This window comes from Capsicum annuum, chromosome 9 (genome assembly GCF_002878395.1).
Source record: "Capsicum annuum cultivar UCD-10X-F1 chromosome 9, UCD10Xv1.1, whole genome shotgun sequence".
In the NCBI taxonomy this organism is placed as follows: domain Eukaryota; kingdom Viridiplantae; phylum Streptophyta; class Magnoliopsida; order Solanales; family Solanaceae; genus Capsicum; species Capsicum annuum.
This window is the reverse complement of record NC_061119.1, coordinates 121,842,237-121,914,325: the sequence shown is the minus strand read 5'-3', so window position 1 is coordinate 121,914,325 and position 72,089 is coordinate 121,842,237. Positions and strand designations below refer to the sequence as shown.

The following is a 72,089-nucleotide window of genomic DNA, read 5'->3' as shown; positions in this document are numbered from 1 at the left end:
TCTAATTCTTAAACCCGGTACCCTATCCCAACATCCTTTATATATGTGTATGTGAACATATACATGGAATTTTTGGTTTTTTTTATTATTTCATTATTTTATCCCTTTCCTGAGTTATATGCTAGTGCTTATCCCAGTAACCGTCCCAAAACACTACTTCATTTCATGATGTAGGTTCCTAGGGGTTTTTGTATTACCTTGTGCAGTATTAGCTGATCTGATTTGTCTGTTGGTCAGCTTAAAGTGGTGAGCCCCTTTCTTTTAAAAGGCTTATTAGTTCTTGGTTTCATTATATTGTCTTAGATTATAACTTTTGGATTTCATTTTGGCTATAGTCGGGGGCATGTTCCGACCTAGGTTGATGTTTTGGTTTGTTAGAGGCTTTTGTGGACAAAGTGTGGGTGGTTACTGTCTATTGACTCTTAGTTCCTATTGAGTTATCTAGCTATCTTTCACATTATGTTTAGGTTGCTTTCAGTATTATATTGATTAATCTCAGATAACTAAGCAAACTGGGTGGTCTCCAGTCCTCGGTGGGCTTGATATACCCATCATGACTAGGCCTAGGGTCGGGTCGTGACAGTTTGTTTGTATTCACGGGATTTCAAATGAATCCCGAGGGGTCGGTCGCTCAAGTGACAAGGCTTGCCAGCTAGTGGGCCACTTAAGTTGACTCCCCTTAAGCATGTTGTACCGCTTAAGTAAAGGGGGCAGATTTCGGTGGCTACCGCTTAAGCGGTCAAGTGTCCGCTTCAACAGCATATGGGAGGCATTAAATGCCCCATTAGCTTAATTTTCTCTGCATCATTCCGCAAGTCTCAAGAGTGAAAACCTAGAAATAGTGGAAAATTGGGAAAAACATTATTAGGTGATTTTGGGGTGTTTGTGAGCTTGGATTACTCATTTCTTCCTCGAATTCTTGGTAAGTTTCCATTAAATTCATGTTTAATTTTTTCAATTTATTTCCAAAATCCTTAGATTCCTGTTGAGTAGATTGGGGCATCATTTGATATCGAAGTTTGCCCATTCTTGAGGGTAAATGTTCCTTAAGAATAGAGGGACGTGCTGACAGTTTCAAAAGTGTGATTCCACAAGTGGGCCCTATATGGGATATTTATGTAATTTTGGATCCAAAGTATAAAAATGCAATATGGGTACCGTTGTTCTCATATTTATGAGTAGATTATCATTTTGATAATGCGGCATCTTATGAATTCTTCTCAAAAGAGTAAATCTATGATTTAGCAGATTTCACAAGGTTTTCTTCGACGTGCAGGTCGGCTAGGTTTACCTTTCACATAGATTGGACTAAATTGTAGTATATGTTTGATAATGTGCTAGATGTGGGTTGGAAATTAGGTCTTGAAAGTATATTTAGTATATTTTGGATCTTTTAGCTGATTAAGGAACCGTAAATGAGGCATAATTGGCTTAACTTCTCATTTTTTAGATAGAATTGCTATCTTAGGACTAAAATGTGACTTATTTAATATCTAGTAGTGAAATTAGATACCTTAGCCTAGCTTGGGGTAGAATTTACCTTAGAACGGATTTTGGAGATTAGAAGCGGGCCCTTTTAGTCCACCTTAGGCCAAGACTGTTACTAGCTCTTTGTAGAATTAACAGGCGTGTATATCATTTAAATTTATATTTTAGAGATTGAGGATTCTATATACGTGATGCTTTATTCTAGATTTGTACTTGGGAGATGATACTAGTTTTAGTACGAGTTCGGTAGTTTATGATATTTAGTTTCCATTTAAGTATGAAAAATGATTATATTAGTTCTTGTTCAAGTCATACAAGTGATGATATGAGTTTTGTTTCAAGTCTGACAAGTGATGATATGAGTTTCGATTCAAGTCCAGCATTGAGAGTTTATATATGATGATTACGAAATCGATTTGATTTTGGTGTTTATGGTATGAAATAATTCATGGTTATGATTTCTAGATATGGTTAATTAGGATAATTTTGTGTCACGACCCTAACCAAGGCCTAGTCATGACGGGTACCTCAATTCACTATCCCCATTAGCCTAGCAAACCAGAACACAATAACTAGCAGCGAATGAATTCCCAATAAATAACAAGATAGAGCTGAGTTCCAAACATATAACAAAAATACAAAAATCTATATCAAGAGGGATCTCAGAATCCACAACACAATCTACCACACTTTGTCCACAAAATCCTATAAGAAACCAAACATCAACCATAGTGGGGACATGCCCCCCGACTATAGACAAATACCCGCCAAAATAGTGTAAGACATAAATAAAGACAAAAACATGAAATGAGGGCCTTCCGGAGAATGGAAGCTCACCACGTCAAAGTTGACTCTTGGACAATCCAAAAATCACCTATCACTGAACCAAAAAAGCAAAAATGTCTCCAAACTCCGCATCGCATAGGGATACCACATTTGAGAATGGTTAATAGTGTGCACACTGGCATATAACTCAGGGAAGGGAAAAATAATGCCATGATCAAGTCAGTCCAAAATCATTCAATATGATTCGCACACAATTATATACATATATATAACATGCTGGTATAGGGAACAAGGTTTAGCATCAGATTTAAAACATTAACTTGGACTGTGTAGCTATCCCGTCATCTAGGCCCCCACGGGCTATATGGGTTCAGTCACCCCTTCTGAAAGGACCTTAGTGTGTGTTAGCCACACAAACTATAGATATCTATGTAAGACCAGGGACTTCCCCGACACTACGTCATTCTAGGATACATAAATATATATAAGAGTACACTATGCACACAGTCATCAAAACCCCTGCCAGCAAACATAGTTTCTAGTGTTCGTCCTCCTTGGGACTTACACCTTCACGGTAAGCAACACAACCTCCCATTAAGCCCAATTAAATAATTTACACATTTTAATTTATTAACCAAGAATCATCCATTATGGCATATATCATTGGTATGGTCATAGCAATTACGCATGCAAGCTAATATCAATATGCCATTTCAATTATTCACCACCTTGGAAAAATGCCCCGACCCCATGATTTATCAAGTCAAATTTTGGGGAAATATCTCAACCTCCGTAGTTTATAAAAATCAACTAGGGGGAATGCCTCAACCTCCCATAGTTTATAATTAAGTCAAAGCCAGCAAGGCCTTCAAAAAATCACTTGTATTCCATTTATCTTTTTATGCAATGCAATAGTTTAGGATAGTAAGCCAAACCAAGTGATTAACCATGTTTCAAAGCAAATTATGCAAGTATGTTAAGGTTACACAATTTATAAACCAATTTCAATACCAAAAATCATTAATTTGGGGGAATGCCACGACCCCCATCCCATATTACCATGCCCGTGCACCCAATCAATTGAAAAACCATCAATAAGGTATAAACAATGCATATAAAATCATCAAAAAACTATTCAAGCAACAATCATGCAAAACCCTTAACCCAAGTTCCAAAATCAACATTTAAAACCATATTATATCAACATTGCATTCCATGAATAAAAAAAGAGTTTGTAAGAAAGAGATACATGCCTGAAAGTATTGAGAATTATGGAGGAAAATCATCAATTGGAGCTCTAGAAGCCAAATCCTTGGAAACCCTAGTTATTCTTGCCTTGGGGATTTGAGAGAGAAGAATAGTGAATATGTTATGATAATTTGATGATAATAGGGCTATAAGGGTGTTTTAAGCCATGGGATAGAAGTTGGATCGGAGAAAAGACTGATTTTCCCTTAATGAGAACGTGTAGAAAAAATTATCCCAAGTCGCTATGGGTAACTTCACAACTCATGACGTGTAGGTATAAGTGGTTTCTTGGAATCATAGCCTGGACAGTGACTCAAGGAATCCATAATGTTGATCCTACGAGTCATACCATATGACTCATAATGTGACATTACGACTCGTATGGTCCTTGTTGTACTCAGGCATGAGCACAAAAGTCAAGAAATTTTTAGAGGCAAAAATTTTAGGTTTTACATTACCTCCCCTCCCTAGGATCATCCATCCCCAAATGAGGAGTCACGGCATCCATTTGCACCATTGTAATACAGGAATACAATCACGAAACCTTTAACAAAGTAAAAAATCAAAAAGAATTAGAAAACCCATACCTTAAGCACGATTATCCAACCCATGGAACAAGAATGGATATGTGGACTTTATCTCCTTGTCATCCTCCCAAGTAGCTTCTTCTATCTTATGGTTCCTCCAAAGGACTTTCATCAAAGCCACATCCTTATTCATTAAACGACGGACTTTCCTATCCAAAATCTCAATTGGGAATTCCTCATAAAACAAGGAATCCAAAATACCAACACGCTCAATTGGCACTGGCAAAGAAGGATCGCCCACACACTTCTTCAACAACGATACATGGAAAATCAAATGAATAGAATCCAAAAGTGAAGGCAAATCCACTTCATATACAACATTGGTCACTCTCCTTAAAATCAACTATGGGTTAATATAACAGGGACTAAGCTTTCCTTCTTCGAAAATCTCATCACTTCCTTCATAGGAATACCTTCAAGAATACCCAATCACCAACCTCAAACGCCAACTCTCTTTGCCTCATATATGCATACGACTTTTGGTGACTCTGATCAGTCTTAAGTCTATCCCAAATTACCTTCACCTTCTCTATGGCTTGGTAAACTAAGTCCAGACCGAATAATCTAGTCTCACCTACCTCAAACCACCCAATAGGAGATCTACACCTCCTACCATAAAGATCCTCAAAAGGAGTCATCCCTATACTAGAGTGATAACTATTATTGTAAGTGAACTTGATGAGAGGAAAATGATCCACCCAACTACCTCCAAAATCAATCACACGGGCCCTTAGCATATCTTTCAAAGTTTGAATAGCCCACTCTGCTTGTCCATCCATCTAAAGGTGGAATGCAATGCTAAGGTTCACTTGTGTGCCCATGCCTTGCTAAAATGAATGCCAAAAGAGAGAAGATAATTGTGTACCTCAATTGAAAATAATGGAAACTGGGGCACCATGAAATTTGACGATCTCTTAAATAAACAACTTAGCATAATCCTCTCTAGAGTAAGTACTCCTCACAGGAAAAAAGTGCATTGACTTAGTCATCCTATTCATAATGACCAAAATTGAATCATGATGATTTCGAGTCCCCAGATGACCAGTAATGAAATCCATGTTGATCACCTCCCACTTTCACATGGGCAACTCAATCTCTTGAGATATGTTTTCAGGATTTAAGTATTCAACCTTCACTTGCTGACACATCATACACTTAGCCATGAAGTTAGCTACATTTCTCTTCATATTGTTTCATCAATAGATCTCCTTCAATTTAGATACATCTTCATCGAACTAGGATAAACAATATACCTTAACTCATGAGCCTTAGGAAAAAATCTTTCTCATAGACCATCAACAATCGAAACACATAACTTACCTAAGTACTACAAGATACCATCTCCACCAATCTCAAATGTCATAACCTTCTACTAACCCACATCATTCTTAATCTGCATCACGATAGAATCCAAATCCTGCTTCTCCTTCACCTCTGCACAAAGAGATAACTTCATAGCTCTTGTATAATCATACCTCCATCCTTAGAATCTAAAAGACAAACTCCAAGATTAGAAAATCGATGAATATCATTCACCAGTCCCCACTTCACCTCATCCATATGATACAAACTACCCATGGACAACCTGCTAAGAGCATCAGCAACCCTATTAGCCTTACTTGGATGGTAGTGAAGACTCATGCCATAGTCTTTGAGTTACTTAAGTCATCTTCTTTTCCTAAGATTAAACTTATTCTGGGCAAACACATTCTGTGGGCTTTTACGATCTGAATAAATATCAATATGAACCCCATACAAATAAAGGCACTAAATCTTCAGTGCAAACACCGTGGATACCAACTCTAGATCATGAGTAAGATAACTCCTTTCATGAACCTTCAGTTGCATAGAAGAATAAGCCACAACCTTACCATGTTCCATCAACACACAACCCATTTCCATATGGGATACATCACAGTACACAACAAAACCATTAGTACCCTCGGGCATAGACAAAACTAGATTAGAAGTCAACTTATCCTTCAGCTTCTCAAAACTATCCTTACAAGTATCAGACCATAGAAACTTTACCTTTTTTGAGTCAAATTAATCAACGGAGCAGCAATAGAAGAAAAGCTCTCCACAAACCTCCTGTAATAGCCAGCTAAACCCAAGAAGCTCCAAATATCAATTGGAGTTATAGGTCTAGGCCACTTCTTAATTGACTCAACTTTCGATGGATCCACCATGATCCCTTTACTGGGAAAAACATAACCCAGGAAGGTCACAATATTCAATCAAAACTCATACTTCAAAAATTCGGCATATAACTATTGATCCTTAAGAGTCTGCAATACTACTCGAAGGTGATTGGAATGATCCTCTTCGCTCTTGGAATATACCAAGATATCATCAATAAACCCAATGATAAACAAATCTAAAAACTACCTAAATACCTAATTTATGAGATCCATAAATGCAGTAAAAGCATTAGTCAACTCGAATGACATCACCAGAAACTCATAATGACCATGTCGAGTTCGAAAGGCAATCTTAGGGATATCCACCTCTCTAATCTTCAACTGATGATAACTAACCGAAGATCAATCTTATAACAGTATATAGCACCAAAAATTTAGTCAAATAGATCATTTCTCCTGGGAAGAGGATACTTATTCTTTACCATTACCTTATTCTGCTATCGATAATCCATACACGTTTGAAGAGAACCATCCTTCTTATGCATGAAAGCACAGGAGCACCCCATGGGACACACTAGGATAGATGAAACCCTTATCAAGAAGATAATTTAATTGATCCTTAAGTTTTTTCAACTTAGACAAAGTTATTCTATATTGAAGAATGGAGATAGGACGAGTATTCAGTAGAAGATCAATCCCAAAATCTATTTCCGTATCGGGAGGAATACCAAAAAGATCATCGAGAAACACCTCGAGAAACTTATTAACAATAGGGATGTATTGCAAAGAGGGAACCCTAGATCTAGAATCTTTAATCCGAATCAAATGATAAAGACACCCCTTAGAAATCAGCTTTCGTGATCTAAGATAGTAAATAAATCTTTCCTTAGGAATAAGGGAACTCCCCTACCACTTTATTATCGGTTCATTATGGAATTGGAAACTGGCCTTTTAGGTCTTACAATCAAGAGATGCATAGTACGAGTAAAGACAATTCATCCCAAAATCATATCATGGTGTACTATATACAACTCTATTAGATTCACCAAGGTCTCTCTACCATAGGTAGACACCACAAACCCCTATACACCTTTTTTGAAATAGTAGAATTACCCGTTGGGGTGGATAAAAAGAAGGGATCGAAAATATGCTCAGGACTGTAAAGGGTCACATAAGAAAGGGTGGACCCCAGATCAAGCAGACAATATATATAACAAAATAAAAGTTGTAACATACCAATGACAACACCAGGATATGAATCAGACACCTAAGGGTGGCAAAGGCATAAAGATGATTTCAGCTAGTGCTAGTAGCAGAAGTAGCACCATTTGGTGTAGGAGCTGAAGGAGTAGTAAACAAAACCTTATTTGCTCCAATAGCAATATTTCCTAAAGGATAGTTCCTACAAATATTACCAGGCTCACCATATTTGAAACATATATTCCTACCCTCATCATAATAACCATGGTGCAACTATCCATAAAATCTGCATGAGGTGGGCTGACTGAGCTAAATATATGATCTATCAGCAAGTGAATGTGGATAACTTGAGGCCCAATGGTTTTTCTCAAAATATTGAGTTGCTCATGTAGAAATTAGAAGTGATTAATATGGATTTCATTATTGGTCTTTCGTGATCTCACTATCAGTTTGATATGATTTGGGTCATTATCAATAGGATGACTAAGTTCGCTCACTTTCTACAAGTGAAGACTACTTATTCGTTAGAGGATTATGCTAAGATTTTGATTCAAGAAATCTTCAAGTTCCATGGTTCTCCAATTTCCATCATATCTGATTGAGGTACTTAGTTCTCATCTCATTTTAGGTATTCTTTTCAAAGAGAGTTAGGGACTAAGGCGAACCTTAGCTCCACTTTCCACCCTCAAATAGATGGATAAGAGGAGAAGACTATTTGTAAATTGAATTATATGCTAAGGTCATGTGTGATTAACTTTGGTAATAGTTGGGTTTATTATTTGCCTCTCATAAGGTTTGCGTATAATAATAGTTTTCACTCTAGCATTAGGATGTCTCCTTTCAAAGCCTATTATGTCAGGAGGTGTAGGTATCCTTTTAGGTGGTCTGAGGTTGGTGAGAAGTGATTATTCTATCCTTAATTGGTTTATTAACCCATGGACAAGGTGAAGGTGATTTAGGATTGACTTAAGTCTGCCAAAATTTGCTAAAAGTCCTATGGAGATGTGAGGTATAGGGAGTTGGAGTTTAATGTGTATTATTTTTGTTCTTGAAGGTATCTCCTATGAAGGCAGTTATGCAGTTTGGAAAGAAGGGAAAGCTCAGTCCCAGGTATGTTGTTCCCTTTCGTGTTTTGAGATGGGTGGGCTATGTGGCAATGAGTTGGAGTTTCCATCTAGGTTGGGTTCTATTTATATGGTCTTCCATATTTTGATGTTGAGGAATTGTGTAGGTAATACTTCCTTGATTGTTCCTTTGGAGAGTGTTGGTATTTTGGATTCCTTGTCCTATGAGAAGTGTCAGTGAAAATTTTGGACAGGCAACTTCGTTGTTTGAGGACTAAGGATATGGATTAGGTGAAAACTCTATGAAGGAACAACAAGGTCAAAGAATCTACTTTAGAAGATAAAGAGGACCTGAAGTCCAAATATCCATTCTTGTTTTCCACTTTGGACAATCATGCTTGAGGTATGTGTATTTCCCTAACATTTTTGTTTTTTGTCTTTGTTAAAGGTAAATGTGGATGTACTTTGCGTTAAATCATGCTAATGGATGCCTTGACTCATTATTTGAGGAAGAATGATCCTAAGGCGGGGATAATGAAACACCCCAGATTTTGGTCCTTGAAAATATCTTGACCTGTGAGCTTACTTCCTATACAATGACTCTCCCTCGAGTCGCAGGGTGTCCGTACGGGTCGTAGGACCCAAATCGTATTTGAAAATTGTGGAATGGACAAATTTCTATTATGATTATGATTGGTTCCTAACAATTCGTAAAGACTCTATACAAGTCGTATAGTCCAATCCATAGCCAAATATTATGGATTGGACAAATATCTATTATCATTATGATTGGTTCCTAATGATTCGTAAAGACTTTATACAAGTCATATAGTCCAATCCATAGCCAAACCAGTGGATGCCCAAATATTCTATCTAGCCTACAATTTGACCAAACTAATCATAATTTTTTAGTATGATTCGTATGGTATGACTCATAGCCATACCAATTTAGATTCCCATGGATGTTGTCCAGACTAAAGCTGGAGGTCATAAGTCATAAGGTGACCCTACGAGTCATAAGGTCGGCCATAACTACTAGGCGATAATTTTTAAGTATTTTATTAAGGGCACTTTGGATATTTTTCCTTTTCCCCAAATGTGACCCACAACTTTAAAACCTTATTGGGATCTCACTACCATTCATAACACACCAAAATAACTTCTCTCTTCTCACAAATTCTCTCAAGAAAGAGCATTAGGGTTTTCTAAGGGTTGATTGTCTAGAGCTTCTAAGGGTATATTCCCTCAAAAATTATGATCCTTTTAGGCATGTACTCTTCCCCAAATCTTATTTTGACAAAAGCATGTGTTTTTAATGGTTTAATTGTATGGATTTGAATGTGGGTTTTGACATGGGTTGAGGGTTTTGGAATGGTTAGTCCTTGAATGGTTTTCCCATGGTTTTCATGAATTCTTCATGGTTCGAATTGGATGTTTTGAACTAATGGGGTGCATGGGGCTGATTTAATCCCGCAAATTGATGTTTTGAACTTGGAAATTGGTTTTGAACAATTGTATTCCCTCAAACCACTTGTGTAAATGGCTTTGAAATGTGGAATTATCTTTTGGTTTGACTTACTCACCTATTGTATAGCATTGGATAAATAGTTAAACAATGAACATGAATTTTGAAGGTCTTGTTGTCTATGTTTTTGATTTAATGAACAAAGGGGTCGAGGCATTCCCCTAAGTTAATGGAATTGTAATGGAATAATTATGAACTTCCAAACTAAATTGTATGACGATACTGTGGTGTGCCTTAATGTATGATTCCTTGGTTAATGAATGGGTTATATGAAAATTGTTTTTAATTGAGCTTAAAAGGGTTATGTAGCTAAGCCGTGAAGGTATAGGTATCAAATGAATTATACTAGAAACTAATGTTTTTCAAAGTAAGGGTTGTCCTAGATAACCATGCGCATAGTTCACACTATTGATATATTTTGTACCTAGGATTGAAGTGGAGTCGAGGGCATTCCCTGGTGACACACCCCAAAATCAAGCCATGTCATATGGGTACCACAAGCCTACAAAAATTGGAGGTTGCCCCAATAACCCATCATAGTCATCACAATGATCACAAGGGTCGGGTGAATCCCGATCATAAAATGATATAGCGGAAAACATACCACAAGACATAAATTAAACAATGTCTAGCAATTTCATTAGGTTCATCAACTAACTAATATACCCAAGTCCACAGTCATCCACAATACACACTATATACAATCCAAAGTTTAGAAATGTATATGTCGGGACAAGCCCCTGATAATAGCCAAACAAAGTCAAAATAAGACCAAGTCTAAATATAGGAGACCAAGAAGGAATGTCTTCAGAAGTAAGGAAGATCACCACTCCCAGGTCAATGCAAAAAACCACTTCGATTGCCTATTCACTATGTAGGAAGAGAAGAAGATGATCCGGACCCTATATTGCGTGGGAACATAGCATCCAGAGATGGTTAGCGGTTGGAATACTAGCATGTAACTCAAGGATAAGAATAAAATAGCATCATCATTCAACAACAAGCAATATATCATATTCGATCACATTCATAACCTTATCCATATAAGCATATCACATGCTAATCAAGGGGACAAGATTTATCAACACCTTAGAAGCACTCATTCATCCTGCATGCAATAGAAGACTCCAACATTCCACCACTGTAGACTCAAGCATTTCTCATTAGGCATAGCACTCTAACCATATTCACATATCATCAAGTAAGGGAATTTAACCACATACACATCCATTTAAGTGAGGGACTCTAACCACTCAAACACATTTATATAAGTGAGGGAATCTAACCACTCACACACATTCATTCAAGAAAGGAACTCTAACCACATACTCATACATTTGGCAAGGGACTCTAACCTCATGCCATATTAGATAGGGGAATCTAACCTCAAGACTATTTATTTGGTGAGGCACTTCGACCTCATGAGATCTTATTATGCAAGGGACTTTAACCACAAGAAATTTCATTAGGCCAGGGACTTTAACCTCAAGCCATCATGACTATCCTTAGTCAACATTGGGACTCTTAACCCTTTGTCCATTCATCCACATACATTTAATTCCTCACATAAGGACTTTAACCCATTTAACCAATTCAACATCATACATGACCACATGGTCCTCATAGGAGCCTTCATTTATCAACCATTTTAATAGGCCAATGCCTTAATTCAACTCCTGATACAATTCAAACTATGGTCCTCAATACCTTTATAAGAAATTCACATTTCATTAGCAATTCAATACCACAATTTAGTCCCACACATAATTCACGTTCATTTTCATGTTAGGGACTTTAACCCCCTTCTTATTCATCAAAACATAAAGGTCATCAATTACACAATACATGGTTCACAAATACCTTATTTGCTTACCTTTAACAAGGTAATTTTCATGGTAGAATTCATCAAGATTAGGGTTACTCATGAACCACATGTTAAACCACATACAAAATTCATCCACATATGCAAATCATCATCAATGTCATGAATAAACACAAGTCTAAATAGGAATCATCATTGTTCATCATTTAGCAACAAAACCCTTTTTATTTAATTTCAAAACCACTATGTACACTTACTGATTCAAGTGTAAAATACATGGGTTTTAGAGTTATTTAAGAAGGGGAAGAGATGCATGCCTTAAACAACTTGAATTTCCAAGAATATTAACTCTTTTTTGCCTCTTGAAGATCACCCTCCATACCTTAGACTCCAATCTTGTTCCAAGAAACTTTTAAAGTGTTTTGGAGTGTTTAAATCTTGTAAATGGGAGCTTAGGAGGCTACAATGACTTATATAGTGAAGGAAATTGGGGTTTTATGCAAGGAAAATGACCACAAGTCACTTAGTTAAAATATGGAAAATGACCCCATCCAGGGGTATACTTCCCTTTACGACTCCCTAAGTAATTGTATCCTAGGGTACGAGTGGTACCCTTACTTGTACCCTAGGCTCCTCCTAGGTTATCTATATTGTTAAGGGTATGAGTGGAAACCCTTGAGTTGTAACCAAAGGGTATGACTCAACCCCTAACTCATAAGCTTCATCCGTATAGAAAATAGTCCACTCAAGTTGAAACTTTACTCTATACGGTTGAGTAGTATACGACTCGTATGAATTGGTTACTACCAAGGGAAGGCCATGTCATATAGTGGATAATGTGTTACCCTTATAGACTGATCAAGGTATGAGAGGGGGAGGAGAACGTGGGTACGACCCATATCCATGGGTACGACTCAAGTCCCTATTCGTACCCAACACAGAGACATCAAATGGTGAAGTTCTTCTCATGGTTCAAAGCCCTACCTGGATCACTCATCCTCGAATGAGGATTAAGGCAAACATAAACACAAGTTAACACATAAATAAACATCAAATCAAACTTTACACAATGTTAAAGCATGCATTCAACAAGGACACAACACACATCATGCTCATCATCAATTCATTCATTTCATCAACTTTAAGACTCAAAAACATCTTATCAAAACACTTACTCATTACACAGCTTAGAGACTTCAACCCATCAACTTATTAAGAATATTTACTCAATTCAAGGATTAGGGACTTGAACCCATCATTTATCAAAGTCATTAATAAACTCAAGATACTAGGGACTTAAACCCATCAAAACAAAACACGCATAATTTCAAAGCATTGGGGTCTTGAACCCATTGTCTAACATGACACAAATTAACTCAACATATTAGGGACTTTAACTCGTTGTCTATCAAAGACCAAAAATAAAAGCAAGGAGATCAACACATACTTCCATCACAACTTTTTGAAATAGGAAACAAAGGTGGTTACTTGGACTTCATGTCTTCTTCTACTTCCCAAGAAGCTTCCTCAGACTTTTGGTTCCTCTATAGATCCTTCACATAACCCACCTCTTTCGTTTGCAACTGGCATACTTTATAATCCAAGATCTTCACCGAGATCTCCTCATAGGACAAAGAGTCCAAAATACCAACATCGTTCAAAGGAACAACCAATGAAGGATTACCCATACATTTTTGTAACATCGAGACATGGAAAATCGGGTGAATGGAGTTCATATTAGAAGACAACTCCAACTCATAGGCAACATTGCCAACCCTTTTCACAATCAAGTAGGGGCAGCATATCGGGAACTAAGCTTCCCCTTTTTACCAAATTGCATCACTCTCTTCATGGAAGATACTTTCAAGAGTACCCAATCGCCAACACTAAATGCTAAGTCCCCACGTCTTACATTAGCATAGGACTTTTGGAGACTTTGAGCGGTTTTAAATCTATCACGAATCACCTTCACCTTTTCTAAGGCCTTGTGAACAAAATTAGGGCCAAGCAACTTACCCTTGTCTACTTTGTACTACCCAATAGGAGATCGACATCTCCTACCATACAATGCCTCAAAAGGCTCCATGCCAATTCTAGAGTGGTAACTATTATTATAGGTGAACTCAATCAAAGAAAGTGGTCATACCAACTTCCACCATAATTAATCACACAAGCCTGCAACATGTCATCCAATGTTTGGATGGTCCTTTTTGCTTGCCCATCCATTTACAGGTGGAAAGCGGTACTGAGGCACACTCTTATACCCAAACCCTTTTGAAATAACTTCCAAAAGTGGATGAAAATGGAGGACCACAATCTAAAATAATAAAGACCAGAGCACCATGCAACTTCATGATCTCCATTATATATAACTTAGCATAATCTTCCATCCAGAAATTAGTCCTCGCGGAAAAAATGAGAGGACTTGATCATTCTACCAACAATAACCCAAATAGAATGACATTAATTATGGGATCTAGGAAGACTGGTAACAAAATCCATATTAATTGCCTCTTACTTCCATTCGGGTAATGGTATTTCTTGAGACAAGCCCTCGGAAATCATGTGCTCAACTTTCACGTGTTGACACACCATACACTTGGCCAAATAGCTAGCCACATCACGCTTCATATTACCTCACCAATAGAGCTCTCTAAGAACATGATACATCTTGGTGGAACCGAGATGAATGGCATAACAAGATCCATGAGCCTCGGCCATGACCCTTTCCCTCAATCTATCGACATTGGGAATGCATAGCCTACCATGGTATCTCAAGATACCATCACCAGCAATCACAAAGTCCGCAACTTTGTATTGACCCATATTTCTCTTGATCTTCATCAATTTAGGGTCCAGTGCTTGTTTTTCCTTTATCTCAACAATAAGAGATGATTGAGATACCAAAAGCACAAATACACTACCATCCTTGGAGTCGACAAGTCAAACTCCAAGATTAGCCAAACATTGAATGTCCTTTACTGATTCCCACTTATGAATCTACATGGGCCAAACTTCCCTTGGACAATTGACTAAAAGCATCGGCGACTACATTCACTTTATCGAGATGGTAATGAAGACTCATATCATAGTCTTTCAATAGTTTGAGCCACTTTTTTTGTTAGATATCTAACTCTTTTTGAGTATATTGGAGACTCTTATGATCAAATTAGATATCGGCATAAACCTCATATAGGTAATGTCTCCAAATCTTTAATGCAAAGACCACGGCAAACAACTCTAAGCCATGGGTAGGGTAGTTCTTCTTATGAACTTTCAATTACTTAGAAGCATAGGCCACCACCCTACCATGTTGCATCAACACGCAACCAAGACCGATACAAGAAGTTTCACAATAAACCACAAAACCATCACTACCCTCGGGTAAGGTCAAAAATAGTCTAAAGTCAATTTATCTTTTCACTTCTCAAAACTACCCTTGCACACATCAGACCACAAGAACTTGACCTTTTTTTTGGTCAATTTGGTCAATAGGGAAGCTATAGTAGAAATCTCTCCACAAATCTTATATAGTAACCGAATAGACCCAAGATACTCTGAATATCAATTAGAGTAGTAGGTCTAGGGCACTTCTTAACCGCCGCAACTTTTTGATCTACCATGATCCCTTCACTAAAGATGACATGACCAAGAAAAGCTATGGCTTTCAACAAAAACTAGAACTTGGAGAACTTGGCATACAAACAATGATCCTTTAAAGTTTGCAATACGGCATAGAGGTAATCGACATGATCCACCTCACTCTTAGAATGGACTAAGATGTAATCAAGGAAGAAAATGACAAATATGCCCAAGAACGGATAGAAGACCCTATTCATCAAGTCCATGCATTCCGTCAGGGCATTGGTCAACCCGAAAGACATAACAAGAAACTCATAGTGACCGTATCAGGTTATAAAGGCAGTCTTAAGGATATCCACATCCCTAATCTTGAGTTGATGATAACTCGATCTATGATCAATCTTAGATAAACACTTAAGACCCTGAAGTTGATCAAACAAATCATCGATCTTAGGAAGATAATATTTATTCTTTATGGTAACTTTGGTCAACTGGAGATATCAATACATATATGAAGAAAACCATCCTTCTTGCGTATGAACAACAAGGGAGAACCCCATAGAGACACACTAGGATGGATAAAACCTTTATCTAAGACGTCTTTCAATTGCTTCTTAAGTTCTTTTAGCTTCGACGGAGCCATTCCATAAGGAGGGATAGAAATCAGACGAGTGTTCGGGACAAGATCAATCCAAAAATCAATTTCACTATTAGGAAAAACATCGGGAAGATCATCGGGAAATACCTCAGGAAACTCATTAACTACGAGAATAAATTCTAGAGAAGGTTCTTCCAAGTTAGAATCTTTAACTCGGACCTAATAATCCAAACACCCCTTTGAAATCAACTTTTGGACCTTTAGATAAGAAATGAACCTTCATTTAGGCACTAGGGAACCACCTTTCCATACAATAACCAGCTCATTAGGGAATTTGAACATAACCCTACGGGTCCGACAATCTAAGGAAGCATAGCAAGAGTCCAACCAATCCATCCCTAAAATGACATCAAAATCAACCATGTTCAACTCTATCAAGTATGCAAGAGAATCTCTACCACCAACTTATATCACACACCCCTTATAGACCCTTCTAACAATCACAGGGTCTCCAACTAGGGTAGAAACAAAAAAGGAATTGATAGACTTTCAGGACCAGAATCAAGATACACAGCCACATATGGGCTCACATAAGAAAGAGAATACCCTAGATCAAGTAAAAAATATACATCATGCAAGAAAAGTATCAACATACCCATGACAACATCAAGAGATACCTCAGAATCCTGGCAGGTAGCAAATGAATACAAGTGAATCCAGACAATAACAATGTGAGAAATAGAAGTAGAGAAAGACATATCACCCTTCTGTACGAGAGTAAATGGAGTGGTAATAGGGGCCCTGTTGGTCCAAGAAGCTGTTAGAAAGAGGAAATGACACTGCATATGCATAATCTAACCATAATGGAAACATCTGTTTCTCCCTTTCTGACACTAACCATGATGAATCTGACCACAAAATCTGCATGAAAGGCAAGGTGGAGCCGAATAGGCACCACTAGCCTAGAATTGGGCACCCTATTCCTAGGACCCACCACTAAATTGAGTTCGACAATTACCCAAAAAACTTTTAATAAGGAGAATGAACATTAGTCGAGGAGAAAGAACACAAAATCCTCTACATTTTTAGTGGTACTTACCACCATCACCACTATTAGGCTCAAAAGGCCTAAATTTCTTTCCTTGCCTCTCCCTAAGCTCAACTTGCTTATTTTTATCTTCTTCCACTTGTTTCAAATACATAATCAACCTAGAAATATCCATGTTCTCAATCAGCAAGGTTGCCTTACTATTAAGGACTAACTCATCAAATAATCTCGAGAAAAACTTACATATTCTAGCCCTTACAATTGAAACCATATAGGAGCATACCTTGAAAATTGATGGAATTTCAAGGAATACTCTTGAACAGACATCCTCTTTTGCTTCAAGTTCATAAACCTTTCCACCTTTTCCTCTCTCAACTCTTGAGAAAAGAAGAGATCTAAGAAAACCTTGGAGAAGTCCTCCCATATAGCAGGACTAGCATCAACACCTCTAAATAACTACCACCCCTCATCCCATTAGTACACTATATTTTTTAATTGGTAGGAAGCAAACTCGATAGCCCCAATCTCCAAAATATGCATAATTTGGAAGATCTTCTATATTTTATCAACAAAGCCTTGAGGATCTTCCTCAATGTTCGTATCGGAGAGCATATGAGGGATCAACCTCATATGTTGGCCAATTATTATGGCCTTAAAAGAAATAATAGTCAGAGCACCAGACTCTAATTGAGAGGCTACCAATTGAGTCAAGAGGTTGACAAAGTAATGAAACTCGGCATTAGTAGCATCCCTCTGAGGTAACGGAATAGTATGATCACTCTCATAGTTGGGTTTGATGGGGGCAGGTGAAACCCCATGAAGATGATCAAATACCGTAGCCCTAGCCTAGATCCGAACTCTAAAAGTTGGATTATCTTTATTCATAGGTCCCTTAGAAAGGTTTGCATGAGCCTCAGATCTCCTTGGAGGCATGATCTAACAGATAGCAAATAAAAACTAGAGGAATCCAAGACCTTAGACTCCATAGCTTGAGATTGAAACACAAGAAAGGGAAATATTTCCTAAAATGTCTCATATCTCGTCTTTTATAAGTGTGGCATGATTCACACCCTTAAAATAGATTCTACTCGACATCGTATTGTGGAAACCAAACTAACTATGAACCTAGGCTTTGATACCAACTTGACACACCCAAAAACTGGGCCATTTTATATAGGTACCTCAAGCCCACATGAACTAGAGGTTTCCCTAATAACCCATCACAGTCATCACAATGATCACAAAGGTCGAGTAAATCCTGACCATAAAATAAGATAGCAGAAAACATACCACAAGACATAACTTAAACAATGTCTAACTATTTTATTAGGTTCATCAACTAACTAATATACTCAAGTCCATAGTCATCCACAATACCTCTATACAACCCAAATTTTAAAAATATATATGTTGGGACAAGCCCTCGACAATAGCCAAACCAAGTCAAAATAAGATCAAGTCTAAAGATAGGAGACCAAGAAAAAATATCTTCTGAAGTAAGGAAGGTTACCACTCCCTGGTCAAAGAATGAACTACTTTGATTGTCTAATCACTATACAGGAAGAGAAAAAGATACCCTAGACCCTATGTTGCATGGGGACATAGCATCCAGAGATTGTTAGTGGTTGGAACGCTAGCATGTAACTCAAGTATGAGGATAAAATAGAATCATCATTCAACAACAAAGATATATATTATATTCAATCACATTCATAACCTTATCCATATATATAGACATAGTATATGCTAATCAAGGGGATAAGATTTATCAACACTTTTGAAAAACTCATTCTTTATGTACGTAATGGAGGACTCCAACCTTCCACAGTTATACATTCAAGCATTTCTCATTAGGCATAGGACTCTAAGCATATTATATATCATCAAGTAAGGGACTCTAACCACATAAACATCTATTTAAGTGAGAGACTCTAACCACTCACACATATTCATATAAGTGAGGGACTCTAATGACTCACACACATTCATTCAAGCAAGGGACTCTAACCACATACTCATATATTTGGTAAGGGACTCTAACCTCATGCCACATTAGATAGGGTACTCTAACCCCAAGCTAATTCATTTGGCATGGCACTTCAACCTCATGAGATATCATTATACAAGGGACTTTAACCGCAAGCAATTTTATTAGGCAAGGGAATTTACCCTCAAGCCATCACGACTATCCTTAATCGACGTTGGGACTCTAACCCTTTGTCTATTAATCCATATACATTTAATTCCTCACATAAGTACATTAACCCATTTAGCTAATTCAACATCATACATGTCCATATGGTCCTCATGGGAGCCTTCATTGCTCAACCATTACAATAGGCCAATGCCTTAATTCAATTTCTCATATAATTCATACTATGGCCCTCAAAAACCTTAAAATCCATTCATATTTAATTAGCAATTCTATAACATAATTTAGTCCCATACACAATTCACGTTCATTTTTATGTTAGGTACTTTAACTCCCTTCTTATTAATAAAACCATCAAGGTTATCAATTACATAATACATAGATAACTTTCACCTTCACAATATTATTTATCAAGAATTCATACATATTGGGCCATTTCCCTAGTTTAAATACTACAAACATGTGACTAGACAATTCACTAAGATATTTTCACAAACACCTTATGTGCTTACCTTTAACGGGTTATTTTTAAGATAGAATTCATCAATATTAGTGTTACTCATGAACCACATGTTAAACCATATACAACATGCATCCTTATATGCAAATCATCATCAATATCGTGAATAAACACAAGTCTAAGTAGGAATTATCATTGTTCATTATTAAGCAATAAAACCCTTTTTATTTAATTTCAAAACCACCATGTACACTTACTAATTTAATTGTGAATTACATGGGTTTTAGAGTTATTTAATAAGGAAAAGATATACATTCCTTAAATAACTTGAATTACCAAGAATGTTGACTCCCCTTTGCCTCTTAAAGATCACCCTCCAAATCCTAGCCTCTAATCTTGTTTCAAGAAACTTTTAGAGTGTTTTGGAGTGTTTGATTCTTGTAAATGAGGTACTAGGAGGCTATAATGTCTTCTATAGTGAAGGTACTTAGGGTTTTGGGCTTGGGAAATAACCACAGGACCCTTAGTTAAAAGATGGAAAATTACCCTGTCTAGGGGTACGACTCCCCCATATGACTCCCTAAGTAATTGTACCCTAGGGTACAATTGGTACCCTTACTCATACCTTAGTCTCCTCCTAGGTCATCTATACTATTAAAGGTACGAGTAGATACCCTTGAGTCATAACCTTAGGGTACTACTCAACCCCTAACTTGTAAGCTTCATCCGTATAGAAAATAGTCCACTCAAGTTGAAACTTTACTCCATATGATTGAGTAGTATACGAATAGTATGCTTTGGTTACGACCAAGGGGAGACCATGTTGTATAATTGATAGTGCATTACCCTCATGGACTAATCAAGGAATGAGAGTGGGAGGTCAAGGTGGATATGACCCGCATCCATGAGTACGACTCAAGTTCCTAGTTGTACCCTACTTAGAGACATCAAATGGTAAAGTTCTTCTCATGGTTCAAAGCCTAGGTGTTTTACCTAGTCTTTCGTAATACCTCTAATTTGTGTGGCTCACACATACTGAGGCCCTTTCAGCAAGGAAGTTGAACACATATAGCCAGTGGGAGCCTATTTATGGTGGTTAAGCTACATAGTCTAGGATAATGTTTTAATTTCATACTAAATCTTGTTCCCTACCCCATAATCTACTATATGTATGTGCATAAATGTGAACATGTATAGTGAGTTTTAAATTAAACTTTTGAATACACTACTTTATCCTTATCCTGAGTTATATGCTAGTGCTTACCCTACTAACTATCTCTTGATATTGTATCCCCACATGATGCACAGTTTTAAGAAACTTCTACTTTTCCTGCACAGTGATAGGTGATTTCAGAGTCGATCATTTATGATAAAGTGGTGGGCTTCTATTTTCTGGAAGACTCTATTATTCCTTAGGTTTTCCTTCCATAAATAAGAATTTGAAGACTACACATTTACTTTTTCATTAATATTATCAGGGTCGAAGGCATGACCCGACATAGATTTTTTTGGTATAGAGGCTTTATGGATTATTGTGTACTGGGTATTGGTTATTGATATTCTCAGACTTTGAGTTAATATTTACTCTATCTTGTTATATGTTCGATTCATTCGTTGAGTAGTATCATGTTCTATTTGATAGAAAAAAAGGTTAGTCTATATTCCTCGATGGACTTGAGATACCCATCATGGCCAGCCCCTAGTTCAAGTCATGACAATATGCTAAGGGCCTGTGAAATTAATTTTAAAGGAAGGTATGTTGACCATCTACCACTCATTGAGTCTGTTTATAACAGTAGTCATTATTTTAATATCTAGATGGCTCATTTTGAGGCCCTTTATAGTAGTAGGTGCAGGTCTTTTATCGGATGGTTTGAGGTGGGTGAGATTAGATTTTTTGTCCCTGACTTAGTTCACCAGCAATGGAGAAGGTAAAAGTGATTCAAGAAATACTTAAGACTACTCAAAGTTGCCAAAAGTCCTATATGGAAGTGAGGTAGAAGGAGCTCAAGTTTGAAGTGAACGATTGGATATTCTTAAAGGTTTCTCCTATGAAATGAGTCATGATATTCGATAAGAAAGGGAAGCTAAGTCCCTCATTATATCACTTTGTATCAGGTCATTAGAAAGATTGGTAATGTTACCTATGAATTGGAGTTACCAGCAAATTTATCCTTGATTTATCCTATTTTCCATGTGTTTATGCTTAAGAAATATATGGGTGCCCCCTCCTTGATTATCCCTATTGAGGATATTAATGTTAAGGATTTATTGTACTACAAGGAGGTCCAATTGAGATATTGGATATAAAAGTTCAAAAATTAAGGACCAAAGATATAAATTTGGTGAAAGTGCTTTGGAGGAATCAAAAAGTAGCAAGGTTACATAGAAATAAGAAGAGGATATAACAGCTAGGTACTCATTCTCATTCCCCATGTTGGATGAAAATGCTTAAGGTATGAGTTTTATTTCCCCTCTTGTCACATATTGAATTTTTTCCTTGAATTCCCTTAGGTTCTCTCTATTATCATGCTCAAAATATCCTAACTCCTCATTCGGGGATGAATGATCCAAAGTGAGGGATAATGTAAGACCCTAGAAAATTTTGACCAATTTATTTGTGACCCTTATTCATGTGTAATGATGATTGTTGACTTTAAATCATGACAAGAGATGTTAAAGAAGTGCATAGGGTAAGTTTTGGAATTCTTGGAAAGGGTTGGGGTAATTTCAAGACCTTGAGATAGTGAGGGTTTGCAATAGTAGCGTGCCACGACACTTAATCTCCGTAATAGGAGCGTGGAATACTGGCTAGTCACTGAGATACCAGTGTGCCATGTTGTTGGGAAAATTTTGGCCAACTTTATTTTTTTGTTTTTTAGGGAGATTTTTGGTCCTTTGCAACCTTAAATGACTTAAAAATACCCAATTTACCCCTTATCCTTCAATTATCAAGATCATACATTGCATTTCTCCTCTTTAACTCCCAAACTGAGAAAACACTAGGGTTTTGCAAGAATTCTATTCTCCAGGCTTTAAACTTTGATTCCTTTCCAAATTGTCTTAATTTTTAGGCATGTTGTACACTTCATACTTTAATTGTCAGATTATTGTATTAATTAACTTGGCATTTTGGTGTTTTGGAATGATTAAATCACTTAGGGTTGAGGGTTTTTGCTTGTTAATACTTGGATTATTTTTTCCTTGTTTTTAATGGGTTATTCATGCTTTAATTGATGGATTCTGGAACTGAATTTCAAGCATTGTTATAATGGTGAACTTTGTAATTTGGGTTTTCACATTATGGATGAATTTTTGCATGGCAATGACATTAACCTCAACTCACATTGTCAACTTTGGGTTTGAATAAAGATTCTACATTATTTAACTATCTTTGAAACATTGCATTGCATTAATTGAAAAAGGATAAAATGATTTAGAATGCCCTTGGTGGCTATAGTTTTGGAATGCCTCTGGTAGCTATGGTTTTGGAATGCCCTTGGTGGCTATAGTTTTTGAATTTGTACTATAATTTAGAGTCTAATGGTTAAATGATTTGGGTTTGGCATAAAGGGAATAGCTTGCAAGTCTATTGGTATGATGATACCAGGTTGGAAATGCCCAAATAAAAGAATCCATGGTTAATGGTTCATTTATGTGTAAATTATTTTTATTTGTGCTTAAAGGAAATTATGTAGCTCACCAAGAAGGTGCAGTCCTGATGGGACCAATACTCTAAACCACGTTTGCCGATGTTAGGGTCTATATAATCATCATGTCTAATGCATACATTATACTTTGGATGGTTATCTTCTTTGTGTATTTAGTCTTTCCTTAATACATACAGCTAAAATGGACTAGGGACTTTCCAATAGAGGGAGCCAGACCCATAGCCCATGGGTGCCTAGAAAGTCTGTATAAGCTACATAGTTCAAGAACAATATTTTAAATGCTCATGTTTCATGTCCCATAGGCATCCTGTATATATGTATAAGTGTTGTGCATGTGGCTTATAACTAGATTTTCATAAATTACATTTGTTTTATACCTTTCCTTGGGTTGGATGCCAGTACTCATCGTATTGACCATATTTAATTTACCCTTTGGGTAATTTTGTAGGCCGTAAATAAGGATAAAATTAGTGATTTGAATCTACAAGTTATTTATTTGAGTAGTAGTTTATTCATTACTCTTGTAATTATTGTTTATTAAATGATTTAGCCTTTGGAAATATGAATAAGAAGCAATACCATCCATGGTATAACTTATTTATTGCAGCAGCTTGGTGTCTAGGTTGGTTATATCATTTATGAGTACTAGACTGCGATTAGTAATTGTATCCATAATACAAAATTTTATGGGAGAAATCATGCCTAGGACTTTGATTATATAGTAGTGATTGTTGTGATGTTTAATATTATTGTAGGTTATACCATATTTTGGAAATCTTCACAGGATTGGTTGATATTATGATTCATTGGTTGGCTCAGGTACCATAACCGTGTAGTACATAGACAAGAGATTGTCTCGTATATGTCATGGCTAGGTAACGATCATAGACCCTTAGCTTGTATATACAAAGTATTTATAAGTGTAGTGGTTCCACGAGTGAACTAGATATATGTGCTTAATTGCTAAAGATGGTTTCTCATGTAAATTTGGAATGTATGTTAATTGCCATAACTATTTATTTTGGGTCATTGAGTTATTTTTGATTAAATTAACAAATAGTTAGTATATTTTTTATTATTATTTGAATGTTTGAATTGAGGTATTAACATTGTTAAAGTCATAAATTGTTGACTTGGATATTACTGTTGTATCATGGTTGTGGACTGGGTTAGTAATTGATAGTTTGGGTTTTGACTAGTTTAATGTCTTTATTGACTACAATTGATTAAACTGTTGGGTGTTATTTGAGAAATGCTTAAATGTGTGTATAAATGAAGTAGTTGTTAAGTGTCATTATTGTACTTGTTACAAGGTCATGGTTTTTGGGATCATTTATTATTAAGATTAAACAAAATAAATTATCTTATAATAATTGTTGGAATTAAAAAAGAGTTATATATAAAACACCTAGGGTTATGACCCTTAGAAAATTTCCTGGAATTTCGGTGTCTAGACCTAATATGACTCAAGGGTATGAGTCATATGTTGGGATACAAATGGTATAGTCATGTCGTATGCTGACCAGTGTTGGTTGGTGGGATGGATTTTAGTTACTAAAATGGATACGACTTAGGGATACGAATCATATTGGTGGGTACAGATCATTTGTTTCCTTCACTTAATCTTAAAATTGGTTACTTAGGTTGGATCTGAGTATGAGTGGCTCACCGTGACTCGTAAGACAAGGTACAAATCATACCCAGGACTCGTATGGTGGACAATGTCAAAATCTTTCTTGGATTTAAATCTGCCAGGGATACATAAGGGTACGGACGTATGCTTCAGATACGGCTTAGTTGGATGAGTCGTATGCTGAACAGTGTTTTCTTCGAAGGTTGAGGATAGGATATGAGTGGAGGGTACAACTAGTATTGGAGGGTATGACTCTTGAGGGTCAGTTGTACCCCTGGGACAAGATTTTGTACAACTTAAGTGGGGGTATTTTGGACATTTTTCGACTTATCCTAATAAGGTACCAAGACTTCTAACCTACTTGTGAGGTTATTTACCCTATTATTCCATTCATTAACACTTAGCAACTCTTCTAAACACTCTATAATTCTCTCAAAAGCTTTTGGGCAAGGAAAGCTAGGGTTTTAACTAGAGTATTGATTTAGGGCTTGTCTTGGTGATTCTTTCCATTATCATCTTGGTTTAAGTCAATTTTCTCTTCCCTCATTGTTAATTCAAACTAGAAGAATGGTTTTTATGAATATTTTCATGACTTTATTAATTGTATGATTTTTGTTTTAAAAAATGAATTAGGGGTTTTGATATTTAATGGTTGGTTATGGTTTTCCATGGTTTTAATTATGCTTATGTGCATTAATGGTGGTTTTGGATAATTGGATTGCATGGGAATGGTTTAATGATAATTGGAATTGGTCATGGTCATATTATACCCCCAATGTGTTTGACAAAATGCCTATAATAATTTTTTCATTGCATTGAGTACTCTTAATGGAACTCTTGCTTGTCTTAAAACTCGCTAAAGTAACTATACATGATTTAAATGTCTTAGAAAGGTAAATGGCTAAATGGATATGCTTGTGGGGTACATGGAATCCCCCAAGTGGTTTAATATGGTAAATGAAAGGGTACTTGGAAGTCCTCTTAAACCTATATATGGTTTTCTACAGATAGTAATTACAGGTATGGTCGGTATGATGGTACCACCACTAAATGGCCTTGGTTAATAAATGGTAAATAGATTGATTGGTTGCTTGGTAAATGGTTTTAATTAGGCAATAATGGCGGGATATGTAGCAATGTCGTGGAAGGTGGAGGTCCCGAGGGGACCAAAACTGAAAACTCATATTTGTCTATGTGAAGTTGGTTTTGATGATCGTGGTAATGATGTCATGCTATATTTTGGGGGATGTACTAGTTATCCCAGGTTTTCTTCCCTAGTCGGGCGGCTTCACGTACTGAGGCCCTTTAAGTAGGGGGAGCTAAACCCATATAACCTATGGGTACTTTAGAACGGCAAAGCTACTTAACTCAGGTAAAGGTTTTAATGGCATGTTAAATCCGGTCCCCTTTCCCAACATGGTTATATATATATATATATATATGGTTATGTGCATATGGATGGTTTTACTTGGTTTAATAAGTAGCATTATTTTATCCTTATCCTTAGATTATGCTAGCGTTCACCCGCTAACCCATCTACTGGCAGTTGTATACCCACGTTTTGCAGGAATCAATCGTTCTACTCTTCATACATAGTGATTGATTCAGGGTTCAGCATTTGAACTAAAGTGGTAAGCTTCCATCCTTTTAGAATGCTTGATTTCATATTATGGATATGTCTAGACACTTTGATTTTATTTTGGATATTGGTTTTGGCCATGGTTGGTGGCATGTCCCAAATGGATCTTATAACTCTTTTAGTTAAAGGCTTTGTGGTACTAAAATAGGTTGGAATAGGTGGGATTGGTATAAGTGTCAACCTTGGCATTGGAATAAACTGAAGGGCTAACATCATTGGACGATATTGTTGGTTGTTCTATCATATTTTATTTTGGGATTAATTATATTATTTTTTGGAATCTTATTTGGTTATGTCCTATGGTATGGTTTGGTACAGTTGGCTGGTTGGTTTGGTATGGTTGGATTATTGGTATGGGATAGTTGTACTCGGTTGGGTCTGTCATAATTGTGAGCCTATCCTAGAGTCTTCATGTGAGCTATTACACTATCTTGTTACATGCTCGAAATTCAGCCAACTCGGGGCAAGCGGCTGTAGGTTGGGTTGGGTAATGAGTGTGGTCTCTAATCACGACTGAACTTGGGATGCCCATTATGATAAGGCCCCCAGTCGGTTCGCATCAAGTTGGTATCAGAGCCTAGGTTCATAGTCAATTAGGAGTCCATAACGCCATGTCGAGTAGAGACTCTTTTAGGGGTGTGTAGCGTACCACACTTGTTTGTTCTCTAATCTTCTCCAATCCTTGTTTTTTCATCTTTCAGATCATGCCTCGTAGATCTGAAACACCAAAAAATTCTTCTATCCATCTGGGGGTAATACTGGATGGGTACATCCTACTTTTGGGGTTCATCTTTGATCTCATGGTCTTATCCCTGATAGTTCTGAAGTTCCACCGATTGCTACTAGTCCTCCTAAAGGGGAGGTAATAAATGCAGAATTCCATCAGTCTATTTATGTTATTGCTCAGATGGTCACTAATCAGGATGAGCAGGTTGGAACTGGTGCTTTGTCTACTGAGGCCACAAGGGTTAGCCAATTTATGAAAATGGGTCCTCCCACTTTTTTTGGAGTAAAAGTGGAGGAAGATCCATAAGGCTTCTTGGATAAAATGGAAAAGATATTTTGAGTGATCCAGGCTACCAATATGGAGGGGGTAAACTTTGCAGCTTATCGGCTCAAAGATGTTGCATATCAGTGGTATGAAGAGTGGGACAGGCATAGGGGTAATGTGGAAGAATCTGTCTTGTGGGATACTTTTTCTAAGGCCTTCTTAGACTATTTTGTTCCCTAAGAGTTGAGGGAAGCAAAGATGGAGGATTTTTTGAAACTCAAGCAGGGAAGGATGTTTGTTAAGGAATATGCCTTGAAATTTCACCAATTTTCAAGGTTTGCTCCTAATTTAGTGGCTGACATACGGGCAAGAATGAGGAAGTTGTCTTTTGGGTTGAATCGAGATTTAATTTTGGAGAACAAGATTGCCTTGTTGAATAAAGATATGGATATATCTAGGTTGACTATTCATATGCTGCAAGTAGAGGATAAAAAAAGAAAGCAGATGGAGTTTGAAGATCAACAAGGTAAGAGGAGTAGGTTTTCTTACCAGGGAGGTGCTCAGTATCAGGGTGGTTAGAATGGTGGCAAATGGCAGAAAAAGAAGAGGGGGATTTTTGTTTCCTACTCTTCTACTAGTTCTCCTTACCAGGCGGGTGACAGTTATCATTGAGGTGGCGATATTTTCTATGCACAGGGTGCCCAATCTCAGGTAAGCAGAGGTCAATTAGTTTTTCATGCCCTCCTTATTGGTTCTGTGGTCATCCTCATGTTATTGTGATGAAGAAAGGGACAAATTATTCAAGTGTGGCTAGACAGGCCATCGGCTTAGGGATTGTCCGATTAATAAGGCTGCTACATGGGCAAATAAGATTCTTATGGCCTCATCTTCTGCTCCTAATCCTATTGGTATGGCATCTATTTTTGTTTCTGCTCCTGGTTTTAGTGTTGGTCAGAATAGGTTGTATGTTTTGGCATCTCGACAGGAATTTGAGGCATCACCTGATGTCATTAATGGTATGTTACAACTTTTTCTCATAACATATACTATTTTCTTAATCTGGGGTCCACTCTCCCCTATATGGCTCCCTATGTGGTTGTATCTTTTGGTTTAGATCCAGAAGTTATTTTGGATCCTTTTTCTATTTCTACCCTAGTAGGTGACTCGGTTATTACTAAGAGAGTCTATAGTGGTGTGTGGTATCTATTGGTAGCAAGCAGACCTTGGTGGATCTATTTGAGTTAGGTATGGTGGATTACTATGTAATTCTGGGTAGGGATTAGTTTCACTCTTGTTACGCATCCTTGGATTGTCAGACTCGTAGGGTTATCTTTAGGTTCCTTGGTGAACCAGTTATAGAATAGGAGGGTGGTTCTTTAGCTCGTAGGGGGAGATTTATTTTTTATCTTAGAGCTCAGAGGTTAATCTCTAAAGGTTGTCTTTATCACTTGATCTAGGTTAAAGATTCTAACTCAGAAGGTCCTTCTATCCAGTTAGTTCTAGTGGTTAATAAGTTTCCAGAGGTCTTTTCAGATGATCTTCCTGGTATTTCTCTGGATAGGAAAATAGATTTTGGTATTGATCTGGTTCCGTACACTCATCTAATTTCTATTCCTCCTTATAAAATGGCTCCAGCTGAGTTGAGGGACCTCAAGGAGCAACTTAAGGATCTTCTGGATAAGGAGTTTATTCATCTTAGTGTATCTCCATGGGGTGCATCGGTGTTGTTTGTACACAAGAAGGATGGTTCCCTTCAAATATACATTGACAATAGGCAGTTGAACAAGGTGACGATCAAGAACAAGTATCCTCTTCCAAGGATAAATGATCTGTTTGATCTGTTTCAAGGTGCCAAGTTTTTTTCTAAGATAGATCTTTGGTATGTGTACCATTAGCTGAAATTAGGGAGGTAGATGTCCCTAAGATGGCTTTTCATACTTGGTATGGGCACTTTGAGTTTCTGGTAATGTCATTTCGGTTGACTAATGCTCCAACAACATTTTTGGATCTAATATATGAGGTTTTCATCAGTATTTGAATCTCTTTATTATTGTGTTTATTGATGACATTTTGGTTCATTTGAAGAGAGAGGTGAATCATGCTAATCACCTTCGTGTTTTGTTGTAGACCTTAAAGGAACAGCAGTTGTATGCCAAGTTCTCTAAATATAAGTTTTGGTTGAACACTATAACTTTTTGGGGTCATATTATTTCCAGTGAGGGGATCAGGATAGATCTACAAAAAGTTATTATGGTGAAGAGGTGTCCTAGACCCACGACTCCATACGACATTTGAAGTTTTTTTTATTTAGCCAGGTATTATAGGCGGTTTGTGGAAAGCTTTTCATCTATAGCTGCTCCTTGGACTAAGTTGACTTAGAAGAAGGTCAAGTTTTCTTGGTCGGATGCTTGTGAAGGGAATTTTTAGAAGTTGAAAGATAAGTTAACTTTGGATCCAAATCTGGCATTGCCGGAAGGCAATGATGGGTTCGTGGGTTTATTGTGATGCATCTCGGGTAGGGCTTGGTTGTGTGTTGATGTAGCATGGGAAGGTGATTGCCTATGCTTCCAGGCAGCTGAAAGTGCATGAGTGAAATTATCCTACTCATGATTTGGAGTTGTTGGTGGTTGTATTTGCTTTGAAAATATGGAAATATTATTTGTATGGTGTTCACATAGATATCTTTTTTTATCATAAGAGTCTACAGTTTGTGATCACGTAGAAAGAGCTCAATCTCAAGCAGAGGAGATGGCTTAAGTTTCTCAAGCACTATGATATGAGTCTTTATTACCACCCAGGTAAGGCTAATATGGTTGCTAATTCTCTTAGTAGGTTACCCATGGGGAGTTTGGCTCATGTGGAGGAAGAAAAGCAGGAATTTGTGAAGGATATTCACCATTTGGTTAATCTTAGAGTTTGCTTCTTGGAATCCAAGGATGGTGGCATGATGGTGCAAGAAGTGGTTCAATCATCTCTTGGTATGGAGATTAAGGAAAAACAAGTGCTAGTTCCTATCTTGATAAAAATAAAGAGCGACATTAGCAGGCAAAAGGTAATGGTGTTTAAGATCAGTGGTGATGGTATATTATGGTACCAAGAGAGGTTGTGTGTTCTTGTTATCGATGGTTTTCAACAAAGGACTTTGGTTGAGGTACATGAATAGCGCTATGTTTTTCATCCTGGCTCGGCTAAGATGTATCATAATCTCAAGAAGATCTATTGGTGGAATAGAATAAAGAGGGATGTGGCTGATTTTAGTGCATGATGTATCCACAGGTTAAGGTTAGGCACATGGATCCAGGAGGGTTGTATCAAGAAATTAAATTGCCCGAGTGGAAATTGGAAGTGATCAATATGGACTTTGTTATCGGTCTTTCGCGGCCTCGAAATCAATATGATTCGATTTGGGTTGTCGTGTATAGGATGACTAAGTCTACGCACCTTTTTCTAGTGCAGACTACCCTCTCGGCAGAGGATTATGCAAGGCTATATCTTCAAGAGAATGTGAAGCTGGATGGGGTGCCTGTGTCAATTATTTTTTATCATGGTACGTAGTTTCCATCTCACTTCTGGCGGTCTTTTCAGAAGCGCTTGGGTACTAAGGTTAGTCTGGGTACTGCTTTTCATCCTTAGATAGATGGGCAAGTGGAGAGAACTATTCAGACATTAGAGTATATGCTTCGGGCTTGTGTGATTGATTATGATGGCAATTGGGCTAAGCATCTACCTTTAATGGAGTTTGCTTACAAAAATAACAACCATTCTAGTATTGGTATAGCCCTTTTGAGGCATTGTATGGTAGGAGGTGTAGATCTCCTATTGGTTGGTTTGAGCTTGTTGAGGCATATATATTTGGACCTGACATGGTTTACAAGGATATGGAGAAGGTGAAGGTGATTCAGGAGAGGCTTAACGCTGCCCAAAGTCACCAAAAGTCCTATACGGATGTTAGGCATAGAGACTTGGAGTTTGAGATTGGGGATAAGGTTTTTATAAAGGTATCTCCCTTAAAGGGAGTAGTGCAGTTTAGTAAGAAGGGGAAGCTCGGTCCACTGTATGTTGGTCCTTATGAGGTTTTACGTAGAGTTGGTAATGTTGCTTACGAGATGGAGTTTCCTTCTAGCTTGAGCTTCGTTTATCTGGTCTTTCATGTTTCCATGTTAAGGAAGTGCATTGGTGATCCTTCTTCGGTTGTTCCCTTGGAAAGACTAGGTATCACAGATTCTCTATCTTATAAGCACATTCTAATTGAGATCTTGGATAGGCAGGTTAGTTAGTTGCGGACAAGGGATGTGGCATCGGTTAAAGTTCTTTGGCAAAACCATAAGGTGGAAGAAGCTAAATGGGAAATAGAAGAGGACATAAAGTTGAAATATCCGCATTTGTTTTCTAGTTATGGGATTCGTGTGGAAGGTATGTGTCTTCAACACATCTTTATTTTCAGAGTTTGTTAAAGGAAAGATTCATAACTTTGCCTCTTTGTTTTCAAACTTTGTTAAAGATTAGGAATACATTTGATAACATAGTGCAAATGACTCGTGTGTATGGTTACCCTTACCTTGTCCATTATTCGGGGAGGAATATTCCTAGTGGGAGAGACTACAACACCTTAGGTTTTGATACTTAGAAAATTTCCCAAAACTAATCTCTGGACACAATACGACTCATGGGTACGATCCGTATGTTGGGTTATGAATAGTATGGTCCTTTCGTATGTTAACCAGTGTTTGGGATGGATTTTGGTTACTGAAATAGATATGGCTTTGGGGTACGAGTCATATTGGTAGGTACAGATCGTTTGGTTCCTTAACTTAATCTTAGACTTGCTTACTTAGGTTGGATCTTAGTATGAGTGGTTCACTGTGAGCCATAAGCAAGGGTACGAGTCGGACCCAGGACTCGTATGGTGGATAGTGTCTAAATCTTTCTAGGTTTAAATCTGTCAGGGATATGGATAAAGGGTATGGATCATATACTCTAGATACAAGTTGGTTGGATGAGCCGTATGTTGGATAGTGTTTGATCCAAAGGTTGAGGCTAGGATACGAATGGAGAGTACCACTCGTATTGGAGGGTACGACTTATGAGGGTCAGTCGAAACCCTGGGATGGGATTTTGTACAACTTAAGTTGGGGTTTTCTGGATATTTACCCACTTATCCTAATAAGGTCCCACAACTTCTAACCTACTCGGAAGGTTATTTACCCTATTATTCCATTCATTAACACTAAAAAACTCTTAAAAACTCTATAATTCTCTAAAAAGCTTTTGGGTAAGGGAAGATAGGGTTTCAACTAGAGGATTGATTTGGGGCTTGTCCTGGTGATTTCTTTTCATCATCATCTTGGTTTAAGGCATGTTTCTTCCCTCATTGTAAATTCTAACTAGAAGCATGGTTTTTGTGAATGTTTTCATGACTTTATTGATTGTATGATTTTGGTTTTCAAATATGAATTGGGGTTTTGATATTAAATGGTTGGTTATGGTTTTCCATGGTTTTAATTTTGCTTTATGTTCATTAATGGTGGCTTTGGATAATCTGATTGGATAGGAATAGTTTAATGGTAATTGAAATTGGTTTTGGTCATATTATGCCCCCAATGTATTTGACAAAATGCTTATAATATTGTTTTCATTGCATTGAGTACTTTTAATGGAACTTTTGCTTGTTTTAAAACTCGGTAAATGAATTATGCATGGTTTAAATGTCTTGTAAAGGTAATTGGCTAAATTTCCATGTCTGGGGGGTATATGGAATCCCCCAAGTGGTTTAATATGGTAAATGGAAGGGCACAGGGAAGTCCCCTTAAACCTATATATGGTTGGTTATGGATAGTACTTGCAAGTATGGTCGGTATGACGATACCAACACTAAATGCCCTTGGTTAATAAATAGTAAATGAATTGATTGGTTGCTTGATAAATGGTTTTAATTAGGCAATAATGGCAGGATGTGTGGCAAAGGTGGAGGTCCCGGGGGGGCTAAAATTGGAAACTCATATTTGCCGATGTGAGGTTGGCTTTGGTGACCGTGTGCATGATGTCACATTATATCTTGGGGCATGTACTAGTCATCCCAAGTTTTCTTTACTGGTCATACGGCTTTACACACTAGGCCCTTTTAGCAGAGGGAGCTGAAGCCATATAGCTCATGGGTGGTTTAGGTACATAACCCAGGTAAAGGTTTTAATGGCATGCTAAACTCTATCCCTTTTCCCGGCATAGTTATATATATATATATACATATATATGTGTATATTGATGGTTTTACATGGTTTTATAAATGGCATTATTTTACCCTTTTCCTTAGATCATGCTAGCGTTCACTCGCTAACCCTTCTACTGACAGTTGTATACCCACGCTATGTAGGAATCGACTGTTCTACTCCTCCTACATAGTGATTAACTCGGGGATCAGCATTTGGACTGAAGTGGTGAGTTTCCATCCTTTTTTAAGGATTCATTTCATGTTATGGATATTTCTAGACACTTTGATTTTATTTTTAATATTGGTTTTGGCTGTGATTGGGGGCATGTCCCAACTGGATTCTATTACACTTTTGGTTAGAGGCTTTGTGGTACTACTATGGGTTGCAGTGGATGGGATCGTATAGGTGTCAGCCTTGGTAAGGAAATAAGATAGAGTGCTGACATCATTGAACGACATTGTCAGTTGTTCCATCGTATTTTATTTTGGGATTAATTATATTATTTTTTGGAATCTTATTTGGTTATGGCTTGGTTTATGGATTGTGGTTTGGTTTAGTAAGGTTGGGCAGTTGGTTTGGTATGGTTGGTTGTTGGTATGGGATGGTTGGACTCGGTTGGGCCAGTCACGATTGTGATCCTATCCAAGAGTCTTCATGTGAGCTATTACACTATTTTGTTACATGTTTGAAATTCAATCAACTCAGGACAAGCGGCTATAGGTTGGGTTGGTTAATGGGGATGATCTCCGATCCCAGTCAGACTTGGGATGCCTATTATGACAAGGTCGTCGATCGGTTTGCGTCAGATGCATTTAATGTTAAGGGTGATAAGTGATTAGTGAGATAAAGTGTGATTGGTGTATTAGGAATCTCAATGGTATATATTGAATACTAGTAATTGATTATATATAAGTAAATAAATGAAAATAAGAAGGGAATACTCTTAGGTAACACAAGTGGGTAAAAGTGATAGAAATTAAATTGTTATATAAGCTGTCATGCTTTTTTTGTGATGTCTAAATTGTGTTTACGTGATCTAACCCTAGTCAACTGATGCTACCTATCACTACATGTTGTTTGTACTGATACTACTATTACTATAACCTTTTGAGATATAATGTTGTTGCAGGATCAATTGATGATTTTCAGGTGAGTCCTCTATCAGCTTCTATTCCACTCATTCTATAGTGGAAGTTGTGTCTGGTTATCGTATTCTATTTGATTAGAATGATCTTGTATCTATTTATAATAGGTCCTTAGGGCGGTTTTTCATTTATATTTTATATTTTTTAAAATATGTTGTAATAAAGAAAAGGTTTATGGGTTTCTTGATGACTTTGCGTATATTTTAAATGGTTGGTAAGTGGTTCTCTAATCTAGGTGGATTAGACTAGGTGCTCTCACGATCCGATAATTAGGATCGTGATAATTTTATCTATGATCTTAGTTTATTTGAATCATCCATTAATATGTACAATGTATAATATTTTCCAATCATTAATATCAAATAAGAAAGGAAAATAAATTATAGATGAATGTGTAGAAACAAATAAAAAGAAAGAATTTTTTTATGAAATAAAATAAATAAATAAATAAATAAAAGAAGATACTACAATATATTAGAGAGAACGTGAAGAATATAGAAAGGATATTCTTTTGGTTTAAAAATAGTGTAATAGATTGGAGATAATTTCCACCATTTTGGTGTAAAAAATAATGTTCAAGGTTGGAGATGCCCTAAGAAACTACTCATCCCAAGAAAACAAAAAATATATTTAATAACATGTCATTAATAAATACCTTGAAAGATTTCCATAGCTCATCTGAGGAGGTTAAGAAGAAGAGAATTAGCAGAAGAAGTCAATAGAGGAAATTGATGCAATATCAATAGCTTCACCTGTGGGAGAACTATGAAATTCAGATGACTTCTTCCTTCGATATCAACTTTGGGAGATATTCTATCCAACTGAATTTTCAAAATTTTGACGAGAAAGGGTTGAGATGAGTACTGAAAACAAAAGGAAATTAAAATACCTTGTCCATATGATAAATTTGTGCAAGAAAGAGTTATGAAACACCACATGAAACTACATTGATGGACCAAAGAAAATGATGGAGCGAACATGAGTTACGGTGATAGTAGCTAGGAACCATGTTGGAAAAGATAGGGAAAAAATGGAAAGTGAAGTGGAAGCTTAGTATTATAGACAAATATATAGTCAAGTCATTTTGGAAAAACGGGCTTGTACCCGAACAAAGCCCAAATTGTATATTTTTTTGGTTTTTTTAGGCCTTGGTCTAGACTTTGTTTAAACTTTCAATTAAGGAAAGGGGAAAAAATAGCACTCTAACTATATATATATGTGTGTGTATAAAAATACACACACACTAGATGGGCAAGGCCTGTGCTCGGCATGGGCCCAATATTTTATGTTATCTTCATCTCAAGAATCTGGCTATTTTTTAAAAACTGTAGGTAAAGGAGAGAATAGCACCTTTATCAAATGCTTGATTTAAGAATATTAAAAGAAAACTGCAACAGTTTTCGACTGTCAATAAAAGCTAGTATCTTTCTAAGTACAATGAATAGCCTTTGGGCAGTTTTCTTTTACCTTCTATTTTTTCGAAGACAAAAGAGAGTGGGAGTGCGAGAAAGAGCTTCTTATCACTTCTCTAGTTATCAAAATGTATATATCCATAGGTTTTTTATTTTGCAAAATGGTGTCCTCTCTTATAGGGAATTACTCTGCCTTCATCTCAAAATGTAACACCCTAGATTTTCGTCCTTGAAAAATTCATTGATTTCTTAAATTACTACCTAACATATGACTCATCTTGCGAGTCTTAAGGTGTCTTGATGGATCGTAGGACCCCCAATCATAGGGTGACCAATAAAGACCTAAAGGGTCAGGTGTTTGAGTCACCCTTGCTTAATGACTGGTGTTTAAGTTACCTCTGATATATTATTGGGTGTTTGAGTCACCCTTGGTGTATATGCTCATATGATTATTCTCAAGTTCATGTAGCTAACACGTATTGGGGCCCTTTCAGCAAGAGGAGTTAAGCTCATATAGCCCTGGGAGACTTTTTATGACGGTTAAGCTACAGAGCCTAGGCTAATGTTTTAAAGTTCATGCTAAGCCTTGTTTCCTATCCCAACATGTTATATATATATGTGTGTAGAATGTGTGCATATGGATTTTATTGTGTTTTTTACTTGGAATTAACTTATCCCTTCCCTAAGTTACATACTAACACTCATCCCGCTAATTATCTTCGAATGTTGTATCCCCACGTGATGCTAGAACTAGAGATACTTCTACTTTTCCTGCATAGTGATAGGATTTCTGGGTTGTCAGCAGTCAACTTTAAATTAGTGAACTTCCATCCTTCGGAAGGACTATCATTTTAAAGTCTTGTTTTATTTATGTGTTAGACTACTTCTATTGGATTCTTTTGGCTATGATCAGGGACATGTCTCGACTTAGATTGGTTTGGTTTTTCATGAGGCTTTGTGGATTACTATTAATTGGGATGGTTGTTGAAATTCTTAGATTCCTTTCTGAGTTGGTTGAGTTGTCTATCTTATTATATATTTGTAACTTAGCCCATCTTATTATATATTTGGAATTCATCTGTTGCTAGTGTATTGTGTTTTGTCTTGACTTGTCAAAAGGGGTGGTCTCCTTCTATGGCGGACTTAGGATACCTATCACGTCAAGCCCTGGTTCAACTCATAAAAAAGTTGGTTTCGATCATAGGTTCATGGAAAATTAGGTATCAACAAAGCCATGTAAAGTAGAGTCTCTTTTATAGTTGTGTAGCGTGTCACACTTGTAAGGGAGAGACTTTGAGGTATTTAGGAATGTTTCCCTTTCTTGTGTTCAACTTTTGGGCTGTAGATTCTACGATGTTAAAATATCCTCTAATTCCTTTTGTTTGCATTTTAGATCATGCCTCCCTAAAGATATGATGCTCATGGAAACTCATCTATCCCGCCTTAGGAGAAAATGGATGGAACTCGTCCTACTTATGGAGTAAAGACCCGGCCTAGGGTCCCTACTTTTGACTGCCCATGTAGAGTTCCACTGGTCCCTACAAGTCCTCATTGGTCTCCTCAGACTGATGGTACTCCTACCATAATGCCTTAAAGTTATGTGTCAAATATTGAGTTTGACCAATCGATTCATTTGCTTACTCTATTGGTGGCCTCTTAGTTACGCTAGTCTAATTGTGTTGCTTCTATTACTCTTTCTTTTGAGGACATAAAGGTTGACCAATTCATGAGGTTGAGTCCTCCAACCTTCACAGGCTCTAAGGTTAAGGAGGATCCTCAATGGTTCATAGATGAGATGGAAAAGACCTTTCGAGTGATGCATGCTTTTGACTTTAAAGGTGTGGAGTTCATTACATATCTATCGAAGGATATCGCATATTGTGGTATGAGGAGTGGGAGAAGTCGCAGGGTGAAGAAGTTGAGCCAGCTATGTAGGATGACTTCTCTAGTGCCTTTCTTGATTACTTCTTTCCTCATAATTTGAGGGATGCAAAAGCAAAGAAGTATGTGAATTTGAATCAAGAAAGGATGACTATTAAGGAGTATGCCTTAAAATTTCATTAGTTATCTCACTATGCTTCAAAGTTGGTATCTTGTAGAGAGCTGAGTATGTTCACTTTGGGTTTGACTCGGGACTTGGTGTTAGAGTGAAAGGCCACATTGTTGAACAAGAACATGAATATCACTAAGACTGTGGTGACATGCACCAAGATGGGGAGAAAAAGAAGGAATAAGCCAAAATAGGGGAAAGACATAGTTAAGAAATTCAGGTATTCTGAGCAGGGTGGAGGCTATCAGAATAGTGGTAAAAATCATAGGCAGTGGTCTAAGAAGAAGTGGGGAAATTATGGTTCTTATTGTATGTCTATTGTTCCATATCCTAAGTTATCTGGTGATCGTCGCTTCTAGGCTGACAGTGGATTTAGGGCACAAGATTCCCAGTCTCAGGACAGTGGAGCTTTGTCAGCCTCATCTTATCTCTCTTGTTGTTTTTGTGGGCAAATGCATCATGGAGTATGTGATGAGGGAAGGAATATGTTCTTTAACTGTGGTCAACTTAGTCACATGCAGTGGGAGTGTCCTTCAAAGGTCATTTCTGGAGCTAATAAAGTTCTAATTGCTACTTCTTCATATCCAGCACCAAAGGGTGCTACTTCTAGTACCGATACTGGCCAAAATTGTCTGTATGTTTTTGCAACCCTTTAGGAATTTGAAGCATTTCCTGATATTATTAATGTTATGTTATAGGTTTTCTCTCGTGATATGTATTAGCTTCTTGATCTGGGGTCTTATCTTTCTTGTGTGACTCGTTATATGTCTATTCATTTTGGTTTTCCCTTTTTGTGTCTACCCTGGTGGGTGACTTTGTTATGGCGAGAAAGTGTATAGGAACTGTGTGGTATCTATCTATAGTAGAGAGACATTGGTGGATCTAATAGAGTTGGATATGTTAGACTTTGATGTGATTTTGGGGATAGATTGGCTCTATTTATGTTATGCATCTCTTGACTATAGCACCCAAAGGGTTGGTTTTCAATTCTCAAATAAACCATTGATTGAGTGGGAAGATAGTTCTTTAGCACCTAATGGAAAGTTCATTTATTGTCTAAAAGCCCAAAAATTGATTTCCAAGGAGAGTCTATGTCATCTAGTTCTAAGGATTCTAATTCTGAGGACCCTTCTTTGTAATCTATCCCTGTAGTAAATAAGTTTTCAAAAGTTTTTCTTGATGATCTTCCTGGTATTTCTCCCGCAAGGGAAATAGACTTTGGGATTGATCTTTTCCCAGATACCCATCATATCTCTATTCCTCCTTATAGAATAGCTCCAGCTTAGTCAAAAGAACTTAAGAAGCAGTTGAAAGATCTTTTTGATAAGGGTTTTATTCACCCTAGTGTTTCTCCGTTGGGTGCTCTAATGCTTTTCGTGCATAAAAAGGATGGGTCCCTTCGAATATGTATATGCTATCGATAGTTCAATAAGGTGACTATGAATAATAAGTATCCTCTTCCTAGGATTGATGACCTGTTTGACCAGCTTCAGGGTGATAAGTACTTTTTTATGATTGATCTTCGATTAGGTTATCATCAATTGAATATTAATGAGGTGGATATGCCTAAGACTACTTTTCGTACCTGATATGGCCATTATGAGTTTTTGGTCATGTCTTTTGGTTTGACTAATGCTCCGACGGCGTTCATGTATCTTATGAACTGGGTGTTTGGCCAATTTTTGGATTAGTTTTTATTGTGTTTATTGATGACATTTTAGTATAATCTAAGATTAATGAGGATCATGCCAATCACCTCCAAATAATAATATAGACTCTTAAGGATCAGCGTTGTATGCTAAGTTTTCAAAGTGTGAGTTTTGGTTGAATATTGTGACCTTCCTTGGTCATGTTATTTCTAGCGAGGAGATCATGGTTGATCCATATAAAGTTGGGCGGTTAATAAGTGGCCTCGAACCATGACTCCAATTAATATTCGGAGCTTCTTGGGTTTGGTCGGGTATTATAAGAGGTTTGTGGAGAGTTTCTCTTTGATTGCTGCTTCATTGACTATGTTGGCTCAGAAAAAGGTGAAATTTCTATAGTTTGATGGTTACAGGGGATGTTTTGAAAATTTAAAGAATAAGTTGACTTATGCTCCTATTTTGACCCTACCTGAGGGTACTGATGGTTTTGTCATGTATCATGATATGTCCCGTACAGGGTTAGGTTGTGTATTGATGCACCACGGTAAGGTAGTGGCCTATGTTTCTAGGCATCTGAAAGTTCATGAAAGGAACTATCCGACTCATGATTTGGAATTATTGGTTATAGTTTTTACTTTGAAGATTTGGCGTCATTACTTGTATGGGGTTCATGTTGATATATATTTTGACCATAAGAGCTTGTAGTATGTGTTTACCCAGAAAGAGTTGAATCTAAAGGAAAAGAGATGGATTGATTTGCTCAAGGATTATGATATGAGTCTACATTATCATGTAGGTAAAGCTAATGTGGTTGCTGATGCTCTTAGCAGGTTATCTATGGGGAGGTTATCTCATGTGGTTGAGGAGAAGCGAGGCTTAATAAAGTCTATTCACTGTCTGGATAATCATTGAGTTTGTCTTTTAGACTCAAAAGATGGTGGGATGATTGTTTAAGAGGTAATGAAGTCATCTCTTGGTGTTGAGGTGAAGATGAAGCAGATTTTGGACCCTATCTTGATACAGATTAAGGATGATATGGGTCAGCATAAAGTTATGGCTTTTGAGATTGGTTGAGATGGCATCATGAGGTACCAAGGTAGATTATGTGTTCCCGATGTTTATGGACTAAGAGAGGATCTTTTTTGAGGCTAATGAGTCATAGTATACTGTTCATCCTGGTTCGACAAAGATGTACCATGACTTGAAAGAAATTTATTGGAGGAAGAACATGACGAGGGATATGGCCAATTTTGTGGCCAAGTGCATGGTTTGTCAGCAAATAAAAGTGGAGCACATGAGGCCTATAGGTTGTCTCAAGAGACTGAGTTTTCTGTGTGGAAGTGGGAAGTAATTAACATAGCCTTTGTTATTGGTCTTCCGTAGTATCGTAACTAGTTCAATTCTATTTGGGTCATCGTGGATAGGATGACTAAATCCGCTCACTTATTTCCAATGAAGACTAATTTTTCTGCGGAGTATTATTCTAAAATTTTCATTCAGGAGATTGTGAAGTTGCATGGTGTGCCTATTTCTATTATTCTAATCAGGGTATGTAGTTCTCGTCGCACTTTTGGTGGTCCTTTTACAGAGGTTTGGGAACTAAGGTAAGCCTTATCACCACTTTCTACCCTCAAAAGGATGGACAAGCAGAGAGGACTATTCAGGCTTTGGAAGACATTCTAAAGGCCTATGTGATTGACTTTAGTGGTAGTTAGGCTAATCATTTGCATCTGATCGAGCTCTCTTATAATAACAGTTATCATTCTAGCACTCGGATGGCTCCGTTCGAGGATTTGCATGGTAGGAGATGTTGTTCTCCAATTTCTTGGTTCGAGGTTAGTGAGCCTAGATTGTTTGGTTCTGACTAAGTTCATTAGGCTATAGAGAAGGTAATGGTGATTAGGGATAGGCTTTAGAAAATGCAAAGTCGCCAAAAGTCCTATGCATATGTGAGGCGTAGAAAGTTGGAGTTTGATGTTGGTGATTGGGTGTTCTTAAAAGTGTCTCCCATGAAAGAGGTAATGAGGTTTAGAAAGAAAGAAAAGCTCAGACCCTATTATGATGGTTTGTACGTGATTTTAAGAGGAGTGGGTGATGTTGCTTATGAGTTGGATCTATCATCTATTTTGGGTTCATTAATCCGGTGTTCCATGTTTTGATGTTGAAGAAGTGCGTGGGTGATCCTTCCTTAGTTGTTCCTTTGGAGAGTGTTGATGTTTTGGATTCCTTATCTTATAAGGAAGTCCCATGGAGTATTTGGATAGGCAAGTTCGTAATTTAAGGATTAAGAATGTGGCTTTAGTGAAGGTGTTGTGGAGAAATCATAAGGTTGAAAAAGCTATTTGTGAAGCAGAAGATGACATAAAGTCCAAGTTCCATTCCTGTTTCTCAATTTTGATAATCGTGCTTAAGGTATATGTATTCCTTATGTCACGACCCAAACCAAGGCCTAGCTGTGACGGGCATCCCAAGTCAAACAAGGATTAAGGACCACCCCCTTTACCGATCTAAACAGATTATCATACAATAGCAATGGTTGAATTTCGAACATATAACAAGATAGCGTGCTTAACAACTTAAAATATATTTAAGGATGGTCAACAACGGAAAATTGATAACTAGTAACCAATAACCAACAACAAATACCCAAGTCCACAGTAATATCCACAAAGCCCTTACTAATCCGAAACACAATCTAGGTCTGGACAGACCCCCAACTCTGAGAATGACAATGAGAATGACGATGATAATGTTAATGTGAACTCTAATTCTTGTTTGTGGGAGGTGACCGAGGAATGAGCAAGTCTTCCAGAGAATGGAAGCTCACCACTTCACCTCATAAGATTGACGAACCAAGTCAATCCACCTAACACTGCTCAAGAAAAGTAGAAGTATCTACGGTACTTGCACTGCATAGGGATACAACATCTAGAGACGGTTAGTGGGTTGAGCACTAGCATGTAACTCAAGGATAGGGAATAAAATAATGCCATGATCCACAACTCAAAATTCATTCAAATACAAAGCATATAATCATATAAATATATAAACATGTCGTGTCGGGAAAAGGAACAAGGCTTAGTATGAACTAAAACTTTATCCTGGACTATGTCGCCCAACCGTCATAAGCAGGAACCCATAGGATATATGAGTTCAACTCCCCCTGCTAAAAGGGCCCCAGTGAGTGTTAGCCACACGAATCGGGTGTATCAAAGAAGACCGGGGAATGCCCCAACCCACGTCAATCCAAGATACAAATATATATCAATAGTATGGACTGTGCACACGGTCATCAAGACCAAACCTCATGTCAGCAAACATGAGTTTCCAGTATAGGTCATCCAAGACCCACACCTTTATGACTTAGCTACATAACCCTCACTAGGCCTAAATTAAAAGAGGTTTCACATAACCCCTTTTTTTAACCAAATATTTAACCATTAAGGCACACCATTGGTATCATCATACCCTTACACTTGCAAGCTTAACTCTATGTCATAACAATCACATTTACTTGGGAGAATTCCTTGACTTCTTTTGTTTGTTAAATCAAATTAGAGGAATGCCTCGACCTCCTTTAGTTTATCAAATCAAATTGGGGGAATGTCTTGACCTCTTTTGTTCATTAAATCAAAAATAGCGAACAAGGCATTCAAAATCCATGTTCATTGTTTAATCAATATGCAATGCAATCGTACAAGTGAGTAAGTTAAACCAAGTGGTAAATCATATTTTTGAACCAATTTCACAATTGGGTTGAGGGAACATAATTATCCAAGACCAATTTCAAGTCCAAAAACATCAATTTGGGGGTTACCTCGACCCATGAAAGCATGAACAACTCATGAAAACCATAGGAAAACAATTTAAAAATCAACCATTACAAAACCCTCAAACATAGCAAAACCCATATTTAATTCCATACCTTTTAAACTATTTAAAACACATGCTTTTCGTAAACTAAGAATGGGGGGAGAGTAACATACCTAGAACACCAAGATTTATGGAGAGAAATCAACCCTTGAGCCCTTAGATGACAAACTTCCTTAAAACCTTAAGTATCTTGACCATGGAGAATTTAGAGAGTTTAAGAGAGTGCTTTGGGTACTAAAGTGTTTAAAATAACTCCCAAGGGTATTTTATTGTCATGGGTATTAAGTGAGGGAAGAGGGAATGTCCAAAGTGCCCTTAATTAAAAGCTGAAAAATTTATCGCTAGTGAATATGGGTCCCTATACAACTCGTAAGGACTCCCTACGGCTCATCACCACAAGTTGTTGTCTAGATAATAGCTAAGGTACCCCTTTATGGTAAACCTATGACTCACATCTTACAACTTGTTATGAGACCATACAACGCATAGGGTCCAAGTCATAGTCAAGACATAATACTTTAGGCATCGCACTAGTTTGGATACGAGCGAGGCCATACGACTCATTTTGAGTCTCCACAACTCGTAACCTCCAGTCGTAGTCACAATAGAAACTCCAGGACAATATATTGGCAAGGATATGATTGGGTCCTTAGGACTCATAATGACCCGTGACTATTCACAGGAAGGGTCGTCATCAGAGTAGTAAGTTTAGAAACTCAAAAATTTTCAAGGACCAAAATCTGGGGTGTTTCATTCTTCCTCCTTAAGATCAGTCGTCCTCGAATGATAAGACAAGGCATCCGTTAGCATGATTTAACATAGAACACAACCACACTTACCTTTAACAAAGACAAAAACCAAAGATGTTAAGGAATACACATACCTTAGGCAAGATTATTCGAAGCGGGAAATAAGAATGGGTATTTGGACTTCATGTCCTCTTCGGCTTCCCAAGTAGCATACGCAAACTATTGGTTCCTCCATAGAAAGTTTACTGAAGAAACCTCCTTTGTCCGCAACCGACAGACTTGGTAATCCAAGATCTCAATAGGGATCTCCTCAAATGACAAGAAGTCCAAAACACCCATACTTTCCAATGTAACCACCAAGGAAGGATCGCCTACATACTTCCTCAACATAGAAACATGAAAAACTGAGTGAACGAAACCCAAAAAAGGAGGCAACTCTAATTGATAAGCCACATTACCCACTCTCTTCATAATTAAATATGGACCCATGAAATGGGGACTAAGATTCCCTTTCTTTCCTAATTGCATCACTCTTTTCATGGGAGACACCTTTAAGAACACCCAATTGCCAACTTCAAATTCCAACTCCCTTCGCCTGATGTTTGCATAGGACTTTTGGAAACTTTAGGCGGTCTTAAGCCTATCCTGAATCACCTTCACCTTCTCTATAGCCTGATGAACGAAATCATGACTTAACAACTCAGTTTCGCCAACCTTAACCACCCAATAGGAGAATCATATCTCCATCATACAAAGCCAAAAATGGAGCCATCCCAATGCTAGAGTAATAACTATAATTATAAGAAAACTCGATAAAAGGTAAATAATCCACCCAACTACCACCAAATTCGATCACACAAGCTCGAAACATGTCCACCAACATCTGAATGGTCCTCTTCACTTGTCTATCTGCTTTGGTTGGAAAGCGGTAATAAGGCTTACCTTAGTTACCAAACCTATCTGAAAAATGATAAAGGTGAGAAGAGAATTGTGTATCGCAATCAGATATATTAGAAATGGGTGCACCATGCAACTTGACTATTTCCTGAATGAACAGCCTTTCATTATCCTCTACCAAATAATTGGTTTTCACTGTCAAGAAATAAGCGAACTTAGTCATCCTATCCATGATGACCCAAATTAAATCAAAGTAGCAGAGAAACCATGGAAAATCAGTAACAAAATCCATATTAATAACTTCTCACTTCCATACGGACAACTCAATTTCTTAAAATAATTCACCAGGTCTCAAGTGTTCCACCTTCACTGATTAATAAACCATACATTTGGACAAACAATTGGCCAAGAGTTGTACTCCAAGATTAGACAAATGGTGAATATCCTTCACTAAACCTCGATTCTCCTCATTAACTTGAGATAAGCTCCCCATTGACAACTGATGCACCATGGAAACATGGCTCTTTCGATGCTTTAAACAAAGAGTTTATGCTTGTAATTAGGTTATTTTAGTAGATATAGTGTGCTTTTGTGCTTATTGCAGTTGAAGTAGGTCAATAAAAGTGTTGGATGAAATTTGAAGAAAAATACCTAAAGAAGAAAAAGTTGCAGATAATACAAGTCACCTTATGAGTCAGTAAAACATCATACGGCTCATAGCTTGACTCTTAAGCATAACAGAAACCAAAGCCAAGCAAAAAGCTAAGTGAAAAAAAGATACGACTAAAGCATTTGAGTCGTAGATAAGGATACGCTTCATGTCAAGAAACCATAAAGAGAAAAGAACCACAAACTCACATTTGGAGTTTAAGTCACACAAGAATATGAGGCAGAAGTCTAAGTACAACTCATATGGGTAAACCATAAGCAAACCAGTGTTCAAACCATTAAAGTAAGAAGTCCCAAGTTGTAATGAGTGAAGGCCACGAGTATTATGGTCAAGGTATGACCCATGATCATGAGTCATAAAGATAATAGAACCTGGAGCCCTGGAAAATCAGATACTAGAGAACATACGAGAGGCACATGTAACTCGTAAGAAGATCGTACGAGTGGACGAGCGATTCATACCTTTTACCGACTTACTTTTCCTTTTCTATTTTAATGAGGATTTCTGGGTTATTTTGAGATACAATAAATACCCTAGGGTTTATCTTCTATTAGATGACACTCTTAGATATTCTATTACGTATTCTTACATACTTTTACAATACTTTACATTATTCTTGAGATTTTTGGGTTATTATTCAATTGAAGACTTTGGAGTTTATTCTTCTTATTCTTGTGAAATTAATTACATGAATTCCTTATTGATCATCATAGATTATTGCATGAACATGGGCGAGTAATCTCCCTGAATAGGATTGTGGGAACCCTGGTAAATTAGCTACATAAAGGAAATAGGAGATTCATCTATTCTAACATAACTATGTGTATCTTAATCTTCTTTATATTAATAGACCTCAGAGCTACTAAAGAGTGCATGTATTCAATAACGTCCTCACAAGGAAGTTTGAGATTAGGAAAAAAGGATTAAAATAGTAATTTGAGATTCACTTCCATCTTATTATTCCATCATCTCTTCTAATCAACTTGAGACTCAAAAGGTAAAAGTTGAACTAAAGTCATAGACAAGGAGCAATATGGTGACTCCTTCGCAAGGTAAAGGGTGAGATTTATCAATACGTTCACAAAAAGATTAATAATACATATCTTATTTACTTTACATATGGAGCAGCTGAATAGGTGACTTGAACATGAGAAATTTATGGAGTTAGAAGCCAGGGGGAACACAGTCCTAGTGTTAATCTTCTATTGCTTACAAACTCAAAGCATTCAAGTTTGATTACTACTTACGATTGAATTCTAATCCCCCATTTACTTTTCTGCATTGCTCGTGTATTTCAGCAAGTTAATCAACTATTCAACATTTTCCCTGTAGGATCGACCCCAACCTTATTGGATTACTATATTTTGCATCGACCGCAGCATATTTCTTTGAAGTTTAGTTTAGGGTGACATCAAATTTTGGTGTCGTCGGTGAATACAATTTGAGTAGTTAATTGAATTGGTGAAGTTCGCGGGTTTTATTTTCTGTTCTTGATTTGGCATACGGCGGTGTATGTCAAATACTAGAATAAGAGGTAATCCCTTACTCCCTTTATATCCAGAGACTGAAAGAATTTTGTAAACACCTAGAAGGATGTCAGGAAAAGTTCTTTATAGTATTCCTACTGGGGTTTAACACCCTCCTCCTCCACCTATTGATCAAAACGCGACACTTTTGCATGCTTCAGGTGATCCATAGAATGTTGTAGACTTATAGATGCAACAATTTCTAGCTAATACTGAGGAAGAGAGAAGAGCAGCTGAAGAGGCTTGATTAGCTGAAGAGGCTGGGTTAGCTCATCAAGAGGGACTATCTAGACCCCGATAAGTAGTCGATCGTGGGGATAGAGTTTAGATATACAATGCTCCATTAATTTCTGCATATCAGCACCTGCACCCATATGATGACGAAGAGGATATGGGTTATGTTGAACCTACTGAGACATGAGACATCATTCCTCCTGCTTTACCCCCTAATGTTAAGTTTGATATTACCTGTGTAATGATCCAATTGTTGAATTTGAAGGGTGTGTTTTTGAGATCATCAACAGATGATGCGAACACGCATCTTGCTAATTTTACTGGGATATACATATCATATATTATTCCAGGGGTGGATCAGGAAGCTTTGAGGTTGAGGTTGTTCCCATTTTCATTGATAGGGGAAGCATCATTATGGTTAGGGGAACTTCTAAGAGATTCAATCACTACCTGGTATGAGTTGTGTAGATAGTTTCTGAATAGATTTTCCCCTCCTGCAAGGATGCTACAGTTGAAAGATGAAATCCATAATTTTAGACAGTAGTTACTTGTAGAATTAATGTATAAAGCGTGGTTTAGGTTCAAGAAGAAGCTGAGCATAGTACCTAACCACAGAATCACAAGGTCGAGTTGTTAGAAATCTTCTACAGATCACTAAATGTCAGTTCGATATTAATGGAAGATACAATTTTGAAAGGTTTATTTATGCGTCTTCGGTGGGATACTTTACAGGATATGTTTGATGATATTTCGGTGACTAATAGAGATTGGAATACTAGAGATGTTGAGCATGGTACAAGTACATATTCCATTAGATCAGCTAATAATTATGGAGATGGTCAGGATTTGGTAGCGCAAGAGTTTGCATAGATTTGGACAGATATTAGGCTACTTATAAAACAATTTGCAATAATGAATGCTGAGAAAGTGAGTGTAGTCAGGGCATAGGGATCTACTTCTAGGATTGTTGAGACTGAATATAAAGACTAAGCAAAGTATCTTGATCGTCAGTTGTCAGATTTTCGAGCCCAGTGTCAAGGAAATCAAGGTCAAAACTATTACAATGATAGATACAGAGATAGAAGTAGAAAGAGAGATGGTGATTAGAGGTGGAAAGACGATTACAAGGAGAAGAGTGACGGGTATGTTTGACCAGGTGGTTATGATTTAGAATCTAGAGCGGAAGCATTTTTGTCAAAATTAGTCAAGGGTAAAGAAAGTCAAGAAAGTTTCCTTAAAGAGAATAAGGCAGATCTATCAGGGCTAAACCAGAAATTTGGGTCACATGCCACTGTAATCAAATAGGTGGAGCAGAAATTTGGTCAGATATCAGCCACAGTAAATCAAATCCAGCCATTACCACCGTGGTTAATCAAAAGAAAGATGGTCACTTCCATGTCATTACCACTAGGAGTAGTAAAACCACCATAGACCAACCTGTACCCACAGTTGATGAACAAAAGAATGATGATGATTCTGTTGATGTGGTGAGTAGTAGCAAGCAAGATAAAGGAAAAGACATGGTCAAGGAGCTTGATTTGAAGTCTATCCCAAGACCTCTCCCTCCTCTTCCTCTAAGGCTGAAAAAGGAGCAAGAAGAGGGTAAATATCAGAAATTTTTATCTATGTTGATTGAGCTATCAGTCAACGTCCCATTTATAGAAGTATTAGAACAAATGCTAGGAAATACAAAATTTGTGAAGTATCTAATCACCAAGAAGAGGTTAGTCAATTATGAGCTAATCAACAATATTCATCTTTACATTACTATAGATACTAGATCATTGATAGAGAAGAAGGAGGATCTTGGTGCTTTCACCATTACTTGCACCATTGAATCTTTCAACTTCACTCGGGCATTATGTGTGTCATTAGTAGTATTTAAGCAGTTGGGGTCAAGAGCTCCTACACCAACCATTATGAGACTAGTAATGGTAGATAGGACAGGGAAAAAGCCAGTTGGTATTCTATATAATGTATTGCTGAAGGTGGATTCTTTCATCTTTCCTACTGATTATGTGATATTAGACTGTGAAGTGGACTTTCAAGTCTTAATTATTTTCGAAAAACCATTCTTGGATACAGGAAGGACATTGATTGATTTGGAGCTAGGACATCTAATGTTAAGGCTCAATGATGAACAGGTGATATTCAATGTATGCAAATCCATGAAGCATCCTGATGAGTTGAAAGTTGTATCCGTGATTGATGTGTATAATGAGGAGATGGATTCATTGTATAATGTTGATTCAATGACTGTTTGGGATGATACTTCTAATGTTGTTCCTATTAAAGAAAGGTTGGGTGTTGAAGCTTTTGTTGTTGTGATCATGAACTCCGACAGTGGTGGTATTGATGAATATAATGAGATAGTATGTGCACTCTATGGATACTTATGCACTAAAGAAGCTTGATTTGGATCTAAAAAATAGAACCACTCCACCTTCTCGCCCATTTATTGAGGAGTCCTAGAGTTGACAGCCCTCCCTTCTCATTTGCGATATGCATTTTTGGGGGCCAACAACACTTGACCAGTAATTAATGCAGTTGACTTGATTGAGACAGAAGTGGAAGCTTTATTATTAGTGCTACAGATATTTAAGAGGATCTTTGGTTGGTCTATTATAGATATTGTGGGTATCTCTCCTAGTCTTTTTACTCATAAAATTCAACTTGAACTGGATTGTGTTCCAAATATAGAACACCAGCATCGAATCAATCCTCCTATGCGGGAGGTGGTGAAGAAAGAGATAATCAAGTGGTTGGATGCTGGTGTAGTGTATCCCATTTTGATAACAAGTGGGTCAGTCTGGTAAAATGTGTTCTGAAGAAAGGTGGTATTACTATTGTACCTAATGAGAAGAATTAGCTATTGCCAATGAGGCCAGTTACGGGATGGAGAGTATGCATGGATTACAAGAAATTGAATGCATAGACTCAAAAGGATCATTTTTCCATGCCCTTCATGGACCAGATGTTGGATAGACTTGCGGGCAAAGGGTGGTACTATGTTTTGGATGGGTACTCAGACTACAATAAAATCACTATCTCACCTAAAGACCAATAAAAGACTACCTTCACATGTCCTTATAGGACCTTTGCATTTTCACGTATGCTATTTGGGTTATGTAATGCTCCAGCCATATTTCAGAGATGTATAATGTCAATCTTCTCTAACATGGTAGAAGGCACCATCGAAATGTTTATGGATGATTTCTCAGTCGTTGGTGATTCTTTTGATGACTGCTTAGTTCACTTGGCAAATGCTCTACGAAGGTGTGAAGAATGTAACTTGGTACTTAATTGGGAAAACTCTAATATTATGGTTAAATCAGGTATTGCGCTTGGAAAAATAATTCAAAAAGGGGTATTGAGGAAGATCGAGCGAAGATTGAAGTGATCGAGAAAATATGACACGGCCCAAACCAGGGCCTTGTCGTAATGGGAATCTCAAGCCCAACAAGGATCGGAGATCGCCCTGCTACCTAAGCCAAACCACCAACATATACCTAATGCCATATGAACTCCAAACTTATAACAAGTTAGAGCGTTATACAATCCAAAGACTATGGGATAGGTCCATGACAATGACCAACCAGAACAAGTCAAACCATCCCAAAACAATTTGGTGATCACATCATAATAACCAAATCCATTTCCATGCCATAGCATACCTAAGTCCACAGTTTATCCACACAAAGCATCTAAAAGAGAATCCAAGAAATATTCGGTTGGTACATGCCCCCGACCATAGCCAAAATCAATATCCAGGTCTAAACCAATAAAGACATAAAATAAACTCAAAATATGAAACGGAACCTTCCAAAGGATGGAAGCTCACCACTTCAAGTCACAACAAGTTGTTCTCAAGTCCAATCACTGAGTAGGAGGTGCAGTATGACCAACACCTGCATCACGTGTGGATACAGCATCGAAGATGGTTAGTGGTCGGAGCACTAGCATGTGGCTCAAGGATAAAGATAAAATCATGCCAATAGTTAAAACCAAACAACCAATGCAATACATATATAAACAAACCATGTAGGGATAGGGAATGAGATTAGTATGAACTTTGAAATCATTAACCTAGGATGTGTAGGGCTGCCATTCTAAATTCACCCATGGGCTATATGGGGTCAGTGCCACCAGCTGAAAGGGCCCCAGCACGTGTTAGCCGCACAAGCCGAAAAGAATATGAGTTGACTAGTAAATCTCCCAAATTATTAGTATGACATCATGCACACGGTCACCAAGACCAAACCTCACATCAGCAAACATGAGTTTCCAGTTTTGTCCCCCCTCCCCTGGGACCTCCACCTTCCACGGCTTTGCTAACATATCTAGCTTTAAGGCCCTATTTAAAACAATCCACATATAAACAACCATTTACCAAGGAGTCTTATTTATTAGGCATTAACCATTGGTATCGTCATACCAAAATTAGAGCTTTTAAGTCTATCCAATTATGCCATACCAAAGCCATTATACCTAAGTGACTCCAAAGTTTCCAATTAAACCAAACTATGTCCACCAAGGCCTTGTAAATGGAAACCAAGAACCATAGCCACCAAGGCCTTACCATTTAATCATTTAGGGCACATACTATCATTCCCATTAAGAAATTTCCTTAGTTCAAAACACCATTAACATGTGACTAGTAATTTCTTTTAGATATTTTCACAAACACCTTGAGGGCATACCTTTAACAAGACCAAGACCAAAGTAAAAACCATCAAGTTTAGCATTACCCAAGACCTATTTGTTAAACCACAATCAACAAGCACCCACATTTGCAAGCCATCACCAAAATATATGTGAAAGCATAACTTAAATCAAGAGTAAACAATACTCAACAATATCCATCAAAACCCTTAATATTGGTTTTCAAAACCACTATTTAAGAATTAAAATCAATATTTAAAACACATGATATTTTTGAAGTAACAATAAGGGAAGAGTTACATAACTTATTCACAAAGATTCACGGAGGGATTCTTGGTCCTCAAGCCTCTAGATGGCCTCTTTGATGAACCCTAGCCCCAATCTTGTTAGAGAACTTTAGAGAGGATTTTTGGAGTGTTTTGATCTTTTCCAAGTGAAGGATGAAGGTCCAAACAATGTTATAAGTTGTGGGTCATAAGGGTTTAGGGGTGGGAAATGTGTAAGATGTCCTCTACTTAAAAGCTGAAAATTAAACCCAGGAGGGTACGACTCACCTTACACAAACCATACCCTAGTGAATGAGTGGTACCCTTACTCGTACCCTAAACCTCCCCTTCGACCCCCATACAGATCAACATCCAACCAATTAAGTCCAAGTCATATCCTAAGGTATAGGAAGTACCCTACAACCCGTACCCTAGACAGAATACTTTAGACAAGACTTATAGCATCATACGACTTGGCAACTTACTACTTGTACAGTATCATATGATTGGTACGAGTTTATGGTATTCAGGTCATACCTAAGGCGGAAGCCAACACAAACACACTGTCCAACATACGAAGGAAGGACCCTTACCTAGACACAAACATACGACTACTACATTCTAGTCATATATTGTCCAGAAACTCAAACTTAGACAAATTTTTCTAAGGGATCAAAGCCATGGTGTTTTAATCCTCCCCTACTTGGATCATTTATCCTCGAATGATGGGTAAAGGTAATCACAAGCACGAGTTAACACATTACTAAACATCAAACTAACCTTTAACCGAGTTATAAAAATAAGAACATACAACAAGGATAAGAAAATTATCACATACCTCAAGTATGAGTTTCCAAAATGGAGAACAAATGCGGATACTTGGACTTCATGTCCTCTTCCGCTTCCCAAGTAGCTTCCTCAACCTTATGGCTCCTCCAAAGAACCTTTACCGAAGCCACAACCTTCATCCAAAACTAACAAACTTGATGAGCCAAGATCTTAACCGGAACTACTTCATAAGATAAGGAATCTGAGATACCTTACCCTTCAAAAGGAACAATCGATGAAGGATCACTCACACACTTCCTCAACATAGAGACATGGAAAATTGGATGAATGGAGCTCAAACTGGGAGGAAACTCTAATTCATAGGCAAAATTGCCAACCCTCTTCAAGATGAAGTACGGGCCAACATACCAAGGACTAAGCTTCCCCTTCTTATCAAACTGTATCACTCCCTTCATGGGAGATACCGTTAAGAATACACAATCACCAATATTAAACTCCAAATCCCTATGCCTCATGTCTTCATAGAACTTTTGATGACTTTAAGCGGCTTTTTACCTAACACGAATCGCCTTCACCTTATCTAAGGCTTAGTGAACCAAATCAGGGCCAAGCAACTTACACTCACCAACTCCATACCGCCCAATAGGACAACGACATTTCCTACCATACAATGACTCAAAAGGAGTCATACCAATGCTAGAGTTGTAACTATTGTTATAAGCAAACTCAATCAAAGGCACATGGTCATACCAAGTACCACCATAATCAATCACACAAGCACGAAGCATATTTTCCATTATCTGAATGGTCCTCTCCACTTATCCATCTGACTGTGGGTGGAAAGCAATACTAAGGCACACTTTAGTTCCTAAACCTTTCTAAAACAACTTCCAAAATTAAGATGAGCATAGAGTTTCATGATCCAAAATAATAGAAACTAGAGCACCATACAGCTTCATAATCTATGCAAGATACAACTTAGCATAATCCTCCACCGAGTAACTAGTCCACACCGGCAAGAAGTGAGTGGACTTGATCATTTTGTCCATAATGACTCAAATAGAATCACATTGATTTTAAGACCGAGGAAGACTGATAACAAAATCCCTATTAATAACCTCCCACTTTTATTCGGGCAACTCAATCTCTGTGTACAAACCCCCAAGTCTCATGTGCTCAACTTTCACTTGTTGACATACCATACACCTAGCCACATAGCTAGCCACATCTCATTTCATATTATTCAACCAATAAAACTCCTTAAGACCATGGTACATATTCATGTAACTGGGATGAATACCATAACAAGATCCATGAGCCTCAGCCATAATCCTTTCCCTCAATCCATCGATGTCGAGTACACATAACCTACCTTAGTACCACAACATACCATCACCACCAATCCTAAAATCAGCAACCTTTTGTTGACCCACATTACTCTTAATCTTCATCAATTCAGGATCCAACATTTGCTTTTTTTATCTTAACAACAAGAAATGACTGTGATACCTGATGCACAAATACACCACCATCCTCAAAGTCCATAAGATAAACTCCAAGATTAGTTAAACGGTGGATGTCCTTCACTAAATCCCACCTATCCTCACCCACATGAGCTAGACTCCCCATGGATAACCTGCTAAGAGCATTGACAACTATGTTATCTCTACCTGGATGGTAATGGAGACTCATATCGTAGTCCTTCAGCAACTCAAGACTTCTCTTTTGCCTGAGGTTTAGCTCTTTCTGAATGAACATATACTGTAGGCTCTTATTATCGAAAAAGATGTCAACATGAACCCCATAGAGATAGTGACACAACATCTTCAACGTAAATACCACAGCTAACAACTCCAAATCATGAGTAGGGTAGTTTTTCTCATGAAACTTCAACTTCCTAGAGGCATAGGCCACATCCTACCTTACTGCATTATCACACAACTAAGCCCAATATGAGAAGCATCACAATACACTATGAAACCATCATTTCCCTCGAGAAAGGTTAAAACCAGAGCCAAAGTCAATTTATCCTTTGACTTTTGAAACTACCCTCACACGCATCCGACCATAAGAACTTGACCTTCTTTTGGGTCAGCTTAGTCAACGGGGCGGCTATCGTCAAAAAACTTTCCACAAATCTCCTATAGCAACCAGCTAGACCCAAGAAGCTTTGAATATTGATTGGAGTCATAGGTCTAGGCTATTTCTTAACCGCCGTAACCTTTTGTAGATCCACCATGGTACCTTCACTACAGATAACATATCCCAGAAAAGTCACAGCTTTTAACCAAAACTCACACTTAGAGAACTTGGCATACAAATGATGATCCTTCAAGGTTTGCAACACAGCACGAAGGTGATCGACATAATCCACCTCACTCTTAGAATAGATCAAGATGTCATTAATGAATACCATGACAAAAAAATCCAGAAATAGTTGAAAGACCCTATTCATTAAATTGATAAACATTGCCAGAGCGTTTGTCAACCCAAAGGACATAACTAGGAACTCATAATAATCGTACCGAGTTCTGAAGGTAGTCTTAGGGATATTCACTTCCCTAATATTAAGCTGATGATAACCCAACCTAAATCAATCTTTGAGAAACACTTTGTACCTTGAAGTTGATCAAACAAATCATCGATCCTAGGGAGAGGGTAATTATTATTTATGGTCACCTTATTCAACTGACGATAACCAATGCACATTTAAAGGGAACCGTCCTTCTTACGCACAAACATGGGAGCACCCCAAGGAGACAGACTAGGATGGATGAAACCTTTATCTAAAAGATCCTTTAATTGCTCCTTAATCTTTTCCAACTCAGCCAGAGCCATTCTATATGGAGAGATAAAACTAGATCAACCCCCAAAATTAATTTCCATATCGAGAGGAATACTAGGAAAATAATTAGGGAAAACCTTAGGAAACTCATTAACTATGGGAACGGATTCTAGAGAATAACCTTCCGAGTTAGAAACTTTAACTCGGACTTAGTGATACAAACACGCTTTAGAAATTAATTTTTGGGATCTAAGAAATGAGATGAACCTCTCCTTAGGCACTAAAGAACCCTCTTACAATAAAATGATCAGCTCATTAGGAAATTTAAACATGACCTTACGGGTCCGACAATCTAAGGAGGCATAGCACGAATGCAACTAATCTGTCCCCAATATGATATCAAAGTCAACCATATCTAACTCTATTAATTCCACAAGATTTTCTTTACTACCAATAGATACCACACACACCCTATAGACTCTTTTAACAACCACAGAGTCTCCTATCAAGTAGAAAAAAGAAAAAGGAACTAGCAGACACTCAAGAATAAAACTGAAATGAATAGCCACAAATGGGGTCACATAAGACAGAGTAAATAATATATATCATGAGAGAAATGTTTTAACATAACCGGAACAACATCGGGAGATGCCTCAAAATCCTAGTGAGATGCAAGAGTATATAATTAATTTTGGCCAGTGCCGGTACCAAAAGCAAAAGCAACACCCTTTGGTGCAGGAGCAGATGAAGAGCCAACGGGAGCCTTGTTAGCCCCAGAGGCTAACCTAACACAATATTCATGAAGCATATGATCGATCTAACCACCATAAAAATATTTGTCCTTCCCTTTCTCACAGAACCCAAGGTGCGTCCGCCCATAAAATCTACAAAGAAGGCAGGATGGAACTGACTAAGTCCCACTAGCCTGAGATTCGTCACACTGTGCATGGAACCCACTATCAAATAAAGGCTAAAGATTACCCAATGGCTTTGGGTAAGGATCACTAGTTGAGAATCGACTGACAAAACTCAACATTTATCACGTTAGCTTGAGGAGCTGGAGGAGGAGGGCTAGAGGGAGCCGATGGAACTCCAAGACAATCAAGAACCAGACTACTAGACCAGGTCTGGACTTTATAAGTAGAGTATATCCCATTCATATTGGCCCCAATTGGTACAGAAGGGTTTGTAAGAACTTCAAATCTTCTTGGAGGCGTGATCGGAGAGATGAGTAAATGGAAAGTAGAAGTATCCAAGACCTTAGGCCCTATAGCTTAAAGTAAGATAACAGGAAAGTGAAATATTTCTAAATGACCTTAGGCCCTACAGCTCAAAGTAAGATAACAGGAAAGTGAAATATTTCTAAATGTCTAATAGCCTCTTTCATATAAATGTGGTATGCTACACACTTATAAAAAAGACTCTACTTAACACTGCTTTATGGATACCTAACTGACCAGGAACCTAGTCTCTGATACCAACTTGACATGACCCAAACTAGGGCCTTGTCATAATCGACATATTAAGGACAACAAGGATCACAGAGATCACCCCACTAACCAATCCAAACCACCAACATATACCCAATGTTGGATGAACTCCAAACTTACAACAAGTTAGAGCATTATACAATCCAATGTCTTTGAGATAGGTCCATGACCATGACCAACCCAAATAAGTTAAACCATCCCAAAACAATCTAGCAATCACATCATAATAACCAAATCTATTTACATACCGCAACATACCCAAGTCCCCAATTTGTTTAGACAAAGCCTCTAAAAGAGAATCCAAGAAATATTCAGTCGAGACATGCCCCCGACCATAGACAAAATCAATATCCAGGTCTAAACCAACAAAGACAAAAAAGAAACTCAAAACAAAAAATAAAGCTTTCTAAAGGATGGAAGCTCACCACTTCAAGTTACCATAAGTTGTTCTCGAGTCCAATCACTGAGTAGGAGGTGTAGTATGACCAACACCTACATCATATAGGGATACAGTAGCAAAAATGGTTAGTGGATGGAGCACTAGTATATAACTCAAGTATAAGGATAAAATAATGCTAATAATTCAGACCAAACAACCAATGCATACAGCCAATAAAACACATATATATACATACACCATGCCAGGATAGGGAACAAAATTAGTTTGAACTTTGAAATCATTAACCTAGGATGTGTAGCACCCTATTCTAAATTTACCCATGGGCTATATGAGGTCAGTACCACCTACTGAAAAGGCCTCGGTGCGTGTTATCCGCATGAGCCAGAGAGAATATGGGATGACTAGAACATCTCTAAAATATAACTGTGATATCATACATACAGTCACCAAGACCAAATCTAACATCAGCAAACATGAGTTTCCAGTTTTGGTTCCCTCGGTACCTCCACCTTCCATGGCTTTGCTAACACATCCAACTTTAAAGTCTAATTTAAAACCAACCACACACAACCAACCATCCATTTACTAAGGAGTCTTATTTTTTATGTATTAACCATTTGTATCATCATACCAAAATTAGAGCTTGTAAGTCTATCCAATTATGTCGTACCAAATCCATTATAAACAAGTGACTCCAAAGATTTTAATTAAACCAAATTATGGACACCAAGTCCTTTTCAATGTAAACCAAGAACTATATCCACCAAGGCCTTAACATTTAACCATTTAACTATTTAAAATAATTACATAACTAAAATGTCCTTTACAAACCATTCATTCCTATTAAGCCATTGCCTTAGTTCAAAACACCATTAACATATGACTAGTAATTTCTTTTAGATATTTTCACAAATACCTTGAGGGAATACCTTTAAAAAGACCAAGACCAAAGTAAAAACCATCAAGTTTAGCGTTACCCAAGACCTATTTGTTAAATCAAAATCAACAAGCACCCACATAAGCAAATCATCACCAAAAATATGTGAAACATAACTTAAATCAAGAGTAAAAAATACTCAACAATACACATCAAAACCCTTCGTATTGGTTTTCAAAACTACCATTTAATAATCAAAATCAATATTTAAAACACATGATATTTTTGAACTAACAATAAGAGAAGAGTTACGTGCCTTATTCACGAAGATTCACAGAGGGATTCATGGTCCTCAAGACTCAAGATGGCCTCTTTGATGAACCCTAGACCCAATCTTATTAGAGAAGTTTAGATGAGATTTTTGGAGTATTTTGATCTTGTCCAAGTAAAGAATGAAGGTCCAAAAAATGTGATAAGTCATGGGTCATAAGGGTTTAGGGGTGGGAAATATGTAAAATATCCTCTACTTAAAAGCTAAAAAGAACCCAGGAGGGTACAACTTACCTTACACAAACCATACCCTAGGGAATGAGTGGTACTCATACTTGCACCCTAAAACTTCTCTTGGACCCCTATACAGATCAACATATGACCAATTAAGTCCAAGTCATACCCTAAGTTATGGGAAGTACCCTACAACCCGTACCCTAGACATAATACTTTGGACAAGACTTATAGCATCATACAACTTGGTAACTTACTACTGGTACACTATCATATGATTGGTATGATGCTCAATCATACCTAAGGCAGAAACCAAACCCAAACACATTGTCCAATATATGAAGAAGGGGCCCTAATCCGTACCCAAATATATGACTACTACCTTCTAGTTGTATATTGTCCATAAACTACAACTTATGTAAATTTTTCTAAGGGATCAAAGCCAAGGTCCTTCAAATTTCCTTCACAAATTTCTATGAAGGGTGGGACAATTGGGTTTTATAGGCAATTCATCAAGGATTTCTCCAAGATTGCCAACTCTCTTTGTAGGATTCTTGAGAAAGAGGTGGAATTTGATTTTACTAAAGTATGATTGAAGGATTTTTAATGTCTAAAAAAGAGGTTGATGATTGCTCTTATATTAGTATCACCAGATTGGTCCTTGCCATTTGAGATTATGTGTGACGCAAGTGGATTGGCCTTAGGTATTAGACTAGGCCAACAAAAATAAATTATCCTTCATCCCATCTACAATGCTATAAAGGCACTAAATCTTGCTTAAAAAAACTACACCATCACTGAACAAGAGTTATTGGCAGTGGTTTTTGCCTTTAAGAAGTTTAGGTCTTATTTGATTGGGAATAAGGTGATATGCACACTGATTATACAGCATTGAAGTACCTAATAGCTAAAAAATGCAAAGCCTAGGCTCATAGGGTGGGTACTCTTGCTTCAAGAGTTTGATTTTGAGATCAAGGACAGAAAAAGCACTGAGAATCAAGTTGTGGATCACTTGTCTAGACTTGATAAGGAAGCTATGCAGAATGTTGAAGATGGGCTCGAGATTGATGATAGTTTTCTAGATGAGCAGATATTAGCATCCTCCCAAGATCTAATTCCATAGTTTACAAATAATGCAAATTATCTAGTCAGTGATCTAATCCCAGAAGATCTTTCCTTTCAGTTGAGAAAGAAGTTTATGCATGATAAGGAAATTTTTCTAGGATCATCCTTATCTATTCAAAATTTATATGGATAGGATTATTTGTAGATGTATACTTGAGGTGGAGATGATGAGCATATTTGAGGCTTATTACTCTTCACCAGTTGGGGTCATCATGGAGGAACCTGGACAACCCATAAAATCTTATAATATGGATATTATTGGATAATAATTTACAAAGATGCATATGATTTCACTTTAGCTTGTGATTAATTTCAATGCCAAGTTAACATATCTAGACGTCATGAACTTCCTATGACTCTTATTTTAGAATTAGAATTGTTTGATATATGAGGTATAGATTTCATGGGTCCTTTTGTGAGATTGTTTGGTATGAAGTACATTTTAGTGGCTATAGATATGGTTCTAAATAGATGGAGGCAGTTGCACTCCCCAACAATGATGCACGTAGTGTCACCATATTCTTGAAAAAGCACATCTTTTCTTAATTTGGCATGTTGTGTGCTATTAATAGTGATGGTGGGTCATATTTTTGTAATCGTCAATTCAAAAGTCTGCTTGAGAAGTATGAAGTAAAACACAAGGTGGCAACACCTTATCATCTTTAGACTAGTGGACAAGTTGAGGTGTTCAATAGAGAAATCAAGTCTATTTGGAAAAGACTGTAAATGCCAATAGGACTGATTGGTCACAAAAATTAGATGATACATTATGGTATTAACAAATAGCTTTTAAGACCCCTATCGATGCTTCTCCTTCTCAATTAGTGTATGGCAAGGCATGTCACTTGCCTGTTGAACTTGAACATAATGCACTGTGGGCGTTAAAAAAACTAAACTTTAAGTGGCAAGATATAGCAAAGTCAATGATGAATGAGTTGGATAAATTCTAACTCCGAGCATAGAAATGTTATGTACTTTACAAAGAAAATATAAAACTATGTCATGATTGAAAAATTGAGAAAAGGACCTTCAAAAAAGGTGACCAAATATTTATCTACAATACAAGGCATTGCTTGTTTCCAGGTAAGTTGAAGTATAGGTGGTATGGTCTATTTACTGTACTAAGAGTGTCGCCATATATTTCTTTAGAATTGAAGCGAGATGGTGAAGCCCTGTTCAAGTTGAATGGGTAAAAAGTAAAGCATTATATGGGTAACACTAAGGAAATTAATGTGATTATTGAGATGGACCTTGGTGAAGCCTGAGTAACCAAGGCAATTACGTTATGTTGCGATGTTAAATCAAGCGCTGCATGGGAGACAACCCATGAGGCTAGTTGGTGAAATCTAAGTATTCAACTTAGCCCCATCACTGCCCGATGTTAAATCAAGCATTACGTGAGAGGCAAACCATGTTTTTGTACTTAATAATTTATAGGGTAATATGTGTGTTTAGTGTGCAGGACTAAAGATTACAGAAAAGAGCCAAAAATTCAAGAAATTTAGTCATATAAACTATTCATGAGTCGTATCTTGAGGTAACAACTCGTGAGTAAGAGTTGTAAGGACTTGGGAGTTGTTGTAAATCCAGGTAAAAGTTTCTAGAGTCTTTACGACTCTGAGAATGAGTTGTACCTTCAAGATACATTTTGTCACACTGACTCTTATCGACTTTAGAACCCAGGAAAGTTCCAAGTCTTTACGAATGGAGGAAAAACTCATAAGCCTAGGTACGAGTCATACACATGTCTTGTAACCATGCTTAATAGGTTGAGGGTCACAGGTCAACCCAGTCCAAATTTTTTTAAAAACAAAAAGGGTACTTGATTCAGGTACCCAACACTCTAAAACACAATTCTCCTCCATTGTTGACCAACTCTTAAGCTCCTAAAGCATAAATTCACTCCAAAATACTTACCAATTCATTGGGTGCCCTCATATTTCATGAAATTCACAAGAATTCGGGGTAGAAACTTATACACTTCAACAAACCTAGAACCTTACCAACTCAAGTTTTTAAACTTAAATTCAATATATTTTAAGTTGAAATTGAAAATTTGTTAGATGTAAGGCGTGCTTTGATTTGAATATACCTGTGTATGAAAAATGTGGAACCCTAGTTCTTAGAAATTGAACTTCAAATGGAAATTGGGGGTGAACTTGATGTTGTGTGCTAAAATTGTGTATTTTTGGACTAAAATGAGGTGATAATGTTGTGCATTGAAAGGGTTTGGGGATTATGTATTGGAATCAACTCATAAGTTAAAATTCTATGTTGCAGTGGACATGAAACCTCTTACGACTCATACCCACAAGTAATGAGTTATGAAGAGACTCGTAACCAGTGACAACATAGAAGTCAAATTGAGTGCAAGTTCTGGTATGGGTACGAATTTCCTATACGAGTCGTATATAACCCATACGACTCATAAACATAAGTCATAAAGACCTGGGAAGATATTATGACTTAGAGTTTTGTTTTTGGTTTGCGTACAATTGTTGGTAACGAGTCATAACCTGTACTTACAACTAGTCAAGAGGACTCGTAAGTGGACTAATGAAAATTCATATACACGCTATTTATCATACGACTCAGTCATATGAGTTATACCTAGATAATATGACTCCTACCCCCCCTGTCGTACCAAGAACAGAACATGTCATTGACACAGAATTTTCTTTGTTTTTCTTTATTTTCCTTAGTAGTTTCTGATGAGTGTTTGCACACAGGTACTATGGCTCCTGAAGGAGATTACTCAAGGAAAATCACCAAGAAGAAGCCAACTCCAAAGGCAAAGTTGATGTGCACTGATAAGGAGCCAAGTGACTCAAGTGGGGATCCTGTGCAGTTCCCCATAAAAAATAAAGTGGCCTTAAGGTAAAAATACCCTCGAGAAAGAAAGTAGCCACTATGGAGGACACACCTCCATGGGGACCAAGAATAAAGAACCTAAGTACCTCCCCTTCATACTCATCTTTATCTACTGAGGATAATGAGGATGAAGAAAATGATAAACTTAAGGGTGATATGAGAGAAGAGAAAAATATTGAATCAAGATCAGAGGAAGAAAGTTCAAAGAATGCTAGTGAGGAATACATTAATGCCACGCCCATTGATAGAAAGGACCCACCACTGTCCATTATACCTGCTCTGGTTCCCACCGTTGGTGGGGTTACCTTTGTATATAGGAAATATATAACAATGGTTTGAGTAGACTCCCTAACAGAAGAATCTAAAGGAGTTTATATTTGGAGAGAAAATTGACTACAATGGGGATGTCAGAGTTTCTTAGATTTGAGGAGAGATTCGACCATTACAGGTTTTAGTAAATGACTATACTACATAGGAAATATAGTCCTGCATTAGTGTGGGAGCTTTATGTGGCGTACAAGGGCGAGTTGAAAAGGTAATATCCACAAGGAAACTTTCAAAGAGGTGGATATATTATTACCTCATTGACCATTTAAAGAGTATGGGTGTACTATTGCTTGGTTCTTGAGTGGATTGAACTTCCAACCGCCAGTTAACACAGAAGAGATGGGACCACTACATGGATGAAATATGAAATATCGTGAGGAAGCAATTGGAGTCTAAAGATAAGATGCAACATTTTTAGTGGATTGTGAGCTTGATCTCTCTAACTAGTGAAGATGCAATTTGTGTATTAAGAAGCTCGGGAGTGGCATTACAGAAGATAGAAAAGCACACGCTGAATTTTTAGGCCAAGGCATGATAGACACTGGCCAGACACACTTTTTCCCACTACTTGGGACAATATACTCAGTTTGGTTCATGTAGAATTGATTGTGGAATTTATGGTTGGGTATGAGTTTACTATGGATGAGTTTTTAGCCTGAGAGATTTGAGACCGAGCGGTGGGCGGTGAGAAATTATACTAGCTTACCCATGTATGATCACTCAGTTGTGTTTTTTTTTCTGGGGTGCAGGAACTCTAGGGATTGATGAACTTATTAAGCCCATAAACACTACAGATTTGGGACTGATTAGAGATGCAGCAAACCTAATGACTAGATAGGTAAGTGATGTTTTAGTTTTTTACGGAACATTTTACATCTTTTCAAAGAGATAATTGTATGTTTTCAAACAAATACTATTTTATTTAATACTGGATTTTAGTGTTTTCAGGTTAAGGAGTTAGCTAGAAAAGAAACTTGGAAAAATAACAAAAAAGGGCCACTAACGGTCAAACTGACGGACCGTCCGCCATGCAACAGACCGCCAAAGTGGTTGTCAGAGATAAACAGAAGAAAACAAATGTATGACCTCTATGATGATCCAAGTGGTGGACCATCAACCATCCGACGGATTGCCAACTTAGCTGTCGGGACAAAACTGAATAGGGCTTCTTGGAGAATTAAGATACGACAAGCGTGATGGACCAGCGGACTAGTGATGGACCACCGACTTAACCGTCAACCCTTATCCAGAACATGATATTTTGGGACTCTCAATGATAGTCCACTCTATGGATTGGCAGTCTATCGATGGGCCGTCGATGTGACCATCAACTTAGACGCGGCCTTTTCTGAGTTTAAATTTTAAATACTCTAGACTGGGAATATATAAATAGGCAGTTTAGGTTTTATTTAGGTATCTTTTATAACTTTTTCCAACTTTAAACATTATTGTACGTAGTATTTATCTGAGATTCAAGCTAGAATTATGGATCTAAGCATTTGATGCTTATTCTCTTTAGAAGAATCAATAACAAATCTTATGATTTTTGTAAGTAATTTCTAAACTTATTTATGAGAAACATAATGATTTTGTCTTCTTCTTCTATAGAGATGTGTGGTTAAGCTTCCATAACTAGGGTTATGGGAAGGTTTATGGGAGCCTTAATGTGAAAAGTTGATTGGGGTTGTGAAAACATTTGAATTCCATGGTTAACTAAAGTTGTATAAATCCTACTTCACAATAATGACCTTTCTTGGTTACAAACTTGAAGGGTGGGCCTAAGAACATCACTTGTTTGAATAAAAAAGTTTTTGTTGGGAAAAGAAGAGGTTTACATGGGATTTAAGGGCTTTAGCCTTTGGTTTAAGGGTTGATGCCTTAATGGGATCAACCTACATGAGAGAATAATTGAATAAATCAACGTATTCTTTAAGTTTGAGAGAATTGAAGGATGATCTACTCATTTAGGTTGAGAAACAAATGGGTAAATTGTAGGATTCAATAACTCATGCAATTGAAGTGATTAATTAGAAATTCAAAATAATTCACAACCCTAGCTACTTGAACATCTTGGTAACCGTAGCTTTAGTTTATCTACTCTCACTGAATTACTATTTTCAATAAGAATCATTGACTGGAACACTTTCTGTTATACATAGTGAAATACAATTTACAAATCAAAACCCTCTTTAATTTGGAACCTTCAATCAACAGTCTAGTAACAACCATAATACTTAGTGAACACAGTATTCCCTGTGGGATTCAATCCCAACCTAGTTGGGTTATATATTTGACAGTGACTGCTTACTCTCTCATAAGAGAGGTGTAATTTGGGTGTATCAAATTTTAGCGATGTTGTCGGGGAATACGGTTGTCAATTAAGTTTGTGATTGTTAATTAACTTTGGTCAAGTTTCCCAAATTTTACTTTTATTTGTTGTTTTTGGTTCATTATAGGTTCATTGTTTTTTATGCCACGTACTAGAAGTTCAGGAGAACCGCTATTACCCATTAATCCTAAACCGCATCTAATTGGTAGAATGGAAGAACAACAAGAAGCTGAGAGACTAGCCAACTTGGCTAGAGCACAGGTTAATCGAAAAAATAATGGGCAACTAGCTCGTGACCCTAATTCTGTTGATAAGTATTTGGGATATGATGATCTGATTAACCCAGCAAATGGGAGGCGTGCAAAAAATATAGCGGTGGCTGCCAATAGAAACTGGGCAGCTAGAGGGAGATCAAACCGCTAACCTACTAGACAATTTGATCTTGAAGAAGTGGAGGAGGACTTGGATGAAGCCGGTCCTATAGGAGCAATTATTCCACCTCTACTGGCACCTAGGGTATAGTTCAACATAACCAGCACTATAATATAGCTGCTAAATCTTAAGGGGTTGTTTAGAGGACTTCCAGGGGATGAACCAAACATGCACTTGGTGAATTTTATCAACATTTACAAGTCCCTTGATAACCCTGGTGTTGGCCAAAAATTCAATTCATCTTCGATTGTTCATGTTGTCTCTGTCTGGGGAGGCAATAATATAGATGAATGAGTTGGCCCCCGACTCTATAACAAACTGGAGGCAATTGAAAGAAGCTTTCCTAGAAAGGTTCTTTCTTCCCTCCAGGATGTTACAGTTGAGGGATAAAATCAGCAATTTCAGACAATTACAAAATTAGGCACTATATGAAACTTGGATGCGATTCAAGAAAAAATTGACACAGTGCCCCAACCATAAAATAACTGATGAGCATTTAATGGAGACTTTCTATAGAGTACTGAACTCTATAACCAAACCAACAGTTGACAATACAGCAGGAGAAGCATTCATGGAGCTTACATTTAATGAGGTTGTAGATATGTTGGAACGGTTGACTAAGATAAGCAGAGCTTGGCATACTAGGGATTCTGTAATGGCAAGCCATACCATTTCTAGTGGCATATCGGTGGAGCAATGTTGAAAAGAGGAGAAGCATGACCAAGATATGGCACACATGAAAACATAAATGGATCTGCTTACTAAGCACTTATTATCCGAGAAGACTAAGAAGGTAAAACCTGTGGGGTCGCAAGGCACAGCTAATTTTGATTCTGAGGAAGAGGAAAACAATCTAAATAATCAGGGGGTTTCTGAGGCAATAGACAAGGGAACCAAGGTTAGAACTATTACGATAAGACTGTTTATAAGGATAGGGACCAAGGGAGTTGTAAGAACAAAAATGACAGGAGTGGACTGCATGTACCTCCTGGAAATAGAGACAATACAGCTACCTAAGATGTCTATAAAGTACATGATAGACAAACTATTAAAGGGAGTTGAGGCTACCAATGTTGGGGTGATGGCTATGAAGAGTGATTTATATTCTATGAGCCAACTAGTAAATTCGCACTCAACTTTTATTAAGAAGTTGGAGCAGCAGATGAGCAAACTCTCTGCCATATTTAATTAGAGAAAGAGCGGTACCTTTCCTAGAGATACAGTGTAGAACCCTCAAAACGATAGATCATGCATAGCAGTTACCACTCTAAGTGGTAAAGTATTACCAGGCCCTTTTGTGGGAAAACCTGTTGTTGATGATAGGATCAAAAAGAAGTAGATGATAAGAAAACCCATCCAGTAAAGTCTGAAAAGTTGGATGGTGAAGTGACTACATCTAACCATCAGCAAGTTGATGAGTTAGAGGAAGCAAAGTAAAAGAAAAAGGAGGCAGTGGTTACTACTCTCCCAAAACCATCATCGCTCTTTCCTCATAGATTGAAGAAGAAAGCTGATGATACAAGGTTTAGCAAATTCATGGTGATGCTGAAGCAGCTTATGGTGAATGTGCCTTTAGTGAAGGCGTTAGAGCAGATGCCTGGGTATGTTAAGTTCATGAAATACCTGGTGACGAATAAGAGAGCAATTAGATATGAATCGGTGGATAACCTTTATCATTGTAGTGCTATTTCAACATGTTTTTTGGTGTAAAAGAAAGTGGACCCAAAAACATTCACAATTCTTTGTACTATCAGGTCTCTTGATTTTTCTAAGGGCTTGTGTGATCATGGAATGAGTATTAACCTAATACCATTTGTTGTTTATAAGAAGCTGGGTTTGGGGATCCTACAATCACAAACATGCGACTAGTGATGGCAGACAAGTCGATAAAGCGGCCAATGGGTATTTTGTATAATGTGCTAGTGAAGGTGGCCAACTTTATATTACCTGCATATTTTGTTATTCTGGATTGTGAGATGAACTTTGAGGTGCCCATAATCTTGGGTCGACCTTTCCTTGCAATTGGAAGCGTGCTTATTGACTTACAAGCTAATGAGCTCTTATTCAGGCTTAATGATGAAGTAGTTTGGCTTGATGTGTGTTCTCTATTATGGATGTTTATTATAAGGATGAGCGAGAAGTGCCAATAGAGGAGAAATTTGTTGTTGAGCCTCTGGATTCTGTCTTGATAAATTTTGATAGCGAAGGCATCAAAGAGTATAAGTAGACTATTTGTTCCTTGACTGGAATGGGATCTTATTCTTATGTTCCCAAGAAGTTGGATGTAGATCTTAAAAATCGACCAACACCACCGGCGAAGCCATCTATTGAAGAACCACGAGTGTTGGAGTTGAAGGAATTGCCAGGCAATCTACGGTATGTGTTTCTAGGTAGTGTAAACACTTTACCCATGATTATTGTAGCATATATGGGTAAGCAGCAATTGGAAGCACTTATCTCTATACTTCAAAAGTATAAAAGGGCGATAGGCTAGACTATTGTGAATATTATTGGCATTTCTTTGGGTATTTGCACTCACAAAATTTAGCTTGAGGAGGATTTCACACCAACTATTGAGCATCAATTCCGTCTTAACCTACCTATACAAGAGGTGGTTAATAAGGAGATCATCAAATGGCTTGACACAGGAGTTGTATATCCTATTTTTGATAGTAAGTGCGTGAGTCATATCCAATGCGAGCCCAATAAGGGGTCATAATTGTGGTGGCGAATGATAAAAATGAGTTTCTACCGCTCAGACTTGTGACTGGGTGGAGAGTTTGCATGGACTATCATAAGCACAACTCATGGACTTTGAAGGACCACTTCCCACTGCCTTTTATGGACCAAATACTTGATTGGTTGGTGGGAAGAGGTTGGTATTGTTTCATAGATGGGTATTCGGGATATAACCAGATCTCTATAGCCTTAGAGGATCAGGAGAAGATGATATTTACTTGCCTGTATGGTACTTTTTCTTTCAAGTGGATGTCATTTGGTTTGTGTAAGTCACCCGCTACCTTTTAATGATGGATGATATCTATCTTTTCCTATATGGTTGAAGATACCTTGGAGGTATTTCTGGATGACTTCTTAGTAGTAGGTGATTCTTTTGAGTTGTCTTTGGTTAATCTGAGTAGAGATTTGTAGTGATGCGAGGAATTTAATCTTGTGCTTAATTGGGAGAAATGCCACTTCATGGTGAAGTAGGCATTGTCCTTGGTCACAAAATTTTAGCGAAGGGGATTGAGGTCGACCGATATAAAGTCGAGGTTATTGAGAAGCTATCACCTCCCATTTCAGTAAAAGAAGTGCATAGTTGCCTTGGTCGTGCGGGTTTCTATCAGCAATTCATAAAAGACTTCTCAAAAATTACAAACCCACTTTGCAACCTTTTGGAGAAAGAGGCCAATTTTATATTTGATGACGATTGTGTGAAGGCATTTGAATGCCTTAAAGGGAAATTGGTTGATGCTTCTATTATTGTTTCCCCAGATTGGTCAAAGTCATTTGAGATTATGTGTGATGCAAGCGGAGTGGCGCTTGGGGACGTACTTGGCCAAAAGAGCGATAAGCTATTTTATCCCATCTATTATGCAAGCAAGGCCTTAAATAGAGCTCAGAAGAACTACATTATTACTGAACAGGAACTCCTTGGAGTTGTATATGCCTTTGAGAAATTTCGGGCTTACTTATTGGGAACAAAGGTGGTGGTTCACACAGACCACGCCGTCTTGAGATATTTGATAGCCAAGAAGGATGCTAATCCAAGATTAATCAAATGGGTATTGCTCTTTAAAGAATTTGACTTTGAAGTTAAAGATAGGAACGGTGTGAGAATCAAGTCACGGACCACTTGTCTAGACTGGAGGGAGGTCAAGCACTCAAGGATGAGCTAGAAATTTATGACGCATTTCCAGATAAGGAAATCTTGGCTGCTATGTTAGAAAAAGTTCCTTGGTATGCAAACTTTGCAAACTATGTGGTGAGCGAGGTTATTCCGGAGAACCTTTCTTTTCACCAAAGAAAGAAGTTTCTTCACGACGTTACACACTACTTCTGGGATGAGTCGTATTTGTTTTGGAGTTTTGCGAATAATATTATAAGGAGGTGTATCCCAGAAATAGACATGATGAATATTTTGGAAGCTTGTCATGCTTCTCCGGTTGGGGGTCACCATGCAGGTGACCGAATTGCTAGGAAAGTGTTGCAGAGTGGCTACTATTGGCCGACTTTTTTCAAAGATGCTTATGAGTTCGTGCAGAGATGTGACCAATGCCAAATACAAGGGTCAATCTCGAAGCACTATGAGATGCCTTTGACAAAAATGATGAAAGTAGAGTTGTTTGACATCTGGGGCATTGACTTCATGGGACACTTCGTGAGCTCATATGGGATGAAATACATTATGGTTGCCATTTATTATGTATCTAAATGGTTTTAGGTAATTGCCTTAGCCAATAATGAATGGAAGAGAGTTGTTGTGTTCCTTAAAAGGAACATAGTCCCTTAGTTTGGGGTGCCACGCACCATCATAATTGATGGTGGGTCACATTTTTGCAACCGAGTGTTTAGGGCTGCCTTGGCAAGGTATAGTGTTAAGCAGCACAAGGTGGAAACTCCATATCACCCACAAACTAGTGGGTAAGTGGAGATTTTGAATAAAGAGATCAAATCCATTCTTTCTAAAATAGTGAATGCAAGCAGACAAGATTGGTCTATGAAGCTTGATGATGCCTTATGGGCATATAGAATAGCTTCTAAGACACATATCGACACGTCATCATACTAATTAATTTATGGCAAGGAATGTCACTTGCTAATTGAAATAGAGTATAAGGCATTGTGGACACTTATGAGGCTAAACTTGGACTGGAATAAGGCAGCGGAGTTAAGATTGGGCCAACTGAATAAGATGGATGAGCTTTATCTCAGAGCGTATAAAAGAGCATACCTATACAAGGAAAAGATGAAGAGGTACCATGACTGGAGGATTGCAAAGTGAGACTTTCAAAAGGGTGATTGGGTACTTCTCTTTAACTCCAGATTGAAGCTATTCCTAGGTAAGTTAAAATCAAAATGGTCTGGCCCATTTAGAGTAAACCAAGTCTACTCATCTGGAGTAGTTGAACTTGAGAACGAAGACTAAAGTGTCTTCAAGGTAAATAGGTAGCGAATGAAGTTAT

At 37.5% G+C, this 72,089-nt stretch overlaps 1 protein-coding gene across 1 annotated transcript; it reads left to right on the top strand.

Moving 5' to 3' along the window:
* The first annotated feature begins 27,893 nt into the window (after positions 1–27,893).
* On the top strand, positions 27,894–39,107 carry LOC124887115. Its single transcript, XM_047396298.1, has 3 exons — positions 27,894–28,161; positions 34,974–34,993; positions 38,811–39,107. Exons 1-3 carry the CDS (start codon positions 27,894–27,896, stop codon positions 39,105–39,107), a joined length of 585 nt encoding a protein of 194 aa, XP_047252254.1.
* Positions 39,108–72,089: the final 32,982 nt, after the last annotated feature.

Excerpts from the sequence above, each read along its gene's own strand:
- LOC124887115 (XM_047396298.1), top strand. The coding sequence starts at position 27,894 with ATGGAGGATTTTTTGAAACTCAAGCAGGGAAGGATGTTTGTTAAGGAA. Across the intron at positions 28,162-34,973 it reads GGAGTTTGAAGATCAACAAG|GATCAATTGATGATTTTCAG; the intron begins GTAAGAGGAGTA and ends ATGTTGTTGCAG. Across the intron at positions 34,994-38,810 it reads GATCAATTGATGATTTTCAG|GCTGACAGTGGATTTAGGGC; the intron begins GTGAGTCCTCTA and ends CGTCGCTTCTAG.